The sequence below is a fragment of the Eublepharis macularius genome, chromosome 10, assembly GCF_028583425.1.
Source record: "Eublepharis macularius isolate TG4126 chromosome 10, MPM_Emac_v1.0, whole genome shotgun sequence".
Lineage (NCBI taxonomy): Eukaryota > Metazoa > Chordata > Lepidosauria > Squamata > Eublepharidae > Eublepharis > Eublepharis macularius.
The window spans coordinates 76,431,775-76,492,722 of NC_072799.1; the positions used below are offsets into that span (position 1 = coordinate 76,431,775).

General features: G+C 42.3%; 2 protein-coding genes across 2 annotated transcripts in view; one reads left to right on the plus strand and one right to left on the minus strand.

Moving 5' to 3' along the window:
• ING2 (inhibitor of growth family member 2) overlaps positions 1 to 3,286 on the plus strand; it is a 3,715-nt gene extending 429 nt beyond the window's left edge. The window contains exon 2 of the mRNA XM_054990391.1: positions 1,506 to 3,286. Within this exon, the coding sequence (XP_054846366.1) occupies positions 1,506 to 2,176 (671 nt within the window). The 3' untranslated portion in view covers positions 2,177 to 3,286. The remainder of the gene's footprint in view (positions 1 to 1,505) is intronic.
• Positions 3,287 to 9,236: 5,950 nt separating this feature from the next.
• Positions 9,237 to 58,509, minus strand: LOC129336525 (uncharacterized). The gene is made up of 31 exons (XM_054989653.1): positions 58,311 to 58,509; positions 57,836 to 57,898; positions 57,146 to 57,265; positions 54,690 to 54,767; positions 54,512 to 54,607; positions 53,493 to 53,940; positions 51,454 to 51,653; positions 49,621 to 50,036; positions 48,058 to 48,212; positions 47,204 to 47,412; positions 45,008 to 45,147; positions 44,527 to 44,634; positions 41,756 to 41,914; positions 41,378 to 41,501; positions 40,281 to 40,490; positions 35,651 to 36,531; positions 33,883 to 34,022; positions 31,031 to 31,159; positions 29,346 to 29,677; positions 28,933 to 29,066; positions 25,448 to 25,576; positions 24,412 to 24,659; positions 23,285 to 23,453; positions 19,613 to 19,814; positions 19,353 to 19,483; positions 17,105 to 17,265; positions 15,796 to 15,953; positions 14,152 to 14,358; positions 13,272 to 13,366; positions 12,285 to 12,406; positions 9,237 to 9,753 (listed from the first exon to the last, which is right to left on the minus strand). The coding sequence occupies exons 1-31, from the start codon at positions 58,359 to 58,361 to the stop codon at positions 9,515 to 9,517; spliced, it is 6,054 nt and encodes a 2,017-aa protein (XP_054845628.1). The 5' UTR covers positions 58,362 to 58,509; the 3' UTR covers positions 9,237 to 9,514.
• Positions 58,510 to 60,948: the final 2,439 nt, after the last annotated feature.

Sequence of the window (60,948 nt, forward strand, 5' to 3'; positions counted from 1 at the left end):
CGGGTCGCTCCGCCCCCGCCACACGCGCGCCGGGGGGGGGGAGTGCAGAAAATGGCCACCCCCCCGGGAAGCCGCCCTCGCCCGCGACCCCCCCCCCCCCCGAGGCGATCCGGCGGGGGGAAGTTTCTGGGCCTGGGGCGCGCCCCGCCTTCTCCCTTTCCGGCCCCGGGGGTGAGGCAGTGCGGTGCCCTTCCCAGCCCTTTGGGAGTCCTCAGCTCCCGGGAGGGTTCATTGTGCCTCTCCGTGGGGACCTCTGACACGCGTCAAACTCCCGAGTCATTCGCTTGAGTCTGTACTAGGATTGCCATCCAGGTGATGGCTGGAGATCTCCCAGAATTACAACTGATTTCCAGGCCACAGAGATCAGTTCCCCTGGAGGAAATGGCAGCTTTGGAGGGGGGACTCCTGCACCCTGCTGAGGCTCTTCCCCAGGCTTCCCCCCCCCCAAATCTCCAGCAGCCCCCCCCCGGGACTGGCAACCCTAGTGTCCCTGTGCACTTGTGAGTTGTTCAGATCCCCCTTCCCCTCATCTCCCAGCCGCTTGTATGTGTGACTGGATGTCACTTGAATGTGTCATCCAGTACCCTACTAAGGCTGTCTGCTTTGGGGTCGACTGAATCGAGTGTCAGGATATAAGTTCCTTTCAGATTTGTAGGCAGTAGAGCTAGTAAGACAATGGTACCTCTTTTCTTACCCACACAAGGAATCCGGCTTGCCCAGCACCGTGGTGCACAGTAGATCTCTTCTCCGCCCCCCCCCCTTATTTTGCTTAGTGAGTTTAATAATCGATTTTAATCCACTGGATACAGAATCCATGGATAGTAGTTAATCTAGAGTTCGTATTTTGAGGATGTGGTGCTGATCTTCCTTCCCCCAAACAAACTATTTGACATGTCATATAACAAGTTCCATGGACATAAGCAACTTATGATGTTAAAGAGTATAAATTAGAATGCAGTCTGCTGTATCTTGCAACTGTTTTGCAAGCTACCTGAAGAAGTGAGCTGTGACTCACAGAAGCTGATACCCTACCACAAATGTTGTTAGTCTTATAGGTGCTATTGGGCTCTTGCTCTTTTCTACTGTTTTGCATTTGAAAGAGAGAATGAAGAACCGGAAGCGCAGGTGATATATTCTTTCTCTTCCTTGCTCTTCTCCAGCTTTTCGAAATTGATCTTGTACATCTTCCCCTAGTGGGAGCATCTTGAAGGTTTTTAAGAAGGGGCAGACATTAGACTATTAGATTCATCTGCCTTGCCAAGGCTTCTTCCAATTTGTAAGAGACATCCTTCCATCAAATTCTCAAGTTATACTGTGCTTTAAAGCTGGTTGGTTTTTATGTATTATTGTGATCTGAATAGCTTTTTAGAATATTAGTACTCTTAAAGAGATATCTTATGATTTTGATACCAAAGTGCTGACAAGTGTTGTTTATAACTGGAAAACAGTTGTTTAGACAATTCTAGTTTGTGGTTCACTTTTCTATTTTTTCTTCTTTTTGACAGAAGCATTAAAAGAAATTGATGAAGTTTATGAAAAATACAAGAGCGAAGAGGATCCTGTTCAGAAAAAGCGTTTACAGCAGCATCTTCAGCGAGCCTTAATCAACAGTCAAGAGCTAGGAGATGAGAAAATCCAAATAGTTACTCAGATGCTCGAGTTAGTGGAGAACAGAGCCCGGCAAATAGAGTCTCACTCTCAGTGTTTTCAAGATCTTTCAGATACTGATAAGCCGATTGAAAAGTCAAAAGTGGATCCTTGTCAACCAGAGAGGTCTTCACGGAGGCCCCGCCGGCAGCGTACCAGTGAAAGTCGTGATATATGTCATATAGCAAATGGAATTGATGAGTATGATGATCAGCCTCCTAAAGAAAAGAGATCCAAATCTGCCAAGAAGAAGAAACGCTCTAAAGCTAAGCAAGAAAGGGAAGCTTCACCAGTAGACTTTGCTGTAGACCCTAACGAACCAACTTACTGTCTCTGTGACCAAGTGTCTTATGGGGAAATGATAGGGTGTGACAACGAACTGTGCCCCATTGAGTGGTTTCATTTTTCGTGTGTTGGACTCACCTATAAGCCAAAGGGGAAATGGTATTGCCCCAAATGCAGAGGAGACAATGAGAAGACTATGGAAAAATGTATAGACAAATCCAAAAAAGATAGACGGTCGAGGTAGTCAATGCTCTACATGTGTTGACAGCTGCTCGGTTTTTAGTTTTAAAAAAACTGTTTAATAAGCAGACCAGTATTTTAGAAAAATGCATAAAGCTATGCAATAACTTTTAAAATCTCAGTACTAATGGCATATTAATAGATGTTAGTACTGTTGCGATCTGAATATTCTGCACCAAATAACCAAATTCTTCAAACAGGGTCACATAGGAGTAGCACAGGGGGGGGGGGTCCAGTTTCCCTCACACTTCTTAATAATGGTAATGTTGATGCCTGAGGAACTGGAGGGATAATCATGTTAAGACTGGTGTGTTAACATCTATTGCAGTCACTCACGACTTTAGTTCAGTATAGCTTGTTCTGCTGAGAACCCTTTAGTTCTATGACGCATTTACTTTTCACAGTCTTAAGGTAATAATTTGAATTGGGGTCTACAATCTAATGTTCCTTTTAAAGTCTTTTAAGGTGAAAGCCAGCCTGCTTCTTTATTGCCTTCCATGTGATCTGCATATATGTCTCTAACTTATTTATGTTAATCTTGTGGTGGTGAGTTTAGATGTCTATGTTTTGAGAAAGCGTATTAAGTGATGAAAAGCTCGTGGCTAGAAGAATTCCAATTTCCATTATAATGCCAGTCCTGAACAGGGGTGGCCTGTCTTTTCCATGCTGATTCTTCTGATAACATCAGTTGTATCATCTTGCTTCTGACTCGGTCTGAGGCTGTTGGAAGCATTTGCCTGAAAGAAAAGCTGGACTAGTTAAATTGATTTAAGTGCAGTAGGTAGGACAACACCTGTCTTGACTAGGAGGAATACAGCGATTGTTTAAAAGATCCTACATTTTTCAAAGGTGTAGATGGCTTCATAATACCTGACAAATAAGGGCCTTCGAAACATAGTAACTGATGGTGCTCCAAGAGCAGGCATTCTTCCTTAAAAGAGTCTTTGATGTAGTTGTGGTCTAGCTGTCTGAACATAACACTGTAGTTTTTTTCCAGATACTAAGTATTCTTTCTGGCAGATCAGTGAGTTCCACTTGCATTTTATAAAGGATGTTACCATGTTCATACAAGGCAATAGCAATGTAAAATAAATAGATAAAACAGTCTTGAGAACAGATTTCCATATTCTTTAAATTCTTGTTCTTACCACAGCAAAATATTTCAATGGTGACTGATGCATTATGTCAACTCATATTTTATTGAGCTTTCAGAAGTATTCAAAAAGAGTCCACCTGGGACTCAGATGGACAGCTTCATTTTATAAGGGTGAAAAGCAGTATCTGTAGAACCTTAGGTCTTATCCAAATTAGCTGCTGCTTTTGTTACACATCAATAATATTTGCCAGTTACCTCTGTGTTCTGTAAAGGCATAAGAAGCTTGTTTCATTTCAGCATAATCTGAAATTGTGTTTCATAAATTCCATGTGACATGACAGATCATGAACTATTTCCCATTAAACAGAAGCAGCCTCCTTCCATAAACGTGTTCTCTTGTTCAGAGGCTTAATGCAGGTTCATAATGTAGCTGTAATTTTGTTATTTTTCTGTAATTTCTCTGTCTTCAAGAAAATCATGCAACGGGCAGGAAAACAGTCACAGACTACTGTCATATGATTGTAGTTGGCCCCTGCCTCCCCCCCGCTCCCCCAAGTCCTGAGGAGCATACAGTCGTACAATTGCTTGGTCAAAAGTGACTAAGATTTTAAAAAGGCTTTTAATTTAACACCTAAAGTTTAACACCACCTTCCAATACCATCCACCGGCTACAAAACAAAACTCCCCTTATTTCTTGAATTCTGTTACAAAAGAATGTTTCTAGAGACAGTCATTCTGCAAACAAGTAATGTGCATCAAATATTTGCACAATTTATAAGCTGGGAATGCCCTGGCTTGTGTCTGCAATTCATTATGTCTCTGTTACTTCTGATGGATACCTGGTCCTTAGCACTGCTTTAGCAAAAATGTCATGTTCCTGTTTTTAAGAAATTGCATCATTGCGATAAAAGTACTACTTTGTTTTTTTAAAAAACTTTTGCTTGTTGTGTTTTGACAATCTCCCTCTCAGTTCTAAAATTTGTAAGCCTGGGCACATACAAATGGGAACTGTGCTACTAGAGTGTACCAATTACTTGGATCTAATCTTTCGCATGCTATGGTTTATGAATAAAAAAACCTTTTGGTGGTAGAACTGCTGCACAACTAGTTTTTCTGTATTATGTTGCCTTTTGTGTTGTGGTATATGTGTACATATAGCATCTACAGTATATTATCTTTCCCTTCTTAGGAGCTTAAGGTGGCATACATGGTTCTCCTTTCCTTGTTTAAAAATGATCTTAGTAAAATGCCCTTCGACTGGCATACAAAAAGTCGTATGTGCATGCAAAAGTGTTTCTGCATACATGCAAAGAGGCCACTGATTTTTCTTTTCCCACTGTAAGCCTTCCCCCTTATCCCACATCATATACCTAATTCACAATACTTAAACCTGCATGCTGGGGGCACTTGGGAACAAAAGAGGTGTTTCTGCAACCTTGGGGCAAACCCCCCCCCCAGGGTTTGAAGAAAAATCTCAAACCTGAAAACAAAGATACTGGGGGGTTTAAATCCCCCCAAATAATGTATTTGATGTCTGTGTATACATAGAACACAAAATGACCTGACAGCCTCATAAGATATTACATGGCGGCAAGGCCCTCAAAATGTCCAGGCTGCAGTTAACAAACTTCTGGGTCAGAAGGGGCGTACCATCACCATTGGAGGAGTGGGCCTTGTCCTAGTCAGTGGTGGCTTCTGCAGGTAGGGAGCACGCCTTGCCTTGCCTCCAGGCCATCTACTGTGGCTGTGAGCCACAGACCCACATGCCATTGTAAGCCTCTGAGGGTAAGGAATAGTTCAGGTTTGGGGAGGGTGGAAACAGAAAAGAGGGAAAAGCCATTATTTTTGCAAGCCCCACTGCTTATCAAATACTATTTCAGAGTACCGACTGACCTACAGGAGTAGCTTGGGGGAAGATCTGGAAAGTTCCAGTGTATTTGGGTGGGGGGCAGGGAGGGAACTTTCACTCCTTTGCTGGGTTTTTTTTCTACGTATGTCAAATTTTACATCCTCTCTTGTTCAAACTCCTCTTTCTTTCTCCCTTGTGCAAGTAGATCAAAGAAGTCTGTATCTTCACCCCATTTTCTGTTTTTTACACCAAGTATTTCATGCTAAAATCAAATAATTTTTAATATTTTTATGACAGTAGTTGTTTCTTGTATGCCATTTACACACTATTGTCACAAAAGTGAACGTGGCTGAAACACAAAGGCTCAAAAGACAACCTAAGAAAACGAAAAGGACATATTCATACATTCTTAATTATTTCCTTGGTACCTGACTCCCGTTAAAAGTTCTGATAGGGCATGTGAGTTTCAGTGAAAGACCATTTACTTGCCTGACAGGTGGGGGGTTGCTGATTTTTGTGGTTATCACTGCATGTTATGCACACCAACGTGGCTTGTTCTAAATCATGCCATCAATCATCAAGTAAGGGAAGGTTTCAATCACTGATTTAATTCAAATATCTAATATTTAGATACATCCTTACAAAAAGTGCATACTAAATGGTTGCTATGATACTAAAATATATTTAAAAGCAAATAATACCTTTAAGTATTCTCAAAGGATACATTAACAGAGCAATCCTAAGCACACTTTCCTGAGAGTAAGCCCCATTGATTACAGCTGAGTAGCGTGGTTCTCATGGGCCGTTTTTACACATTGTTATCATCGCACAACATCGCCCAACACTCTCAGAATGCTAGCGTCTTCATGGCACGATTTCTGACGTCGTGCAACAAAAACGGAATCATGACATGGCAGTGTCAGAAATCGCACCATGAAGATGCCACCATTCCGTGAGCGTTGCACAATATTACGTGACGTTAACAACGTGAAAACGGCCAAGGTTTCTTAAATATTTATAATAGTTGCTGTTTTACTCATGTTACTGAATTACTCATGTACCACAGTACAAAACGTGTATTATTAAAACATTCTACAAAACAACTAAATGCTACAGGCATCAACTCATCAAATAAATATTGGTTTAATTTTCTTGAGTTATCCTTCAAACTTCGAAAGCAAGTAACTTTCCTCCTTATCTTATTTGTATTCACAGATGGGAACAGACATAAGTTTGTCAACTTTTCCAGCTCTTAGTCTCCTCACTGCAAATGAACAATTCCAAATGAAGGGGAAAAGAAATTACCATGCCTGCAGAGCCAGCTGTGAGGAGATGATTTAGCAATTGAAGGAACTCTGCTGCCAGACATTTTAGCCAATGACACCATCCCATTCAAGGGAGTGATTTTCTTTAAAATAAATTTTGTTATGGTTGGATTGATGGATGAGTGATACACCTCTCTTTAGCAGCAGCATCTTTTGAAGATAGGAATCTCCCTTTTGTAGTTGACTGCCGTGTGATGAAGTTGGCGCTTGCTCTGTTGTCTTAATTGCAGTCTGTAATTTAATTTTGGCAGCGCATCTCTCTTTAATCTAGATTGGTTTGATCAAGAAGGGCTCTTGTGTTCAGTAATTACAGATGGTCTTTCCAAATTTCAGCATCATTATGATTATTAATTAAATTTATAGTCCGCTCTCCCCGCAAGCAAGCTTAGAGCGGATCACATCATTAAAAGACATAAAATAAACAGATAAAAATGGTAGCATAAAAAGCAGATACAGGTATACAAAAAGCAGACATTCACATGGCAGCAATAATCTCTGTGCAGTTTGTAAATAGAATAGAAAAAGTTCTAAGCATACAAGCAATCTTCTAGTTTTCTTCAGTCTAATACTTCGTCTGTGGCTGAGATGTTTCTATCTACTTTGTCACGATCTTCATTTTGTTCAGTCATATGTACATATTTCTTTGTTGTATTGTTTCCTTCATTTTTCTTTTTTACCCCCAGCAAAGTGATTCCTTTAAATCATTCCCAAATGGAGGCTCTCTTTTGTGACCTACAGTGATGACAGGTTCTTGTAGAAGCAGCGCTAGAAAGAGCTTCTTTCCAATATCCCTCTCCATTTTAGTATAGCCCTTCTCTTTTTGTCTTACAGCTACTCTACTGTGTCCCACAACAAAATCTCAAGTGAGAAAACAGGGCTGGCTGCGGGGTGGCATTTAATGGGTAAAGTGGTATTCACCATGAGATAGAAGGAAAATATCCCTGTACTTCGGTGATTGATCATAAAAGCTTATAATCAGATGACCAAATCATCTGAGATTGGGTAGATAACAGGCACAACACTGGAGTAAAGGGGCACCTGGATGAGTCAGCACATGGTACATGGGGTAAGCTGACCTTTGAGGGCCATAAGCATCGAAACGGAGCAAAAGTCCAAGGGCACCTTAAAGATTAACATTTATTTCACTGTGACTTTGTGTGAGACACAGCCTGTGTCATCATGAAGGCTCATGCTGAAATAAATGTTGTCAGTCTTGAAGGGGCCACTGGACTTCTATTTTATTTTGCAATGGTAGACTAACACAGCTTTGCCATCAATGTCAAGCCATAATGTAAGTATATGGATTATTGTATGAAGTTATCTCTACAATTCTTTTCTTCAGAAAGAAAACCTTTTCTTATGCCTGTAAGATGGCTGTCCAGTTTTGAGAGATTTAGGCTTGGACCCTATGCACTGCCAGTGGAAGGCATTGGTAGATTTTTTTTCTTTCCTCTATAAATGCCATCCTGACCTGGACAGCTCAGGCATGTCCAATTTTGTCAGATCTGGGAAGCTAAGATGTTAAATCTCCAAAGAAGTCTAGGGTGACAGGCAATGGCAAACCACCTCTGTTAGTCTGTTTCCCTTAAAAACAGCAGCAAGGGGGTCACCATAAGTCAGCTACAACTCATCGGCTCACTTCACTGCCATAAGCTTCATAAAGGCAGTGAGGAGTTAAATAAAGTTCTCTGCAGCAAAGGGGCACTGGGTGAAATCACCTCTGTCTATTCAGCAAGGTCTCCCAACCAGCACCAGGAGGGGGGGCGGGGGGGCTGCTGCTGAAGGAAATGGAAGGCAGGACAGATCAGCTTGTATCAGAGTTTTCTATTGGCTATGCATAGGACCTTATTTGCATTGTGTTTAGATTTTAGTTTAAAGTCAGTTTTTTGTAAAGAAGTAACTTGTAGCTGAAACTAGAGAAAAGAAAGCCTTTAAAAAAATTAAAATATTGATTAAAATATTTATTATCTACCCTCATGATGCTGGTCTACCAGTTTTGTTGAACATCTTGACAAGTGGTGTGACAAATGCCAAGGGGATTTATAGGTGATGCTGGGATAGGCTGAAAGTCTCAAATTAGTAGCTGTAACTCATAGATTTTTCCCCTCTCCTCACCCTTTTCTGTATCAACAAATGTAATTAAAGTACTGAATGTGTTCCATGCTGTGTTCCATGGATTAAACCCTTTTTTAAAAAATAGTTTACATAACAACATGGCTGGAGCATAGTTCAATTTCACCCTGCATCAAATTGCCAAATCAAGACAATCTAGTATCACAAACAGACAGGGCTCATTTCGAGGGGGAATGTGCAGGAACGCAGTTCCGGCAGGTCCCCAAAGAGGTCACATGTCAGGTGGCCCTGCCCACCTGACTCTCGGCCATTTGGGGCCCGCTTCAGCCTGGATTGGGGCCGAAACAGCCCAGATCGGGCCTCTGATGGGTGGTGGATCACTCTCCCACTCAACAGCGGCCCGATCCTGACCATTTTGGGCCCCTTTTCGGCCATTTTCAGCCCCTTTTTGCCATTTTGGGCCCAATTTCAGCCCTGAATGGCCAGGATTGGGTCCAAAACAGCCAGTATAGGTGATGTCATGGTGTGTGGCATATGCAAATCAGTCATGCTAATGACACATTTCCAGTGATGGCAAGGGGCGTGGCATATGCTAATGAGTTATGGTAATGAGTCCCTCCAGCTCTTTTTTTACGAAATGACCCCTGCAAACAGATATCATTTCATTATATCACAGAAAAATTAAAATTAGGCAGGTGGGTCACATACACTGTTTCTTTAATGGTATACTTTAGAGAGTAATAGAATCACTTGATCTCTAGTAGCAGTCACCACCATATAGATGCTTCATACAAACAGACGCTCACTGTGCTGCATGGCTTACCCAAATGCAGGGCTGAGAGGCTAGTCTTTATGCTGATACATTTATGCAAGGAATAAGCGTTCTTGAGTCAGACTTGGTTGAGAATAATTTCTGAATCTTCTTTTTAGAGCCTTATTGTATGAGGTACTTGCATCTTCAGGTTACATAATTGTTGTGTTCTGTTCAGAACAGTTGCCTTAACTAACTTCAGGCTCTTCTTCACTGCTTGTAGATTCTTCTCCAAATAAATCTTTTCCTGTTGAACTTCCAGCACTGTGGCTGCTCAGCATTTTCAAAGTGATGAGAATTGGGCTGTCACTCAATCCTAAAAGCACTGTCTGTCTATCATAGGCAACAGTCAGGCAGGAGATTTTGCTGTCTGGTGTAAAGATGGATATAAGTGTGCCACTTTCCAAGTCCCAGAGGCTAACTTCACCTAACAGAAATAAATGCACACACCATCATGTTCGGCTGGATCCAGCCAGCATTTCCAATGCTTAAAAAAAGGAAAAGGGGGTCCCCTTTGACCACCAAATGGGGTATGCTGGGGACCAAAGCCATGTAGGGTGGTGGGCTGTAGAAAGGAGGGAATGGGTGGAGATTGGTTGAAAAAGCTGGCTGGATCTAGCCCAGTATGTTCTGCTTAAATGCTACATTGTGAATTGCTTTTCTTCTCCTGTTGTAATAACCACTCATGATAGATTAATCTATAGATCTAAAATAACCACAGACATATTCCTTCTTTGTGGTTTTGACCCATCTACATAGCTTCCATAGGGAACACAAACCTAGTCGCCGAAGTGCTATAAACATTGTTTTAGCAACTTCAGAGCCTTTCTATAGTACCACTTGCCTCCTTTTCTTCTACTACAACAGGCTAGTTAGAAACCAGCAAGAAAGCCAAAAATATGTAAAAGTGGTGAAGCGGCTGAAGGGTTAATGATGTCAACATACACTTCGAAAGGATTTGATATTTGACAGTCACCTTCTTCGCTTGATAGTCACCTTCTTCGCTCTATAAAACGCCAGTTTCTTTAATATCTTTACAGATCACCTTAGTTTGACTATTGTTAGCTCAGTAACTGTGGATGCAAATTGCAGTGAGTTTACTATGGGCTTATTGGATTTAAAATATTCACTGGTAGTGGACACAGACCAAAAAATGAGCCAAAATTTGACACAGACCAGCCCATTCGGCGTTCGTGAACAGGGGGGTCGTGGAATGCACGTTTTTCACGGATGCAACGAATTTTGGCCCAGCCCGTCGGTCCGTGAATCCAGACATCCTGGTGCCGAGCAGTCAATTCCCTAGACAATGTAGTGGAGTCACTTGCTGACCTTCTGCTGCCTTTGGAGCACACCAATCTTAGCCCTGAAAACCTTGATAGGCAGCTCTGGCTGCCAATCAGAAAGCTCCCATTATTCTCTATGAGAGCAAGCAATATATATAACAACCAATGCTGAGCCGCAGTTTCACTTTCCAGCTGGCAGTTACCAAGGGAGGAACTGCTTGTTGTGGGAGTTTTTTGGGATTGCATGAGAGGGAGGCCTGGGGCTTGTGCTGCAGCAAGGCTCTGGGAGCAAGCTTATTGGGTTTCCTCGGCTGAGAACTCACTCTTCTGTGTAATTTTTTTCCCTTTCAATTCTTATTTGCTTGTAGGGTGGTGGGCTAGCCTAGGACTCTGCCCCAACACAGTCTCAGGGTTGCAGGAAAGCCCTGGGTGCAACCTTATTGGGCTCCTTGAGGGCTCCCTCTTCTGTTTGTTTTTCTTTCCATTCTTATTTGCTTGTGGGGTGGGGTGCTAGCCTAGGGCTCTGCCCCAACCCAGAAGAAGTTTCTCCAACTCAATCCAATGTTTTCATTGCAATTTTTTGGTGCTGCAAGCCAATTGGCATTTGCGGCTCCTATTCGATCTACTCGAAGTTTCCTGGGGGCAGTCGCTTTGGGGGGGGGGGTCTGTAACTTGGACCTCTGAAATGCAATCTTGGCTAAACATGGAGGGTGGCTGGATGAGAGCCTGCTGAAGACTCACTGCAAGTTTGGCATCTCTGAGTTGCAGAGGGGGCAGTCCTAGGGCTCCCGGAAGTGACGGACCACGGACCGATGAATTGGTCAGGGAACAGGGGTGGGTCTGTGAAAAGTTCGTGGTCCATGAAATGGACCAATGGTCCGTGGTTTTTCCCCAGTCTGTGCCCATGTCTAATATTAACATTGGGTGTACTTTCAGTGGTATATATAAAGATCTAAGTCTGAAAGGCACATCGTTTTTTTCTAGGGGCTTGCATCCAGTGCTTTTCAACAGCGGAGCTGAGTTTGGAGTTCAGAGAGGGAGGTCAAGAGGCAGTAGGTGAGAACCCCTCTAGTCTGAAGTCCCTAAGAAAGAACATACAAGCTCCACAACAGCAAGGAGGGAGGTATGTCATAGCATCCTTCCCGCACCCTATTCCAACCCTAAAACACCTTTAAACGACCAAAGAAAGGTATGAAGGTAGAAAGCTAGCAGGGAAGCAGGAGCTATCTAGTGATTTACAGGGAGTGCCACAGGGCAGAAATTGGGAGTGCGTGCTCAATGCATGGAGCACTTGGCCCTTGGGTAACAGATTCATTCCCTTGAAGCTAGGGTTGCCGACCAGGAGATGCTGATGGGGAGAGGACGGTTTGCAGACAAGACCTTCAGGGACCTGCTAGAACAGTCCCACACTTGATTATGGTGTAGCCCCATTTGGAATGCTGTGCACAGTTCTGGTCACTGGATCTCAAAAAGGACATTTCAGAGCTGGAAATTACTGGTGCCAGCAGGGAAGGCCTTGGTCTCTATGCCCTGTTGTTGGCCCTTCAAAGGAACTGGTTGACCACTGTATAAGACAGGATGCTGGACTAGATGGACCACTGATCCAATCTACCGTGGCTCTTCTTATGTTTAAAGCTCCCAAACTACCACTTAAAAATATAAATGTACAACAAACCTGCAAGCAGGACTGCCTTAGTCCCTTCCAATATGTGTAGTTTGCTGTTCACAGTCAGATGAAGACCTTCATAACCTTGAATTAATCTGTGCCTGTGCTTGAATGGATCCCAAATTTTAATCCTAGAAAATTTTGAAAGGGGGATTATTTCATTTCTATAATGTTCAGTGTCACCTCTGGATTTAGCAATTGCCTTTTCTATAGAGAAGGTAAACATAAGTTGTACAAACTCTTCTGCTTAGTGAATCCTTGTGTGCTAGACAACACATTCTAATATTGGAGCCATCCTGTACAGTACCATGATATATGTAATCTGGTATTCTTCTGCCAAATCCTACTGTGGTTAATTCATTCTTTAGTTAAACTCTTAACACTTTGGGCCCCTCCAATAGGCTCTTTCGTCATATTTAATTATGGCTCTAAGGGTTTTGTAATTTAAGCATCTGCTACAGGAAACAGTCTATATAGGAGCTGATATGTCATCTTACTGATTAGTTACTTGAACTATACAGAGTCATGCAAAGGAATAGAACTGGGGCTACCACTAAGCCAAAGCTTAATCAGCTAATATAAGTTGTGCAATTTCCTGATGGGCTGTCAACTGTTTCTTGAACGTGAAAACTGAACAGCGCACCATAGTTAGGCTGGAGAGCTGTATTTGCAATTTCTATGAAAAAGGTTTTACTAAAATTCTTGAAAAATTAAATATTGTGTTCTAATATAGCTTCTAACTTTGGTTCCATGTATAGGACCATAGTTCAGAACACAGTGACTGATCCTCAGCTCTACCAGGGATTTCTGGTTTTTTTTTCTGGGACATCACCCATCTTACGTCTGATGTTCTGGTTCAAAAAGCCTAAAAGATACCACACTACTCTTTCAAGTGTCTTCAAATGGTCTCTTTTGCTATATGGTACCAGAATTCTTTGTCGAAGTCTAATAGGTTAACAACAGGTAAGATGAATTTGTCTTTGGCATTTTGCTCACCTGTTTTCCACCATCACTCCAAATATTATTCTACTTGCATCGTCTGTAATGGCTGTACAACAGACATTTGGTTCATTTTTCAATCTTTTCTGAACCTAAAGGTTTAAGGACGGGGGAAAATCATTTTTAAGTGTTTGCTTGTTCTCTTCTTTTAGGGAGTAGCTGACTTATCCTAAAATGCAGGGCTACTGTTGCTACACAAAGTACCCAAAGATGACTGCATATCATAGTGCTTCACTGGATGGAATATGTTGTTCCTGCTGGTCAAAAAAGGTTTCCCATCCACAAGTGCTTCCTTGGTGTGTGTTCCTCTATTGCTTTGGAAGAGCAAAATATGTAAGAGCTCAAGCCAAGAAATAGATAATGGTAAAGGTCGTCCCCTGTGCAAGCACCAAGTCATTACTGACCCATGGGGGGATGTTGCATCATGACATTTTCTTGGCAGATTTTCTGCGACGGGGTGGTTTGCCCTTGCCTTCCTCAGTCATCTACACTTTACCCCCAGGAAACTGGGTACTCATTTTATTGACCTCAGAAGGATGGAAGGCTGAATAAACCTTGAGCTGGCTACCTGAACAAGAAATAGATATCCCACTTTAAAAAATATCAGAAACTAGAGGAAGATGTTTGTGGGCTTAGGTGCTAGATGAGTGAAGCGCGAAAATGAGGTATAGAAGTCCCAGAACTGAGAATATTTTCTACCATTAATTTTAAACTTGTCTAAAGCAGAGCCTGTGATAGTAGATAAAAGGACAAATCATATTATTTACTTCATAAACCATTTATAAAGTAGCTGTTCTTGGTGCATGTGTGTATGCATTTCCCCCCCATAACTGTAAAGTGGAGACAAAGCCACTGCAAAATATTTCAGACACAATACCTTGGCAGACTTTAAATTCCACAGTGTTACATAGCTGACTTTCTCCTCCTCATTGTAATTGGAAAGTACCAGGTAAAGGCCATTATAGGTTAAGGCAGCACTGTGTAAGAAAAACATGGATTCTTTGCTCTCAATAGTGTGAACATGGGACATGCTTTCCAAGCTGAACACGGTCAGGTGATGTGCATAGTAGGAACAAACAGCTACCTAAGGGAAGTGGAAAACAGGATATTTTAGGGTTCAGTTTGTTCAATATCTGGGGCTACAAATGTAAGTACTTGCATGAAATGAAGTTTTAATTCAGTTTTCTTTTTGCCTTCTAGGTGTACCTGGGAAAAAGGCAATGTATAAACAGGCTCAGCTGTTGGAAGCCTGTATCCACCCACCCACCAGAAAAACCTAAATACGTCTAGTACGATATATAGATAATAAATAGTGAAGAGTTTTGACCCAAAAAAGTAATCTTTAGCAGTTGGTTTGGCAAATTCCATTAATTTCTCTTTACCCATATATCACCAACGGTACCCCTCCTGCACTTTGGTGAGCCAGTTTGGAGTAGTGGTTAAGAGCAGCGGGGCTCTAATCTGGAGAACTGGGTTTGATTCCCCACTCCTCCCCTTGAAGCCAGCTGGGTGACCTTGGGCTAGTCAGGGCTCTCTGGAGCTCTCTCAGCCCCACCCACCTCACAGGGTATTTGTTGTGGGGATAACAATAACATACTTTGTAAACCGCTCTGAATGGGCATTAAGTTGTCCTGAAGGGTGGTATATGAATCAAATGTTGTTGTTGTTATTTTACTTAATTTAACCCCCCACCCCACACACACACATACAGGAATCAAAAGTAACTTACAATACTCCCTTTCTCCATTTTATCATCACAACAACCTTGTGAGGTAGGTTAGGCTGATTTTGTGTAACTGGCCCAAGGTCACTCAGCACGTTACTGGGTAGAGTGGGGATTCGAACCTTGGTCTCCCAGATCTGGGTCTTCCAGATCCTAGTTTGACACTCTCACTAATACACCACGCTGGCTTCTTGAGTATCTGCTGCTTCTGACCACTGTTATTCATGTCTTGGGCACCTAGATTGTTGTATGTTGTAAGTGGGCCGCCCATGAATCCATTTTAAGTATTGGTCTGCAGCTCCCATATGAAGTGCTTCAATGCTTGTGATCAGCTGGGGCGGGGTAGGGGAGCTTGAGAAGCCTGCTTTGTGTTACAGCTTATCAGCAGTCACTGACATGGGCTGATTCCGCACATATTGGATAATGCACTTTCAATGCACTTTAGCTATCGTTTGGAAATGGGTTTTTTGTTTCGCGCTTGAAAAATTCAGTTCCAAATGATCTCTAAAGAGGATTGGAAGTGCATTATCCAACGTGTGCGGAATCAGCTATGGAGTGTTGGAATGTCCTTCCATTGGCTTCTCGTCTGACACCATCTTTTGGACATTCTAAGAACAGGAGAAACTTTTCTATTTTTGACTGTTTGAAAAGACAGAAATTGCACAATTCCAATTGGTATAAGTGTATACTCCAAAATGAGTTAAAGCCTACTCATGCCTCTAAGGCATTAAAATGAAAAGCAGATTATTAGCATTTGGGTATTAAGTGATACACAGGGAGAGAGGCATTTCTTCACACCTTTTGGTCTCCACTCAGGAGGTACTGGTCGATAGCATTACTCTTCTCATTCAGAAGTTTCTGCTGCTTCTCCATCTCCGCTTTCACTGCCTTTTCCAGTCGCCTTTTCTTTCCAGTTTTAGTTTCATTTCGCCTTTCCCAAGAAGGACATAATGCTGCTAAGTAAGCAACACACATAAAAAATACCCTTAATAGTTATAAGCAGGGCTTTTTTTCAGGGGGAACGCGGGGGAACGGAGTTCCGGAACCTCTTGAAAATGGTCACATGGCTGGTGGCCCCGCCCCCTGATCTCCAGACAGAGGGGAGTTTAGATTGCCCTAAACTCCCCTCTGTCTGGAGATCAGGGGGCAGGGCCACCAGCCATGTGACCTTTTTCTCTGAGGGCAACCCACTTCCACCCCCTCTTTTCCCAGAAAAAAAGCCCTGGTTATAAGCCAGATTGAATATTTTGGTAAGACTGGATACCAACAGTTTTAAAATTACAGAGGTGAGATCAGTTGGTGAGGATCCAGGTGGTTGGATTAACTGGAACTTTTTTGCAAGCGGAAGGATTTTTTTGCCATGCAGCTCGACTTTCTCCCCTCTTCCCCTCCTGCCATAATCCAAAATGACCCTGAAAATACCGTCTGAAGAGGGGGATCCCCTATCCTCTAGGAGGCACAATTTCAGGGATCTAAGGCAGCAACAGGAGGGGAGAGATGACAAAGTCGTCCTCAGTGGACAGAAGTCTCTGCTGCAGATTCATCCAAGGGCTTGAGCATGCTCAGTGGAATTTGTCACTTTGAACTGATGATCTCCAATGCCCAATCAAGAATGGTTTTTTGAAATAAAGCAGATTTTTATGCAGCAGAGATGGTGGGTTACAGAGGTGAGGCTGCTGTCTCGGGAAAAGCAAGAATTTATTCCAATGTACTTTTGCTCAGCACCCTTCTATTTCCTCCACCATACTGTAGTATCCTGTCTGCTTCTTCAGGCTTTAAAATTGTCTTAAGACTATACCTTTGAAGCTTTTCTATGAATGTACTAATTTCATTTTGGGCTTTCAAATTACCCGACTTAAAAACAAGGTGGTACTTTTAGTTTAAAACTTTCTGTATGGTTTTCTTTCACATCCTCATCTCTGCTACATATTTTTATTAAATTTGTGGCTTAAATGTATTAGACTGTTCAGAGTAAATTCAAGGTCACAACAAACTTGTATTTACTCATGAATTACTTGAATAGTCTTTGACTCCCATCATTCATTGCAATAATGATCATTTTCAGTTGAAGCAGTATAGTCTTAAATTAGAATGAAATGTAGAAAACCTGTTATTCCTTTAGACAAAGCTTCTTTGTATAATTTCATGTTTTCTTTGGACAAGGCAGGGTGATGTTGAGTGGTTTGGAAGGAGAATTTGTCCTTGTACTCTGGTCTTATTCGATCTTTAATGAATCCAGTTTCCAAATTCCAAGTGATAAAATGATCTCTGAAAATACAATATACTTATGAACAAGAAAGGGCAAACAGGATTTTTATCAAAATGACCTCCTAAATCAACAGATGTCAATCCTAGTTTCACCTGAAGCTGTGCAAGGAGATGGAATAAAATGTTTTCTGCATTTGCCAGTTTTCAGCTCTCTGGTTGAAGAACTTTAGTTTCACTTCTGTTTATCGAAAAACTTGCCAGTCCATCAAGATTTCATTAATCAACCAGTTAAGTATTTTAAAAAATCATATTGCTATACTCAAGGATTTTTTTCTGGGAAAAGAGGTGGTGGAACTCAGTGATGGAACTCAAGACTGCACAATGATGTCATTTTGGGTCAGCTGGAACAAGGGGGAAGTTTTTTAAAGTTTAAATTGCCCTCGGCGACTCGGAGGGCAATCTAAACTCCCCTCTGTCTGGAGATCAGGGGGTGGGGCCACGGCCATGTGACCATTTTTAAGAGGTGCCGGAACTCCGTTCCACGGAGTTCCTGCTGAAAAAAGCCCTGGCTATACTCACACTGCAATCCTAAACAAGCCTACTCAGAATATTACTGAAGTTTATTCAATAGGGCTTACTCCCAGGAAAGTGTTCTTTAGAATGCACTAAGTAAAATACAAAATAAATCTATGCCCTAAATTAAAGCAAGGTATATGGGGTACTTACAGACTCCAAATTCTTAAACAATATAGAAATATGCCAACATAATACATTTTATTTTCAATTTCTGTGCAACTATGAGATTGGAACTGATCAGGTGAAATAATAATGGCTTAACAAATTTCCTTCCGGCTTCAGTACAGATATCAAAGTGGAGTGTATCTGGTCAGATAATCACCTGAGTCCCACAAAGGTGAATCCATTATCTAAATCTTTTCATATCACCCTCCTGAAATGATTTGGAATCTTAGAGCAAAAAAGTCCTATGCAAAGAAGGGGATGTTTGATCCCAAAAGTAGCATTCAAAAACTGTGCTCTGCTTTGATGATAAGAAGAATATAGGAGCCAAATGATAGGTCGATTCCGCACGGCTTACCTGAAGCCGGGACATTGCGGAACATGCTGGAAAAAACGCAGAAGATCGCGTTTTCTCATGCGAGTTTTGCGCGATATCGCGCAAAACTCACACGAGAAAACGCGATCTTCTGCATTTTTTCCGGCATGTTCTGCAACGTCCCGGCTTCAGGTAAGCTGTGTGGAATCGGCCATTATGTATCTCAGTTTGAAAACTGAATCTGGCTTTGAAATGTTGTTCTAATTGGATTGGTCCAGTAATCTGACAGCACAAGGAGAGTAGTTCATTGCCCCCTTTCTGTCCCTCCACCCAACTTGCTCAATGAAAAGGACTCGATACCTGCTTTTGTAAAAGAATGAAAGCTGGGAATTCAGAAGAACCAATAACAGTGCAATGCCAATTAATCCTGGAAAAGCCCTCTATGGGCCTGGGGAAAAGGAAGGGTGACTGTGGGAGCTAAGATAAGGAAAATGGTTTCTAAAAAGGACACCTTCCCCTCCAAATGGCTTGTTAACAGTTTTGGACTGTGCTTTTTCTACAAGGATGGTACCAAGCCAGGTTTTAGAAAAACACAGGGTTGGATCCAGACTAAAGTGGCAATTTCCACCAACTTTCCCTTTCCAGTTGAAGATCTTCCTCTTGGTATTCCTCAGTGTCCTTTGTCTCCATCAGCAGCGTTTTGTGGAGATCACCGGGCTGCAGTGGAGGTGTGAGGGCAAGAAAGTTCCATTCCGCCACTGGAAAATTTAAGTCTGTACCCAACCCATACCAAGAAAGGGGAAAGTGGACAGTGGACAACATTGTATACTCAGAACAAACAAAAACCAGGTTATGGATTCAGCCACAGATAGATACTTGGGCTCTTTCTATTGTGTCTATGAAATTTGAGGAAGTGATGGCAAAGTTTTAAACTAAGTAAATTTATCGGAAATACTTTTTAATGTTAATTTTTAAAAAGAATGAATTGGTTGATCTTTGAATCTTACAGCCAATCAAGTTATGTTAACAGATGTCAATAGCACATGCAGCAGTCTGTGTGAAAATAAGAATTGCATTACTGCAGAAACGTTACCTGTTCTCTGAGAGACTGAGCAGAAGGCCTCCTTCAAGGATCCTGTACTCATTATTTTGGCAGGGAACGATGTAAAGGCCAGTCTGCTTCTTTAGGTACTTCTTTTTCAGGAGATCATAAACTAATAGGGTCTAGAATATCCAAAAAACATTCCTGCTTTTAGTAAGGAATACAGCAAATACTGACTTTTTCTGAACCAGCCTCAAGTTTGATGCCAGTAACTGAAAAACAAATGGTATTGGCTGAACTATATTTGTTACCTGGAAAAGGGGTCTTGGAGGATCTCCAAAGGAGGCCATTCCTTTGTCTGTAAGGACAAAAAGCTTCATATCTCTCACCAACACGATATCCGTGTTCTCTATCAGCCCCCTCTCCACTCTAACAGCATTGTGTTTACATTTTGATTTCACAATATTCCACACTGTTATGGCTCCAGGACTCGGATTTTGGCACACGGCATACCTTGGAAAAGATGGAAATGAACAGTTGTTTAGTGAGAAACGTCAAAGGTTTTGCAAGTGTTATTTCTGAGCCAGCGGGAGATAAAGGAGAAGAATTTTTAGCGATCAGTCACCCACTGCTTGCAAATCAAGCTTCTATTAATTTTGATATACAAGATGGGTGTTAATTTTACAGAGTTGTGTTGTACTGTGGAATTAGGGTTAGGAATGCAATATAAATCTCTGTAACTTGTTGATGCCTTACATTCAGGGCTGTCACCCCATGCTCTTGTAAGTTGCACCTATGATGCCAGATCCTTTAAAGATATTCTCTGCTTGTCTAGCAGCTCCTAAGCCAATCCAGCAGATGAATGAGAAGAACATCCTTAGGGGGGAAAGATCATGTGCAGAAAGCCTCTATGCTAAAATTGTTCTTCCTTTAGTCCTCTCCTGCTTTATGGCACCAGCTCTGAGCTACAGAGACCAGCAGCACCAATATCCATTCACCCTATGAAAGAGCACATCATGCCTGAAACGTGGTTAGTGCTGTATTATAAGATACAGCAGTCAACGGACAGTGAGCAGGGCTTTTTTTCAGCTGGAACGCAGTGGAATGGAGTTCCAGAACCACTTGAAAATGGTCACATGGCTGGTGGCCCCACCCCCTCCAGACAGAGGGGAGTTGAGATTGCCCTCTGTGCTGCGGCGCAGAGGGCAATCTCAACTCTCCTCTGTCTGGAGATCAGGGGGATCTGGAGATCCAAGGGCAATCCACTGAGTTCCACCACCTCTTTTCCCAGAAAAAAAGCCCTGACAGTGAGTAGTCTAGCCCTGGTGAAGACAGGTTGGAAATTTGGGACATGCTTGGTAAAATATCAGAAACCACAGCGAAGCCTGAAAAACCCTCCGAAGTTGGGAGATTCACAGCATTAGCACCATGAATTGTTTGCCTGGGCCCCCGTCAGTCTAAATGGGGCATGAGAAATAGTTGGATAGTGATAGGGCAGGGTTCCCCAATGTGGTACCCATGGCTGAGCTCATGAGAGAAAGGCTCAGCTAAAGCAGAGAAGCAGCCATGAGAAGCCTTTTTTCTTCTTTTTACTTTTGCACGTGTGGGCTAGATGCCTGCGAAATGAAGACAGACTTCCAGATGAGGGTTTCTTAGCTAGCTCGATATGCATCCTTATTTTGTGGGTGTGCAAGAAAATGTGTTTTTTAAAGGCATCTCTTTAAATAGAGCTTCAGTCTGAAATGCTACTATCTTGCTCCCTGACATTTGGTGGCTGGCTCTGTCTCTCCCATAGACTTTTGGTGGTTGCCATTACCCTCCGTCAGTAGGGCTGCCAGCATCCATGTGGTGGCTGGAGATCTCCTGGAATTGCAACTGATCTCCAGGCCATAGAGATCAGTTCCACTGGAGAAAATGTTGCTTGGGAGGGTGGACTCCATGACATTATACCCCTCTGAGTTCCCTCCCCAAAATCCACCCTTTCCAGGCTCCACACCCAGGGGTCATTTCGTAGAAAAAGAGCTGCAGGAACTCATTAGCATAACTCATTAGCACAGCTCATTAGCATATGCCACACCCCTTGCCATCGCCGGAAGTGTGTCATTAGCATAACTGATTTGCATATGCCCCACCCCCTGACATCACCTATCCTGGCTGTTTTGGACCCAATCCTGGTCATTCAGGGCTGGAATTGGGCCCCAAATGGCCAGAACTGGGCCGCTGTTGAGCGGGAGAGTGATCCACCACCTGTCAGAGGCCCAATCCTGGCCGTTTTTGGACCAATCCTGGCTGTTTTAGGCCCAATCCTGGACATTTTGGGCCAAATCCAGGTCAAAATGGGCCCAAAATGGCCAAAGATCAGGTGGGCAGGGGCACCTCTTTGGAGAACTACCAGAACGGCATTCCTCTGCATTCCCCCTCAAAATGAGCCCTGTCCACACCCAAAATTTCCAGGAATTTCCCAACCTGGAGCTGGCAACCCTGTCTGTCAGAATTCCAAAGATTCCTACAGGCTCAAAAATGGTTGGGGACCTCTGGGCTAGGGCGTCTCAGTCATAGAATGGTGGCAGGAAGCTATGTTCTTATTTGTGCCCTCGCCCTGGCAGGCATTTTGCCATAGTGAAAACACAACTTTCACAACCTGCCCCTACATTGCAGCCTGATATCTTGGCAGCTGGGGGAGAAGTTACCTGTAGGAAATGGGTTTTGGAAGATATTTTGGGCTGCCACAAAAGTTGGTCTCCGTGGACAGAACAGTCCTTCTGTCCACCATGGAAAACACCGTGCTGACTTTAACCCTAGGGCAGCTACTTTACCCCAGAAAACTTCGTAGAAATACTACTAGATGAGAACTTCTTACATAATGCTGCCTGGAAGACATGGTCAAATCTGAAAAGGAGGAGGTTATAAATTCACTAAATAACTGAATGGGCTGGAGTGGCAGCAAACAAATGAACAGTGTCTGAGAAAAGAGCTTGCAAGTTGAGCAGTGTATACACAGATTGTATCCAACAAAATGTTTTTGTGGATTTCTTGAAGGAAGATTGTACCTTAGTGACAGAAGACATTTTATGGTTTTCAGTCAGCAATAGGATTGGCTTTAAATTAGTTCCTGTAATGAGCATGCATTCCTTGAAATCCTTATAGTGAAAAAGAACCATTCTAGGGTGGCCAAGGCCCCATCTTGATACTAGTCTTGAATGATGAGCAGAGTAAGCAAACAGTTTTTCATTATACAGCTTTTCTTGATAAAGCATTGAGATTACTTTGACACAGAATTTTTATTTTCCTTCACCTTTCTTAATACAGAATATACAGAGCTCTGACTGTAACTTTTTACAGCCTCTATAAAGCAAAGACTTTGGAAGCTGCTCTCGGATCATACATCCATTAGAGGTTTGTTCTCAATGGAAATATTTACAGTCCAATCCACCGCATCAAGTAGGCCTCTGATTTTTTCCAACTGCATAGAATGCAGTTGTGAAATATTGTTTCACAAGCAGGGCTCATTTCGAGGAGGAATGCGCAGGAACACAGTTCCGGCAGTTCCCCAAAGAGGTCACATGACAGGTGACCCCACCCACCTGTCTCTCAGCCATTTTGGGCCTGTTTCAGCCTGGATTAGGGGCCAAAATGGCCCGGATCGGGTCTCTGACGGGTGGTGGATCACTCTCCCACTCAGCAGCGGCCCGATCCTAACCATTTGGGGGCCCCTTTTCAGCCATTTTCAGCCCCTTTTTGCCATTTTGGTCCCAATTTCGGCCCTGAATGGTCAGGATTGGGTCCAAAACAGCCAGGATAGGTGATGTCAGGGGGTGTGGCATATGCAAATCATTTATGTTAATGACACCCTTCCGGTGCTGGCAAAGGGGCATGGCATATGCTAATGAGTTATGCTAATGAGTTCCCAGCTCTTTTTCTACGAAATGACCCCTGTTCACAAGTAATTACTTAAAATAGAGAGTCTTTTTGATTTTTCTTACCTGGGATAGTTCTCCATGGTTACAATATTCTGGATGCCATTCGTTTTCTTTCCTTTGCTTACTGTGACTATCAAGGATTGGTCATTGATCTTGGAAGCCAGGTTCCATGATCGGAGATAATTTTCTCCATCACAAAATGCTAAACAATATCGAAGGTCAGAACATACACCTGCATATGTATGATAGTTTTAAAAACAATGGTTTGCACTGATATTCATCGCATTAAGACACTGCATTGTACAATTGTGGTAATTTTACCAGGCAATGTGTGGGGGAGGGTCTATTTATTTGAATATTTATTTATATAGCACCTCAGGACCAACTGCTTTTTCAAATGGCTTTTAAAAATGTGTTTCTTCAATTGAGGACTGGATTATGAAAATGATGGAGTTAGCGGAGATGGCTAAACTTACAGCTTTGATCAGAGATAAAACACTGTCTACTTTTTTGGCTAACTGGAAACCCCTTATTGACTTTCTGCGTGAAACGAGGAAAATTTGATGTTTTGTGGTTTTGATTTTTAAGAAGATAAATCTGGGAAAAAATAAATAGAAGAGAGGCAGTAGTGGAAAAGGAAATTTTGGAGAGATTAACATTTAAAGTATGATGTTTGCTAAAATAAGCATTGTAGAGAAAAATTGAAAATGAAACATGTATTATTGTTTTCTTTTATTTCTAATTCTGTCTTTTTTCTCTTTTTTTGTGTGGGGTTAGACTTGATATTAGAAAGAAAGCACTGCCCAGGAACACATTCCCCCCCCCGCCCCCCGCCCAGAAAGTGTAGCCTGCATGGATATCCTTCTCTTTCCCTCTAACCCCACACAATAGGTAAAGCCATACTCAATTAACTCAAATGCACATTTTTAAGAAGGTAAAAAAAACCAGCTTCCTGGAATAAGTTTGGCACTGAAAATAATCCTTTCTCAAATTAAGCCCCAAAGGTGAGTCAGAGAAGGAAGGCTTGGGTGAAAGCTGGTAACAGATTTCCTAAAACCAAGAGGAAGTATAACATGAATGTCACCCTGGGATATTCTCCTTTTGTTTTCAGTGTTGATGGGTGTGGTTCTCTTGTTTCTGAATACCTATGAACATCCATTTTGTAGAACTCCTGAGGAAAACCTACTCACCACCAGCTGGGACTGAAGGAAATTTAGTCAAATGTTTGTGATCTTCAGATTCCAGGTTCCATGACAGTATCTCAGTGGTGTTGGTGTTTGGAATGGGGCTGAATGCCACCAGGTGAGAGCCCAGCTGAGTTACAGCAAAAGTGTGTATGTAATCATTGCAGCATCCTTTCAAACTGTGAGCATAGGCAAAGTTGTGGACATTGTAGAGTTCTATATGCACAATTTCACGCTGTCTCATAAAGGGACACCTGCAACGAGAGAGCTAGTATTCAGTGGGTTGTGTGAATGGATATTAGCATTACTATGTCTGAGTCAAGGGGAAAAAATGTCAAGACTCCTCAAAGGTTAACAAAAACATTAAATACAAAGAAAAGGGAATGTAGTATCGTCTAAGGCATTATGGGTGACCTTCAGGTCAAACTAGATATGCAGGTTTTTAAGGAGTTGGATCCAGGTTCCCCAGACTCAACGTGGGTTCCCCACAGCTACACAACAGCTGTGGAGAATTGCTGTTAAAAAGAGACTCCAAATGGCCTCAGAATAGCACCATGGAGGGGAGGGCTCCTGCCTTCCCCCTCAAGACATTTTCCAAAAGAGAGAACAGAGGGCAGGGCATCTCTGTTTTTGCTGCTCTGCATAGAGTATTCTGTGAATGTGGACCAGTAAAAACAGGGAAATATCCTCCCTCATGGTATTTTGACATAGGGAAACAGCTTGCGGTGGAAGGCGGGAGTCCGTCTTTCCCTCGTGGCAGCGTTCTGAGGCCATTTGGGCTGTCCTTTATTTTTTAACAGACATTCCTTGCAGCTGCTGTGGGACAGAGCAAGGTCAGAGTAGTTCAAAGGTGGAATCAGCTGCCTAGGGAGGTGGTGAGCTCCCCTTCACTGGCAGTTTTCAAGAAGAAGCTGGATGAATATTTCTCAGGAATGCTTTAGGCTCATCGTGCATTGGGCAGGGGGTTGGACTAGAAGGTCTGTATGGCCCCTTCCAACTCTGTGATTCTGAACCCCAGTTGGGTTTAGAGAACATTCATTACCTGAAGATCACCAGGAAGTATTCCTTCGTTACAGCCACATCCTCCACAGCGGCCATTGGCTCTTGGCTTTTCAGCTTAGCAACCACTTTCCCCTTTTTGCCACTGAAAACCATTGCTTCATTTCCACTCCTGTAAAAGATGGGGAGAGAAAATGCTGATGGACACCATCATGCTACAAAAGAAAAGCACAGACAATACTGGCTATTTTCAAACGAAGCCCCATTTTGCCTGCAAAATGAAGGGGGGTTTATTTTAGAATACTCTGTGTTTTAATTCAAATCCCCCCTTCAGCCAATAACCACACACAGAATCAAGACACTAAAGCAGTGATCTATAAAGAAATATGGGTTTATTGCTTACAGAAAAAGCCCATGACAAATATCACCATTTCAAGGCTGAGATGTGTAAGGACCAGTTACATTGGAGGGCTTTATATACCCTCAACACTGTTTACAGAATAATTGCTATTTCTTTATAGAATAAAAGATCAAAAGGGGTAGCTGACAAGCTTGAGTGACAAATGAATTATACAAACATTTGAGACGTTTCTGTTATACTCTTGGGAAGGAATGCATTAGAGGTTAAAATCTTAATCACCTTAACCAAAATAAAAAATGTTTATACTTTGCTCAGTGACCCATCTCACGTACCTGAGACCTATTTGAAAAGCAGGATATCTCAGGGCCAAGCTACAAGTGACGAATTACACTTGAATGGCAAGTGAACAGACTCACATGTATTCCTCCCTGTTCACTTGTGTTCCACTTGCACTCCATTCGATCACGTGAGTCTGTTCACTTGCCATTCAAGTGTAATTTGTCACTTGTAGCTTGGCCCACAGAGGAAGAATTTTGACACGGGAGCGAGGTCATATTATGTGTCTGTGTGCTTTGTGTGATGTCATCTTGAATGTGTGCTCACAAGATTTTATGGAAAGGGGTCTAAAAATCCTTTAACACAGAACTTCTAGAAGTGGCACAAGATTCAACGGAAACTAGAATATATTGGTCTGAATTTTTACAGCCAGTTAGTGGAAAAGAAGCAGAGCAAGACTTAAAGGTCAATTTCTATGTAATACCAAAAACATGATTGTATCGTACATGAACAAGTCTGGTGCTCATGCAGACCTCCCCTCCTCCGGTGCTCTGATTCAATTAACTGATTAATTAATTCAGTAGTGGCTGGCGTGTCAGACTAGGATCTAGGAGAACCAGGTTCAAATCCCCGCTCAACCATGGAAACGTATTGAGTGACCGTGGGCCAGTCACACAGTCTAAACCTAACCTAACTCACAGGCAGGGCTTTTTTTCTGGGAAAAGAGTTGGTGGAACTCAGTGGTGGAACTCAAGACCACACAATGACATCACTTTGGGTCAGCTGGAACAAGGGGGGAGTTTTTTAAAGTTTAAATTGCCCTCAGTGAAATGGTCACATGGCTGGTGGCCCCGCCCCCTGATCTCCAGACAGAGTGGAGTTTAGATTGCCCTCTGTGCCGCTCGGTGCTAGAACTCCGTACCTCCACGTTCCCGCTGAAAAAAAGCCCTGTTCGCAGGATTGTTATGGAAATAAGATAGAGAATAGCAGAATTACGTAAGTCACCTTGGGTCCCACTGTGGAAGAAAGGTAGGGTATAAAGGAAGCTAATTAATAAGTTAGAGCATTCCACAATTTGCCATGGCACCTGAACCTGCGGCCTATGGTTTGCACATGCTCTCCAAACCAGGATTGTAAACAAGAACTGAGTTTGGAAAAAGCAGAAAACTATCATTAGCTTCCAAATAGGAAGTGAATGAATTGGAGCACATGAGGGGATAAGAGAAGGGAGAGGAAGAAAGGTGATATTGTCTGAGCAGCAGGATTGTTTCTGTGGCACCAAACCATAGTTTGCTTTCCTCTGCTTTTCCTCTGTTGTTTCTAAGTTGGCAGGCTGGGCTTTCCTCTGCACATTGGATCTGGTGAAGGATTGCATTTTAATTCTATCAGCTCGTTCACCACAGAGGCTATGATGTGCTGCCCCCTTTTTCTCCTTTGCACATGCACTATATCAACACAGCAGGATGACTCAAGGTGTTCCCCAAGCAACAGAGAGTTTCACCTTTTCTATACCTGCGGCTGCATTTTTAAACAGCCAAAGGGTCCCCCCACTTCAAAAAAAAAAAAAAAAAGAACCCAAGCAAACCTGTGCAGCTTACTGGGACCCTGTGAAGACCCTGGCTATGGGAAAGCCCTTCCTCCCCAGCTTGTTGGGTTGATTTCCAATATCCCGGTAGCTGGGATCCTGTCTCACTCCTCACTCCTTTTACAGACATTCTGGGGGTTCCTTATCCCCTGGAGAATCTGGAACTATTTTTGTGTGTGAGTGAAAGAAACAGAAGTGTGGCACCAATTCCTCCTGCCTCCTGCTTGGTAACTTAATCCCCCTTGGTCCGAAACTGGGAGCTGTTCATGAGCACATTAAAAAGAAAAAAAGGAACTTTAATAGCTAAGCATACCATCCTACTGTAACACAAGACCCCCACCCCAAAAAAACACCTCTAAATTTGATGGATATCTGCTACAGCTATATCTCATGTCAAGAGGGTTTTTTTTTTTTAAAGGTGGGCAATGCCAGGGAAACTGGCAGCAGCTGATGAAAAACAAGGAGGTGGATAAGAAGCGGGACGTGGAAGTGGTTGGAGATGGGGAGGACCTTTCAAAGTGTAGCAAACTCTAAAGACGCCACAAAAATCACTTCAGGTGCCTTCCTTCCAGAAATGTCAGTGCAAAGGTGCTCTGGAAAAACATGCAGAAAAATCAGGAGGAAATAAGTGGCTCAATGACTGGCAAACAATACTATTATGCGTAAGGTTAGGGGGAAAAAAGAAGTTAAAGAGGTTAAAGAAGCAAAGCTGGAGCAAAAACTCCATGTGGAAATGACCCCTGAGCAGGCTACGATTTCGTTTCAAAGAAACTGCCCGTCCAACAAAGCATTCGTTTTACAAAGGCACATTTTCTGCTGTTTCTGTACTAAGATTGCCACAGGGAATACTTATTTGTCCTGCCACTGATAGCTTGTGTAAGCTGCCAACCCAAATCACTTGATAGGGAGGTGCAAAGAGTTTTGCTTTTTATTCCCCCCAGTTCCACATTTCAGAACTCATTCTTCACATTTCTGAATACTTTATGTTAACGGGATTTGGGGCTGCAGTTATGTAGTTCTTGTTATGTAATCTGCAGAGGTTGTTTTTTTTTTTGCTAGAAATGGAGGGGCAGCCGGGAGATACAGAAGCTGAGATGCTGAGAGGCAGAAACAGGAAAAATGCTGCGTTAGGGAGTGTGAAAAATACAGACATAATCGTGATTGCATGGTCCTGGAAATGGTTAGTCACAACTGCCTGGCTTTTCTTTATGAAGTTTGCAACTCAGCATTCCTGAATCCAAAGGGCTTTTCTATGTAGGGGTTTTTAATAATTCCCTTTCATAATGTGAATTTAAGTCTTACTAACCTATGGGCACAGAGAACATAATCTTTCACTGAATTCTTTGATACCAATATGGAACGGTTCTTGTGCATTGGAACTTCTTCTGTTGAAAGGAATCCTTCATGGACTAACTGGCATGAATGTGTTAGATCGAAAACCTAGAATAATACAACGTGAAAATGCATTAGTTCAACTTGAAGATCCTTGTGCTGTGGTGGAAACTGCTGCTGAAGCAGCTTTTTAAAAAGCAGAAGCCCTGCTGGCCAAGAGACCCACCTGGCCAACCCCACTTTCTAAAACACTTGGTAGACACCAGGAAAGGTGTTGGTGGGGGCTCCACCAGTCCATGGGCACCGTGTTGGGGACCCCTGGCCTAAACAAATCAGCCATCATTGGTGAAATGCAAATATTCTTCAGAATATAACAGCCAGACTCACCTGAACCATGTGGTTGCCATTAAAGAAGACGAGCAGGAGCTGTCCACTCATTGCAGATCTTAATATTGGAGTATCTAAAAATTCACCAGCTGTATATATTACCATTTGTGAGGAAAGATCCCAGATTTTAATGGTAGTTTTGTCAGACACAGCCACCAATCTGTTCTCCAAACACACAGCAATATCTCTAATATTCTTTCCAACACTGTGCAGAGTAAAGATGGCTTTGCTAGCCCGCAAATCCCACAATTTCAAAGTCCCATCGCAAGAAGCTGTTGCAACTACGAGTTCTTTCTGGGTTTCTCCAATTGCTGTAATCCTGTCCAGGTGACCTACAGATTGATGGCAGTACAATGTTCAAAACAGTCTTATTGGCACAGCTGCCCTCCTCCCAATTATTGCTGACCTTCCTTGGTAGCTCAGGCAAATAGGTCGCTTTTAAAAGTATGCTATTGTTGTCAGTTCTTTTCATCTCAACAGGTGCTTTGAGAGTGAGCTGACCTAGATCCTTGAACAGTTCCTAATTTGGCAGACAAATCTTTCATAGAAGTGAATTCCAAAACACAGGGGTTAGTACCGAAAATGCCCTGCTTCTGGTAGATGCCAATTTTGCATCCACCTGAAACAGAATCCTGAGCAGGGCCTCTAGATCTTAATGAGCAGGAAGGCCCAAAAGGGAGAAGATGTTCGCTTAGGTATGTTCAACCCAAACGATTTAATTCAGAGCTTTAAAAGTCAAAACCGGCATCTTGAATTGTGCCCAGAAACATATGGGTATCAGAGTCTCTCTACACGAGACAAATTACTCAAGGACGCTCAAGTGAAGGGAGACACAATGTTAGCCGGAAAGGGTAGTTAAAAAGATAGATCAGAAAGCTCTGTCAGTTTCACCTCTCTAGAGACTGCCAAGATTGCTCCTCAGAGGGTTTATTTCCTCTTTGCCTCCCTGAAGGCTCTGTCAATTTTACCTCCCCTTCAGGGCAGTGAAGAGGAAATAAACAAATCCCCTGAGGAGCTCTATCTTTGCCAGCTCTAGATAGGTGAAACTGACAGTCTTTTCCAATCTGTCTTTTAAAACTTCGCATTTGTGGTCTTCAAGAGCAGCATGGGCGCTGCTTCCCCATACTAAAGATGCTTCTGTAACTGACATTCACTATAGTACATGCAAACAGCTACTTTTCAGTACAACATCACACAACATGGTGTTAACCTGGCATTGCTGTGATGTTAATGCCAGTCATTGACAGATGTAAGAGCAGTAATGTTTTTATATATGTGCCTCAATGTAGAAGTTCAGAAGTGAAATGTAGATGGTTATATTGTTTTTGATCATGTCAAAGACTGTCACATCAGCAAAGATATATCCAAAGAACATAAAATATCAACGTCCACAACAACTCAATGTTAGTAAGATAGTGTTGCAAACAGGCCAATACAATGTAAGTGCACGGGGAAAAGATGGGAGTTTTTCACTCAAAGTATAAAAATGACCAGTTGGTTTTCTAATAGTGCAGTTCTTTAAACGGTGCAATATATTAAAATAATATACTCGTCAGAATGCACATAAAGGGTATCAGAAACTTTTAAAGGTCTTAACCTTCCGTTTTTCTTTGGGCAAATCCTATGAAAATCAGGCTGCTTTGAAAGCAGCCATTAATAGTTCCTAGAAGATTTAACTTTCTCACCTGTCAAAAGATGACAAAGAAGTCCACCAGGTGGTATCAGGCAAGACGTTGAAGGTACAAGGACAGGAATGGAAGACTTCTGGCACTGAGACAAAAGAGCCGGCAGATAGAGATATTTTTTGGGATCACCTGAATCAACAGGGAATAATGTGAACCCATTATTCTACTGAGTAACGGGAGATGTCAAATGATGCTATTTTTATTCATGTCATCATCTCTAATCCAGCATTCAATTCTGATGTAAAAAAATTTAAACAGTAATAACTAGGTAATATTTTGTCTTTCAACATGAAATTACCCGTGTTTTCCTTTGAGAATAGAACAACCAAGGAACTGAATCTTACAATACCTGAAATTAAAGTGAGTGTGCATTTCTACGGTTTGTATCACAAAACTACTTGTGGAGCTCTCCCTGGCAGGGCCTAGCTATAAATGGTTATAGGTCATGCCTGGGCGACTATTCAGTTGAGGCCTTGCCTATTTGGTTCGCTGCGTTCTTGCACTAATTTGCACCTCCAGCCTGCTGTCTCTTCTGCCTGTCAGAAATCATCTTGGACAAAGAGATTGACTTTGACTCTCCCTAGTCAGTGAAAACAAGGTTGCACTTACCTGTAACAGTTGATCTTTGAGTGGTCTTCTGTGCAGGCTCACATGGGAACTGTGCATGCACACAGGCCAGCCATAGTCATTCTAAAGATCCTAGAGGCACAAGATGCTTGCCTAGCTGTTTTCCACACCTTTCACCCAGGCGTGGTTATAAAAGGCGGGGCAAGCAGCTCCCTCCTTCAATTCTCTAAGCCTCTGGTGTAGAAGGAAGGTAAGAAAAAAAGAGCATATGGCAGAGAAGGAGGGAGGGATACATGCCTGCACAGAAGACCACTCAATGAACAACAGTTACAGGTAAATGCATACCTGTTTTCAGCATCGTGTCTTCTGTGCAGTATCACATGGGAGATGAGCGAGCTAATTTACCCAGGAGGTGGGCGTAAAGCTCTTTAATGGAAAAGACCCTTGAGGATAGCTTTGCCCACAGCTGTGTCCTTTCTGGAGTTTGTCAAAAGCATCACATTTGATGAATGTGGATGGCATAGACCAGGTGGCCACCTTACACAATTCCACTAGAGGGATGCCCAAGTTGAAGGCTGACAAGATGGATTCAGCCCTTGTAGATTGTGCAATTACGTGCAATGGTCATGGTTGTTTAGATTAATTATAACAATCCTTAAGGAGTCAAACTATCCAATTTGAAATGGTTTGTGTGGTGACCTTAAGAACCTTTTTGGACCCTTTAAATGAGACAAAGAGATTAGGGTCCTTTTGGAAAGGAGCTGTCCTCCTCAAATAAAAGCACAAAGCACGTTTAATGTTGCAGGTGTGCAAAAGTCTGAGGGCCAAGCTAGAAGTGATGAATTACACTTGAATGGCAAGTGAACAGACTCACATGTATTCCTCCCTGTTCACTTGCATTCCACGAGTAAAGCGCGAGTGTAATTTGTCACTTTTAGCTTGGCCCTCAGTGTGTCAGTCATAGGAGTGGGGGAAAATACTGGTAAGGCAATGTCTTGATTTAAATGAAAAGCTGAGACGATCTTCAGCAGAAAGAGGAGGCTTGGACGGAGGATCACCTTATCTACGAACATCTTAATAAAAGGAGGGTCATGTCTCAGGGCTTGCAATTCACTCAACCTCCTAACCCAATATTATAGCCACCAGAAGGCTGTTTTAGCTGTCAGAACCTTAAGGGAGCAGGTAGCTAGGGGCATGATGGCTCTGACTGGCACCAAGGTGGAGTCAATGAAGGCTCGGCTGGAACCGACTGGTCCTTCAGGGTGGTGATAGGCCCCAAGCATGGTGGAGGAACCAGGGAGACCCGTTCTGGGCACTGTGGTCCTTTGTCTTCAGCATTAATATCGGAGTTGGCAGCACCCTTCAAGGTTGACTCCCAAAGAGCCACTTTAAGTCTTGATGCCCTTTCATCGTGCACTTTGGGCATAAACTGTTTACAGACCGCACACCGCAAGATGTCATGGTCCTCACTCAGACAAAGGTGGCATTTGTCGTGCCCATCTAATTGGGCCATCTTTGTCCCACAACGTGAATGCTTCTTGGATAGGGCCTTCAACGCCATGGAATCGAGGGCGAAAATTCGCATCTGCTGTGGTTGGAACCAAGGAGCAAAGACACAACCCTTCTTAAGTGGCAGCAAAAGAAGAACTGAGTGAGGGACTCACTTGCCCCTCCTTTACAGCTGGAACTTGGGGGGAAAGGCTGGGCAAGCATCTCGTACCTCTAGGAGCTTTAGAATGTCTGTGGCAGGCCCACACATGGGCAGTTCCCATGTGGAACTGCACAGAAGACACGACAATGAACAACTTGGTGCAGGACAGCCCCTTCTCACCTGATGCCTTGAACCCTGAGCCAACAGCTCCTTGGCAGTGCCAGTCCACAATCTTTCAGGAACGCAGGGCTTTTTTTCAGCGGGAACGCAGTGGAACAGAGTTCCGGAACCTCTTGAAAATGGTCACATGGCTGGTGGCCCCACCCCCTGATCTCCAGACAGAGGGGAGTTTACATTGCCCTCGGAGGGCAATCTAAACTCCCTCTGTCTGGAGATCAGGGGGCAGGGCCACCAGCCATGTGACCATTTTCTCCAAGGGCAACCCATTGAGTCCCACCCCCCCTTTTTCCAGAAAAAAAGCCCTGCAGGAATGTAAATAACATTTTGTTCTGCCAATGGCCCAGTAATAAAAATAGCAGCTATAACTCAAAAAACAAAATCCAGAGGCAAAGGCAGAATCCAAAGCAAAGGCAGAACAGTTTTTTAACAATCCATACGTCATATATTGCAATACCTGGGGCAACTGGTTTATCTGCTGCCACAATATGATGGAGGCGACCTATAAACTGTGAAGCCATCTGACAGGGGTCTTGAAGTAAAACTTTCCTGGATAGTTGTAGAACTTCACTTAATAAAGTCAAATCAGGGAGAGTCCTGTTGAGAAAAAGATTCATCGTGTTCTGTTTTGAATTTCTTTGCTCTCATATCAATAAAACACAGAGTGCACAAAAAGAATGGTGCTTAACTATTTTTAAAAATAATAGGATGAAGGGGATGGAAGTTAAATTCACAGCAATAGACAGCACAATGGACTGTTTTATCAGGCCAGTTTGGATGCTAATACAATTTTAGATGAGCTGAGTAAATAGAAGTGTGTGAAATATATGTTTACAAGTGGGAACCTACAAGGGCTTGCAGGGGGGACGGACTTCATTTTTCCCTCCCCTCTGCTCTCCTTCCCTTCCTTTCCATCCACAGCCTCTCACCTTTTTCCCTGCTTCCTTCCCACCCACTTTCCCCCATTCTTCCCCAGCAGCCTCTTCCCGAGCTGGGCCCAGTTGCACAGTGGGGAACCTACAAGGACTTGCAAAGGGTGCTTCACTTTTCCTGTATCTGTTCTCCCACACTATATATGTTCACCTTTCCCTACATACTTCTCTCCTTCAAACCCACTAAACGACTTACTTTTTATCTTCCCCCGTCTTAACCTTAATATACTTCATTTATATTCTGTCACACTCCACAATTGGGACCTAAAACAGCTTACATCCTCCTTGCCTTCATGTTATCCTCCCAGCAACCGTGAGTGGTAGGTTAGGCTGAAAGAGTGTGACTGGATCAAAGTCACCCAGTGAACTTCCACTGCAGAGTGGTGATTTGAATCTGTGTCTTGAATCCCAGATACTACTCTGAAACTCTAACCAGTATACCACAGTGGCTTTTGTTGAGGGGGGGGGGGGGCTGCTGTTGAACAGTAGCAAGCAGCTAAGCCTTGTGAGTCATGCAAGTCACATTGTATTTAGTCGCCTAGTTGTTGCTTCTGGGCCTGGCCCCAGCGAGTCTTCCCTCAAAGGCCAAAACAGCCCTGGCATGGGCCCTGTCCCCTCCTCTGCCTTTTACTGACAGAAACTAAGCTTGCAATGCTGGCTAAATATTGCAATAGTTGCTTAGCAATGGCCAATGAGGGCATCTGCTTAAAGCTACAGGTGCTTCTTTTGTCATTTGAAGGTTTTTTTAAATCCCCTAATATATTTTTTTAGATTTCAGATTTTTCTGCAAACCTGAGGGATTTTTTGGGTGTATAGGAAGATCTGTCTTTTCTGTTCATGGCTCCATTCTCTGGATTTAAGTATCCTTTGATCAGGGCTTCTTCGCTATTAGTATATAATGACATTTTATATTTTTAAAGCTGACCTGTTTTGTATTTTCTGTTTTCTGTGGATTACAAACAGAAAATTGTATATTTTCTGTTTGTAATCCACTCTGAGTCTGCTTGCAGGGTGAGTGGAATATAAATTTAATTAAATAAATAAAATATTTCACTTTTCTCTCCCATGGGAACCCCAAGTATCTTATACTGTTGGTCTCCCATTCTCTGTTTTATCCTCACAATAACAAGCCTGTGAAGTAGGTTAGACTGAGACAGTCTGGTCCAAGTCACCCAGTGAGTTTTCATAGCAAAATGAAGGTTCAGACAAGTATTTCCCAGGTCCTAGCCTGGCCCTGTAACCCCTACACCATAATGGATAGATTGAGGCTCCGTTCTACTGCTATGAACCCACCTTTCTGTGCTGATAGCTGCTTTGAGATCCTCTTCTACAGTGATAATCGACAAAGCCTGGGATTTGTGCAAAAGAAACTCATAATTAAACAGACATTCTTTTATTAGAACACTAATATTCTTTGCTTTGATGAGGTGATATGGAGTCCCAAGGAGTTTTCTCACGTTGAATGTGTAATTACTTGTGGATTCTTTTTTCAAAACCCAGGCTAAAGGCTGAAATGTAGACATCACTCTCTGTTTTCTGAGATCATGTGAAATTCTGCCTAGGTAGTAGTCTGCCAAGGTAGCGTGCAGTGAAACCTGGGAATCCTGTGTTTTGAGGTATCGCTTTAGGCAAACGCGTTTCAGAGCTGAATGGGCCCAGCTGAAAACGTAACTGTTGTCACTTCTTTGCTCTCTCAGGTGCTCCCCAAGATCATCCAAAAGCTTCAGCCACAGAACTAGAGGGAATGCTGAAACGGACACATTTTGGAATTTAGCGATTTCTTGAATGACTCCCTCATCCATTGACATTAGATCAAGCAGCTCTTCCTGTGTTATACCGTTCCTTGAAAGTGTCACATAAGCGGCCATGCTCTTCAGCACTTGTCCCCCATGGAATTTTTCCATTCTGTCCAGAGTTTGTGTGTACAGGTCAGGTATGTTTTGAGGAAGACATACCTCAGTCTCTGGACTGAAAGATGTCCACAGACAAGACTCCTTATATGCACAGGATACATAAAGTGGCAGTGGGCAGGCTGTGCACGCCTCCATTAAGAGATCACGTTGGTGACCACAGAGTCTTCGGCAGTCCTTTTCTAACCAGGAACTAATAATCTCATTGATTTCTCCACATGTTAAAGGAGGTATTTGTAGAATGCTCTCTTTTACTGTTCTTTTCTAAACAAAAGAAACATATTTCAATTAGCCTTTAAACCTGAGTCAGTTTACTTGAGGCACCACACAAAACTATGGTTGAATTAAACTAACTTTGGATAGCATAACTGTCAGAGTCTGGATGATAGACTACAGCAGACAGATCCCTGGTTCATTGTAACAAGACACTGGTTCTTGGTTAAATGACTTTTATTCAGAAATCTGTTCTTTCCATAATCAGATCCAAAGATCTACCTAAGAGCAAGGTAAGCCCCTAGGCAGTTCTAGTCGTAAGTTGACCAGAATGACAACATAGGAAAATTACATCCCTCTTCTAACCTCTGTTCCATCCCCCTCCTAACTTCCCAACATTGTAAGGTTGTTTTGATTTGTGTCAGAACAGTATGCATATTTGGGTTATCAAGCTACCCAGAGAACAGACATAGCACAGCAGGAAAGAGCTTCAAACTGATAAACACCCAGCCACCTGGGAACGGGTGAGAATTTATTGGAATGTCAGCAACAAGAATACTACCAGGCACCCAGAATGGAGTTACCCCTGACAGCGGTGCAGAGGGCAATCTAAACTCCCCTCTGTCTGGAGATCAGAGGGCGGGGCCACCAGCCATGTGACCATTTTCAAGAAGTTCCCGAACTCCGTCCCACTGCGTTCCAGCTGGAAAAAAGCCCTGGTCTTAACTATGGTTTTGTGTTAGGTATGAATACAAGCATCCTGGCTGAATCCTGGCTTGAGCCCCAGTGTCATCTTCACCACAACACAGTCCAGGATATCTGCCCAGGCAGGGCAAAGAGTAAAAGTAATGAAACCAGTATTTATTGGAGCATCCCAGGATCTGAGAGATCATCTGTGAGCCAAATCCTGGTCTCACAAACTAAGCATAGTTTTTTAAATTTATATTTTATTCAGTATTTTTTCAGTTTTTAACAATAAGCACACAAAACCCCCCATTAAACAGGTTTAAAACGTTTGGCTAAAATGTTCTTGCCTTTCTATCAGTACTCTAGTGAGATCGACTAGGTAATATACAATATTTACAAACACTTTACATATATTGCATCTATACAATATTCTACAGAGTTTAGAGATAGGCCAGCCCTTGATAGTGTTCCAATCTTGAAGGTATTTTGTTTGAGGGATCATTGTTATTTAAATATTTCAAAACTGGAAACCATTGCTCCAAGGTATGAGAGTTGTGTTTTTGATGTTCCATTAGAGCTATTTGGTTTGTCAACTTTTCCATTATAAAATAGTCCCACAGTCTACCTTTCCAACTTATGATTGTGGGTGGACTTTTTTGTTTCCATTTAGAGGCTATAACTGATTTGGCTATTGACAATAAGGTTGAAATAAGGTTAATTCTAGATCTTGGAACAGATGGATCTGGCCAAAGATTCAGCAATATAACCTCTGGTCTTTTAGGTACCACATATCCTATGATGGTTTCTATTGTTTTGATTACGTTGCCCCAGAAGTTACTTATTTGTTTACAATACCACCAGCAATGCATAAAAGTAAACACTATACCACATTGGTTGTTGGGGGTTTTCCGGGCTGTCTTGCCGTGGTCTTGGCATTGTAGTTCCTGACGTTCGACAGGCCTTCGACAATACACTATACCACATTGCTTCCCACATTTGGAAGAGATTGTTTCATTTATATGATATATTTTAACAGGTGTCAAATACCAATGCATGAGAATTTTGCCTATTTGCATTTTGATATTGATGATTTTAGATGTAAAGCTGTGGGAGTGCCACATCTTTTTCCAGTTATCCTCTCATAATTCAGTGTTGCATTCTTTCTTCTAAATATTTTGATAAGAAAGAGTTTTGTTTTCCTGTTTCACTTACAATAAAATACAATATATTTTAGATATTAGTCCTTTGTGACAATCCATTTCACAACTTATCAATCTTTCAAAGTTGGAGAGTGTTTTTTAAAAAAATTCTTTAACCTGTTGGATTTCTGTAAGGTGTTTTACCTGCAGGTATTCAAACCATGGAATTTGCATTTTGGAGTTCTTTTACAGCTGTGCTTTTTCCTGTATTAGGCCTTTTGTGGTCAAGTCTCTAATTATTAAGTCTCTTGTTATTTTGCCTGCACCAATTAAATGAGTTCAGATTTTCTGCCGGCCTAAACCACTTTTGCCCCACAAAAAGTGAAACTTGGGAAATATGTGGAACTACTCTGGCGCTATTGGTGTCCCAAATTTTACAAACTAAGCATAGTTAAAATAAATCATGTTTTCATGTTATATCTGAACAGAGCCCTATCTCACCTGCCAACCAAACCCAATAATAATAATAATAATAATAATAATAATAATAATAATAATAATAATAATAACATTTGATTTATATACCGCCCTTCAGGACAACTTAATGCCCACTCAGAGCAGTTTACAAAGTGTTATTATTACCCCACAACAATCACCCTATGAGGTGGGTGGGGCTGAGAGAGCTCCAGAGAACTGTGACTCGCCCAAGGTCACCCAGCTGGCTTTGTGGAGGAGTGGGGAATCAAACCCAGCTCTCCAGATTAGAGTTCCGTGCTCTTAACCACTACACCAAACTGGCAAGAAGCATAATCTATACCAACTCATGTCTTGGGTGGCCTAACTGGCACAGCAGAACAAAAGGAGAGATGTGAGCCCTGAGAAGTTCAGCTCCTCTTCTGCTGTGGGGCAGGTTTCTACAACTGTATAGGTCTCCAGTATTCCACAAGACTGAAGTTCAAGTTTTCAACTGAGACTCACAGGTGCATCAATGTGGTGTAGTGATTACAGTGCCCAACTAGGATCTGGGAGACCAAAGTTCGAATCCCTACTCTACCATGGAGGCTTGCTGGTTGAATTTGGGACAGTCACACACACTCAGTCAAACTTCCTCACAAGGTTGTTGTAATAAAATGGAAAAGAGGAGAATGATTTTGTAAGCTGCTTTGCCTCCACATTGGGAAGAGAGGTAGGGTACAAATGAATAAAACAAATAAACTGACATTGGCATTCTGACCTAAACCTACCGAAGAAGGAAATGGCTCCTTTCTTAGTCTATTCCTAAAACTAACTAGCTAAACTTAAACTAATTATTTCTGTATCATACAACAACAAATTTAGTATAATTTTATGATAATTATTTGGATGTGTAAGGATTGCAGCACACAACCAATTAGGGAAAGTTAATGCGCTGGACCCTCAGTTGTTAAGCCATAGGCTTTTAATATAATGACATTCAAGGCAATGAGACACTGGGCAAGGTTGAAAGTGATGCAATTTTACCTGGGAACTGTAGACTCGTGCAAGCTCACTGGGAGACCGCGGAGGGGAAAGATTCCCTCACAGCCCTCTGCCTGTCCACCACCTCTGCTGGTTGCTCCACTGACTCCCTTCCCTTGCTCCCAGCCGCTCACCCACCTCCCCCCGCCATGTGCTGGGTGGTGGCGGGGTCATTGTGTGACACCACCGCCTTCCTCTTGCACTCCCTGCAGGCATGCAGTCACCCAGAGAACAGGGGAAGAGAGCAAAGACATTCTTGGGAGGGGGCAGGGCTCTAGTATGACCTAAAAGAGCTATGCCTGTGACAGAATCAAGCCCCTTGAGTCCCCATTACTCTAAGGTGCCACTGGACTCCAGGAAATTTTTTCCTCAACAGACTAATATGGTAACCCCTCTAAATTATCAAACTTCTCAGGAATTTTTCACAGCTTGGGGAAGCATGGAATTAAAAACCAGCCCGATAAAATATAGCTTTACCTCCAGTTCCTGTAAGCATGAAAAACCGGATTCAGTGCATATGGAAGCAATAAAATACACATTCTTTGGTAGTTCAGTTGGTATCCAAGAAAGATCAGCATCATATTCTTCTGATAATTCATCCAGCCCATCCAGGCATATTAGAAGGGGCTTGTCTGGTGTAGCAAATTCCAGTAAGGAAAGAAACTCTTCCACCAGGGCTTCCAAGTCCTTTTTTTGAGAAACACAGTAAACTTTTTAGCCAGTGCCAAATAGCAATGTATTCTGTGCTTTCTGTTGGGTTATAAATAGCTATTATTAAAGATCACAATTAAGGGATAAGGTATGAAGACAGAATGTCAACTCTGCAGGAACAGGGAACTACAGGAGATTTCGAGCGGCTTGCTATATTTATAAAATAGGCATCAGCGGGACTTAAAGAAGAAAGTTTTCAAAGACATGTTGGACAATTTCAGAGATAAGCTGCACACTTGCCATAGTTCTCAATGCTTGGTGGTGAAGATGCACTTGAAGATCTGGCCCCCTTCCCCGGCAATTCCCCCAATCACCTGCTTGGAAATAGGTAATAAAGCTCCCAACCAAGATAAACGACTAACCAGAGGTAAAACAAATGTACCTACACATTCATAAATAATTTGAAACCGCTTCTACGTATTAGATAGTGAATATTAGGATCAGATTTGTATTTAGTATACCCTTATATTTCTAATGAGCACTTTAGCACACTGCACTTTCTAATTAGCACTTTAGCACACTGCACTTTCTAAGAAAATATACACATAAAATTATTTTAAATTATTTATGAATGTGTAGGTACATTTGTTTTACCTCTGGTTTGTTGTTTGGGTTGGTTGAGAGCTTTATTGAACCTGGAGGAGCCCTCCTGTAGTCTGGAGACAGGTAATGTCTGGATTCTGTCTGTTCATTATTTGATCAGAAATGTTAGTGCTGTACTTAACCTATTTTGCAGTCACTCAAACGACACCGTTTTTTCATTGCTGTGTTCTGAGAAAGAAGAGAGGCAGAAGGGGACCACATGCAGTGCAATTATTCCTAAGTTTTAGTAAGAAGCAAAGTTTAAACTTGGATAAATTTACCTTGGATAAATTAACAGAGACATTGTAAATATCCGCTATCTGACAGCAAAGACTCAAAAGAATCAGTCGAACATTTCTGCTTTCACCAGTGATGCCAATAAATCGAATTATAACTCTGAGGTTCCTGCAGTTAAAAAAAACAAAAAACCTCTGAAATGGGTCTTTTTTCCTTATCAGAAATGCATCTTACTGCTTTCTTGTTCCTGATAATGGCTGAAGAAATCCCCACTAACTGTTAGAAAATGACAGCCTGAAGAAGCAAGAAGCTGTTCCTCTGTTCTTTTAAACTCTGCAAAAATTGCAGACTCTGCTCTTTTTAGGCAGTGTATCCGATCTCTGCCTTCCCCTTGTTGACAATGAACATTGAGAGGCCCTTACCCAGAGATCCAGTTAGGAGCCAGTGTGGCTGCCTTTGCTGTGAGGGCACTTTTCCCACATCCAGCTTCTCCACAAATTACAGTTAATCTTCTGTTTAAAGATGTAACAAGATTCTTTAGCTCACTCAAAAACGTTTCTCTACCTATCATACGTTTAACCCTGTTTGAAAGAGAGAAACAAAAAAGTACTGATTTTTAAATTTTTAGTTATTACTATAAATCATAGTGTAATGGCTGGTCCAGAACTCACCAGTTAGAGCCATCATTCTTTTACAGTACAACTTTCAGGATGCAAGTGCTAGGAAATGAGCAGATAAAGTTTTTTTCCCATAAGGATTATGAAGTTATGCAATTATTAGAGAGAGAAACCTGTGAGCGACAGCTCCTTCTACCAGACAGCCTCCTACAGAGAGGCTTTTCAAAGGATTAGAGATGGGCACGAACCAAAAAATCCCCAAACCATGTGGTTCGTGGTTCGTAAAATTTCACAAACTACGAACTTTCACGAACCTGCCCCTGGTTCGCGAACCGATTCGTTTGGTTCGTGAAAATGTCACATCCAGGTAAAAAACCATCACTTCCGGATCAGCAGAAGGTCACTTCCGGGTCAGCAAAAGGTCTGCAGTAAGTCCATCCCCTGTTGCCTAGGAAACTGATTGATTGGCACCAGGCTGTCTGCAGTGACGAACCAAAAAATGAACCAAACGAACCAGCCTAAAAGTTTATGGCGGTTTGTCAGAAATGGGATCTGATGAATCGTGGTTTGCGAACCACGAACCAGCCTGGTTCGTGTTTAATTTTGGTTCGTATTTTGGTTCTTGCCCATCTCTACAAAGGATACACTATAATACATCTAAGCGTGGCCTTTGAGAATCAATATGGTGTAACGTTGCACATGGAATGGGAAGTGCTGAATTCAAATCTCTGCTCAGCCATGAAGGTAACAGTATGTCTTTCAGCTAGGCACTATATCTCAACCTAACATTTCACAGGGCTGTGGTGAGCTAAAACTGGAGATATATACACTCTGAAATCCCAAAATTCTTGCTTTTAAAGCATATTGGAGAATGTCATATTTGTTGTGTATTTCCCCATATGCTCGAACTATTCCTTTGTTGTAACTCCATGTAACTAGACGCTTCACAGGTTGCAGCCACATTAGCATTTCAGCACTGGTTTTCAATCAGCTCATGTATTTTCCAGCTAGTGGTCAGGCAATCAAGCACATGCTGCCACAGCACACTGCATTTAGGCTAATTAGTTATTTGTGTGCTGTTGCAAGCACTCTTCAAACACCCCTTGTAGTGATGTGCTGAAAGCCAGGCAAAGTGTAGCGAGTGGCAGACACATACCCATCCCTTGGTTTGCCCTAGGTGGAAACAACTTGTAGGTGGTATTTAAGGTTGTGAACCTTCAGGTGGGGGCAGGAGTTCTTCCAGAATTACAACTGATTTCCAGAATAAAGATTTCCCCTGGAGAAAAGGGCAGAATCAGAGGGTAGACCTCTATGACATCTCTGCTAAGCTCCTCTCCTTCCCAAATTCCACCCTCCCCAGGCTCTGCCCCCAAATCTCCAGGGCTTTCCCAACCCAGAGCTGGCTTAATTGATATAAACTGACTGAAAACCATGATTACCATTGGCAGACATGGTCATGTGAATAGGTCATAAGCTCATGCAAATGTTTATGGCCTAACCGTTCAAATCCTTCGGCAAGGAACAAAGCACAATTGCTATGGTCTGTGGCCAGTTGAATGCCACACATCTGGCATAGTGCCAGATGTTGCTCTAGAACTAATTCCAATACACTTACGGAGCAGCACCACACAAGTGTGCATATACAGCGTTGGCATGGGCAACTAGGGCACCAGTGATGGCTCAGCAGCACCAGTGATCCCCAACGTAGTGCCATTGAGCACCATAGCACCTGCCAATGTGCTTCCTCATGCCAACTGGTTCTTTGACAAAGCGTCTCTTCTCCCAAGCAAAGAGCCACTCCTGGCTTTCCTCCATTCCATTAAAGTAAGCAGTGCTTTCTATCTGCTTTTTCCAAAAGCGTCCACTGGCTCAACAGGACTGGAGACCCCTCCCAACACAATCTGGTACCTGAAACAGGGGAGCCAAATCTATGGTGATAAAAAAAATTATAACAATAAACTAAATAACTGACAATTTGCAGCCTTTATTGTATTCCAAAATTGGCCAGCCAAGGTGGCTTGCCTCACCTTGTCAATGTAGCAATAGGAAACACTAGTGAATACTGCTAAATATGTTCTACATAATGCCAAATTATATTTTTGGTAGTAGCACAGAAGAAATTACAAGTGATGGGCATAAGCTACGGCCACCCCGGTATGCTTAATGTCCTCACAGTGAGGGTGTTGTGTCATTAATTTTCCCTTAGTGTGTTCTTATTCCTTCCTGAATTGTTATTCCTTCCTGAATCCTGTACTGGCTTAGAACTCTGTCAGTGCCAGCAGACAAAAAGACTATTTTTAAGTATATTCTTTACTGCCAAATGTATACCAGATGAACTCTTCTCATTAGTCCACCTCCCAGCAAGAGAAGGGAACTACTTAATTTTTTTCAAGCGCCTTGGGATCTACTGATTTTTAAAAAATGGTAGCTTGTTGAGTCGATCCAGACACGAAATGCCAGCTCATACAAATATCACAGCATTTCAGAGCAGGTTTATACAATTCCGGTGGGAAAATCTACAGCTCATTCTAGGTGGTGGCTAATGTAAATTAAGTAACAGCACTTTATCAACTTACAAGGCCTGACAGTACTGGATATGCTCCAGAATCTCTTCTTCATTGTGAGTTTTAAATACTTGCTTTCTTGCATGTAACCTTTCTGGAAAGTCTTTTGAGCTACTCATTCTGGTGAAATCAGGGAGAAAAATTAAAACAAATGTTACCAACATACACATATTACTGCAAATGTCAGAAATTATGTGATTGACAGCCACCTGGCCATGTTGGCAATATCAGATGCATTTTATGAATGTTCAGAGATGCGGCTTTATCTTGGCATATATTGCTATTGCCTGTAATTGACAACTGATGTTTTGCTTAAAAGTTTGCTTTTGGATCTTTAGCTCAGCTTACATTACATTGTCCATCAGTTGATTTCTTGGGCTTTTGATTCTTTAAAGTTTTCATATGCACTGAAGTTTAACAGCATCTAGCCTCATGGTCAGGGCCTTGTATTTATTACCCACAGTTTCCTCAAAGAACAATTAATGTGGCTAACCTTTTGAACTGGTTGATAACAATTTTCTGAAAGTCATTGCAAAGGCACTCGAGATAGTAAGCATGGCTTCTGTTGCTGGCAGGAGTGATTCCATCTTTCCCCCAGCTAATATTCTTTGTGTAGACATTTGTGTGACGAAGCTGTAAAGACAAACCGTGCGATGTCTGCATCAACCAACAAAGCAAGCGAACAGCTCACTGAACAGGTTACCTGTTGGGCAAACTGTCCCTGTCAAAAACATTTGGAATGTTAGACTGAGATGTTCCATCAAAGGACAGAGCCAGACTCATTTACACTTTTTAAAAATGTTCTGCACTTCAAAATCTTTTGGACTTTTAGGATGCATTCCTAAACATCCTTTCCCCCCCAAAAATAAATTTCATGCAAAATCCTCTTCTTAAGACCACTCAACATGTACTATGCAGTATTTGAATGTCTGCGTTACCCAGAACTTTACCTTTGACCAATTGTTAAAAGGGAAAAATGTTTCTCAACAAAGGCAGAGTGTTTGTCTTTAGATAATAAATGAAGCTATTTCTTGCAAGTTTACTTGTTATCATTTTGCCATGTGATATGATCTCCGGTGTCATACCAAGACATACTGCATCATTGAAGAAATGGAGGAGCTCCTTTAAAAATATAAAAAATACCATGGCTGTCTTCGGCATAGTTGGGAGCATCTGGTACTCTATGAAGAAGATACTAGTAGGAAAGGAAAACAGTGTTTCCTAGTGTTTGGCTTATAGATGGCCAGGAAAAGAGATTGTTACGCCCTCCTTTCTTTTTCAGTTAGATTTTTCCTTTAACTCTCTTCTCAACCCTCTGGGTAGATTGCTGCCACCAGGAATTATATTCCAAGATAGTTTATTTAAATTGTTCCTTTAATAACATACCTGAGCGTCAGGCTCCTTCGTGGGACTATGTGGCCCTGAGGATAGGAATGGGATCTATAGGAATAACATATACTCTGGGATGAACAAAAAACCCTTTTATTTTTACAAGAAGAGTATTGGTTTCACCGTAGTACTTAAGTATGATGGTTTCAAAGATAGGTCTCCATTATTAAAGTTTCTTTACATAGGCACAGTAACACAGATCTTTATAAACGTTCTCTCTCAGGCACGCACACAGTTTGCCTGCTTTGGACAGAATATTTTCTCACAGACACACACAGTTCAGGCTTCCACACAGGTTGCCTAACTGAACTAGAATGAGAATCCCCTCAGGCTTCCACACAGGTTGCCTGCTTTGCCCAGACTGAATTTTTTCTCTCTGCTCAGTAACTAAAAACTGCAGTTCACTCCGCCCACACTCTCAGGGCCAAGCTACACATGACGAATGACACTTGAACAGCAAGTGTATTGAGTGGAGGGCAAGTGAACAGGGAGAAATACACTTGCTGTTCAAGTGTCATTCGTCATGTGTAGCTTGGCCCTCAGTCATCAGCCAATCATCTCACTCACTCATCCCTCTCTTTCACCCTCATTCTTCATCTGTACCACACCAAGCATTTAAAGACACACACACACATCATTACAGAGATGAACACACACACACACTATGCAAGCTTCTACCTACTCATTACATCCTCCTGTTCATTTGCTTTCATTGTTTTTTTAAAATTAATTTCCAAGTCCAAAGGATGAGAGAACTATACTTGGCTCAATGAAGTCTGTGAGTAGGGAGAAGTGGGGGTAGAGATGAGAATAAGAAGACCAACAGAAACATCCTAAACAGAGTTACACCCTTCAATCAAAGTCCATTCAAGTCTGTGGTGTAACTCTGCTTAGTTTTCACAGCATAGAAAACGTATCATGGGATGATTGAGAAAGCATGCAGATTTAAAGAACAGGATTGAAAGAATTAGAATTATTGAAATGGAGAAGTGGAGGAAAAAACCCAAGTGTATATAATATTTTGAAATGATATCTGGAAAAATAAGTCAGACCACAACTGGAAGGTGAATTTCTCTATATGTTAGCGGCTTATTATATAAAACCACAGTGACAAATGTATTGGTGGTTTGGGGCAGATTAAGGTAAAGAATACTTCCAATACGGCACCCAAGAAAGATAGCCCCAAGCAGTTACAACAGCACAGTCCAAAAGATGGGCAGAAAAACACATCCTTTATCATTTTGTAAAAGGTGCTATGTCTGCCACTCCTTGGAGGACAAACAAGAATTTTCTGACCTACCCTGGAATGAATGCTTTCCACAAAGTCTTTATGAGTGTCCTGCTTTCCTTTGTTAATCTCTGGTTTCTGTGGATGAATGTCAATGTCTTGGGAAGCCTGGTTGCTTGACAGGTTGCACTGCAGGTCAGTGATATTTCTTTTGAAACAGTGGCAGTGATCCTCGCAAGATCCTTGGACCTGGAATCCATGATCCACTTCTTGCTGTAAAACTTGGAAAACAGAAATAACTCACTTCAAGCACCTGGAACTAACCAATCCTCTCTCCCTATTAGAAATAGTCATATATTTTGTTTGCTAAAAGACATAACCAATCAGAAGCATTTCCTCCAAAGTGCAGTAATTAAACCTCAGGAAATTCAACTGTAGAAAAGATAGCGCTTTCAGTTTATTGAGGTTAAATTCACAGCATTGCTTGTAGAAGACAGAAAAAAGAATTCTTATCTAAAAATGAACTTTCTCTGTTGGGCATGGCCAGCTGTTTCAGCACCACATTTGCATGCGGATATGTGAATCAGGCCTTCAGGGCAGGAGCTCTGAAAAAGTACATTGTCCTCCTTGGAAGGGCATGAAGCAAGAGAGAGAAACTCTCACAATGGATACAGGAAGAGAGGAGGAAGAGGCATTCCCACCTTAGACAAATCAGGAAAACAGCACAGAAATACAGAAAGACATGCAGCATCCCCTCCCCCAATATCCAAGGCATGCTGAGTTGCTTATTACAACCCCCTCTCCCTCAAAATAATATAACAGTTATTGGCAATGCAGTCCAAAAACAGTGACACCCTTCTAAGTCCATTGAAGTCAATGGACTTCACTGTGAAGTATTTTGAACATGGTTTGTGTTTCATCTTCACCTGTTTTGAGCAGTGTCATGGCAGCTTCTTGGTCAAGAGCAACTGGAGCATATTCTTGAAATATCTTACATAGTTTCTGAAAAGATATCAACCATTTGTTCTTGGCTTGTTGCCTGCGAGTGGGATCCTTGCTGAAGATGTCTCTGTACACTGCGCTGTGCAGACAACATGAAATACACACAATGAGAAATAGCCAAAAAAGACGCTTTTCTCACCTCAAAAAGCACAACTTAGTAGACCCGTATTATGCTGAAGGGCTGCCTTTGGCAACGGTCCCACCAGGGGCAAAGCATGGCAGGCGAGAACGGGTACAGATCTTGGGTCCATGGGAACTTGGCCCATACCACAACCCCATTACAATAATATATATTGTGTCATTTTAGAAATAAAACAGCTTTTTCCCTTTCATAACATGAGATTTTAATGTGTGGAATAGGATAGAGGGTGATGTTACAAGTTTGTACTGGGCCCAGAGAATAATAACAATTCATTTGGGTCCTGGGTCCCACTCCCAAATAGATGGAAGGATAGTGGAGCTATGGATCAAGCATATAAAATGACTCAGATCATGTTAGATCTCCTTATTTAGTGAATATCACATCCCCAAATCTCAGAAAATCATTTACCTCCCTGCGCTTTCGAACAATGCCGACAACTTTACTTACAGGAAGATATCATCAAACCCCAATGGCTCTCCGTCTCTGCATATGCGGTGCCTCAGTTCCTGAGGATCTTCTACATTACACTTTATTTTGTCCCATGTATGCAGAGGTTAGAGCTAAATTTCTCGCTAACTTGTTAGTGGGGCGTAACTTTACCTCTGATATTGACAAATTGGTTTTTTTGTTATCTGATACTGATTCATTTGTCACTAGCAGAGTATCCCTGTTTGCCTTAGCTGCAAAAAAGATTAGGGCCAAGATTGTTTCCTCAGAAACCTAACTTTTTTCATAACTATCTGGTATTTATTAAGGTTCCATTTTAGTTGAATGCTATTTTTATTATTTTAATAACTGTATTTTATGCTTGTAAGATAGATTTCTATTTTTACTGTTCTTAACTTTGTATTGTGACGGCCTTTGGCCATACACAATTAAACCTACTACTACTATAAAATGACTCTAGGCTACACTGCAACAACAGCTCAGAAGTGATACACTGGGAGGAGACTGAGGTCACCCTCAGCACAGAGAGCTTCTCTGGGACAAAGAGAATTTCAGTCTAATTGCATGAAATTAAAGTTTGTATGAAGAAAGTACATAAATATTAGCAGGGCTTTTTTCTGGGAAAAGAGGTAGTGGAACTCAGAGGGTTGCCCTCAGAGAAAATGGTCACATGGCTGGTGGCCCCACCCCTTGATCTCCAGACAGAAAGGAGTTGAGATTGCCCTCTGCGCCGTCTGGAGATCAGGGGGTGGGGCCACTAGCCATGTGACCATTTTTAAGAGGTTCTGGAACTTCGTTCCCCCGCGTTCCCCCTGAAAAAAAGCCCTGAATATTAGGATTAATAAATGATTCGTAAACTGTATGATTGGTAAAAACAACAACAATAACAAAAACCAACCAAATAGGCTGAAGCCTGTACATTGCAGGGATGCAATTTTCATCCAAACGGTACCACTTATTGAGAAGCTGAAGTTCCTTCTCATATTCAGCTTCGGTCTTTTGTGTGGGTGGAGAAGCAGTAGAAAAATCCTGCGCATTTGAAGTGATTGCTTTATGTTCCTGCTTGATGGGGCTCTCAGTTTCATGTTCTTTAGATGATGATAGATCAAGGTTCACGACGTCTTGGTGAACTTCACCTTGAACTTCATCCTTTTTTCCTATTAACGCTTCCGTCTTCAGACCACCATCCAAGGTCTGGCTTGGCATTTGGATACTCAGCTTCATATTTTCAATGCTATCTTTGATTGCCTCTAATTGTTCCCTGTTTATTATTTCTGGGATACAGGAATCATCATGTTTTTGTCCGATGAAAACCTGATGCAGGCAAAAAATGTAGAAGAAAGTAAGTTCCTAGACAACAGCCAACACACTGCTCTGTGAAGACAATGGTGTTCCATACTGAGCAGGGGTCATTTCGTTGAAAAAGAGATGGAGGAACTCATTAGCATAACTAATTAGCATAACATTAGCATATGTCACATCCCTTGACATCACTGGAAATGTGTCAGTATAACTGATTTGCATATGCCACACACCCTGACATCACCTATCCTGGCTGCTTTGGACCCAATCCTGGAAATTGGGCCCAAAATGGCAAAAGGGGGCTGAAAATGGCCAAAAAGGGGCCCAAAATGGTCAGGATTGAGCTGCTGCTGAACAGGAGAGTGATCCACCACCCATCAGAGGCCTGATCTGGGCCATTTTGGCCCCAATCCAGGATGAAATGGGCCCAAAATGACCGAGAGTCAGGTGGGCGGGGCCACCTGACATGTGACCTCTTTGAGGAACTGCCGGAACTGCATTCCTGCGAGTTCCCCCTTGAAATGAGGTCTGATACTGAGTCAATTTCAGGTAGGTAGCCATGTTGGTTTGCAGTAAAACAGCAGGATTTTGGTCCAGTGGCACTGTAGAGATATACAAGATTTTCAAGAGTCAGAGCTCCTTCTTCAGATACAAGTGCCACTAGACCCAAAGCCTTCTATATTGAGTCAATTATTAGAGCAACAACTGGGGCTGCATCCACATGGCAAAGATTCTCTGATTTGCATCCAGTGCTGCTGTGAATACGGACACGTGTATTAGCAATAAGACTTTCATGTGGGAGTTTGTTGAGTTCTTTCTTATCTCCGCTGTCATTTTCCTGGCATTCCAACATGACCACCCCCCCGCAAATCAGGCCAACAGAGAGTTTTTTGGAGAGCTTTTAAAAAGTGGTCATTGTTAAAGCACTATAGGCATTACTGATGTTTTAAAACCTTCAAAAAGCCCTTCAGTTGTATGGTGAGGGAAATGGCAGCCTCAAAGGGCAGTTAGAAGGAAAATGGCACCAATGTGGGTAGGACCTTGGAAAATGTGCACCTATTTGGTCCAGGCAGCATAATGATGACACACTTGGACTGTGCTCTTCCAGAAAGATTCCAGTAAAGCAGGTTTGGGAAGCAACATACCAGGGAATGGGCAACTGTATCATGATACGTTTGTGGATGTACCCCCCCCCCAAAAGTGCTCCAGCTTGGAAGCGAAAGAGGACAAAAACCTCCGTGTGGAGGCATCCATGTAACCAAATGTTACCAGACAAGATTTGGAGCCACACTTCTAATTAGCCAGTAATATATAATTTTAATTTTATCTTCTGTTCACTTGATTTGTAATGTGAATGGTTCATAAAGTACGAAAAGCCGTTCCCCAAAATTTAAATTTAAAAAAATTAACTAATTGCATGTCAACTTACTACAAAGGTTTGGAATCCTAACTCCTGGCACTTCTTCAATGTCTTTATATGCAAGGAAGCCACATGGTGATCATTAGAGATTCCGTCTTTCATACCCCATCTCAGGTCCAGCAGGCGGAAATCATAACCTCTCTTTTTACAATAACTGTACAAGCAAGGAAAGGACTTTTCCATTAATGCGTTTCGCTCAACTTCTGAATCTGGTTCAAATAACAAAGCACATCAATATGTTTATTAAAAGCAGCTCTGGGAAACATCTGCAGATATAGATGCTGTTTGTATACTTCCAATATATAATTTTTAAACCCTAAATCTATATGCAACATAAAAAGTTTCCTTGCAAGGGTGAGAAGAGGATCAGGTTATGATACCCCAACATCAACCTTGTCCTGTTTTTTAGGAGCATCATGAAGGTCAATTGTCCACCACGAGCCGAATCATACCAATGAGGCATTTGGGATACATGACTTCAGTAGAAAGATATTTATAACTTATGCAAAGCTAGAGACACATCCAGATATTCTGAATTTACATAATATACCGGAGGGCTGGACTCAGCCAGCTTTTTTGCTCCATCTCACCCAATTCCCTCATGGCTTGTATCTATGTAGATCCCATGATCTCCAGCCTTTTTGGTAGTCAATGAGGATCCCCTCCTCACTTTTTCAATAGAACAATAACAATAATATTTTATTTATATACCGCCCTTCAGGACAACTTAACACCCACTCAGAGTGGTTTACAAAGTATGTCATTATTATTATCCCTACAACAATCACCCTGTGAGGTGGGTGTGGCAGACAGAGTTCTGGGAAGCTGTGACTGACCCAAGGTCACCCAGCTAGCTTCAAGTGGAGGAGTGGGGAATCAAACCTGGTTCTCCAGATTAGAGTCCTGCAGCTCTTAAGCACTACACTAAACTGGCACAATAGTGGAAAAGCTGGTTGGATCCAACCCAGAAAATCTGATCGAGACTGTAGAATCCCAGAAAATTGATTACATTCTAAGAACAAGCAATTTTCTAGGTTTTATTATGGTTTCCTATGTGGAAGGCCTTTAGCTAAGTGGACTGATACAACTAAAACTTCACAAATTGCCAAGTCCAGGTTGGGAAATTCCTGGAGTTTTGGGGGATAGAGCCTGGAAACAGTAGAGTTTGGGGAGGGGAGCGGCCTCAATGGGGTATAATGCCATAGAGTTCACCCTCCAAAGCAGCCATTTTCTCCAGGAGAACTGATCTCTATGGCTTGAAAATCAGTTGTAGTTCCAGGAGGTCTCCAGCCACCACCTGGAGGCTGGCAACCCTAGGCTTCCTACTAATCAGGGAGATGTACTAATTTTATTCTTTCAGAACACCTTACATGCTGAAGAATGGTTCTCTTTTTTCATAGCCAAAGCATGTTTGAAAGAACTTTCTCAGCACTGTGTACATTTATCCATCTTTCACCTCTGGGAAATAGGTTTGGAAACTTTCTGTACTACGCAAAAGCCTGTAAGCATCTGTTTCACTAGAAGTGAGTGGGTCAACAGAAATGTATGTGGTTGAGCTGGAGTGAGCTGGGAAGTTAAAACGGTTCAGGAATGAGCCAAGTAAAATGGCCCCTGCGTTATTACCGTGAGCAACACGAGTAGAGCAGGAGGAGGCGAGGGTAGCACCGACACCAATCATTGTTCACACTGGAAAATCTGAACCGAATGCTTCCGGAGGTGTTGGAAGGCTGGCTGTGGTTTAGTTTGGGTGTTTCTGGCTGCCAGTGGCCCTCCTCCGGGGCAGCAGCCCACCAGGAACAAGTTAAATGGCTAGTCCACCATGAAAAGCACTTTTTCTATCAGCCCATTTTCACTTCTCTTAAAAGCCAGTACGTGTCTCCAACCTCACTCTTCGAGTGCCCGAATTTGCTGCCTCCTGAGTGACATGGATCCCAACCATTTTTTTCAAACTCATAGATAAAATAATTGGAATAAAATAACCAAGTTTTACATAAATAGCCCTCTTGTCCTATCCCCATATACAACTTTCCTGGTTTCAGTACTTGTACCTTGATATCCGCCACAAACATAGATCATAAAGATTTTCTTTTTAGAGATACATGGCACATTGATTAATCCTCTAATTGCTGCTCTGTTTGTATTGCTGTCCGGAGGGCTGTGAGGATACCTCATACTATTGGATATTTCTTGGCTTTGCAGCGGTACACCACAGAAGGATTTTTGTTTTTCAGTCTGAGTTTGCAGATGATGTGTAGTTAAAGATGAGAGTCCGCAGTGAACAGCTTTGTCTTTATCTGTAGAACCGTTTGCATTTGATACTACAAGAGAGCCCGTATTGTTTGCACGTATTGATCTCTGTGATTCTGCTTTCTTGGGTATGGAAATGAATTCTTTTTCAGTGAAAACAATAGCTTTATCTCCATCCAGAGAGTCATCACAGGAGACACCATATGTTGAATGGTGGTGTTGGACCTGCTCTATAGTTTTTACTTCAGTCTAAGGAACAACAACAAATATCCTTTCTAAATTAACTAATTAAATTAATTTTACATAAATAAAAATAAACAAACCACAAACCCTAATCATATGGCTGTGCCCCGGTCTGGCCAGGTGACGTGGTCCCCCCCTTTAAAGCTCCACCCCCCAGCCGCAAAGCTGGGGGAGGACTGGCTTGTCCAGGGCTCTCTTGCCTGGGTGTCTGTCCTTGCTACTGGGCTGAGAAGCAGCCAGCCGCTCCTGAGAGACTCCAATTCCCCACCAATGGGGCTATGCCATGGGTGCTCACTGTCCCGCTGCTTTTCCCCTGACTTCTAACCTGCCTGGGGAGTGACCAAACAGCCCACCTGTAGCCAATTTCCCCCCTCCAATCCATAGTGCAAGGTAGGTGAAAAACTCCCTCCCCAAAAAGGCCAATCATGGGAAGGGGGGAAATTCCTACCTCCCCCCCCCCCGATAAATGGCGACTGACTAACCTGTACTGAAATAGGGTGAGGTGGGTGGGCTGCTCACAAGGTGCAACTGGCCGCAGCTATTGCCGCAGCTGAGGAGTGCCACATTTGTTTCTTACCTTCAGGTAAAATGTGTCCATATTTCTCAAGTGTGATTGACTTTTACCCTCAGATTCATGAATGACTCCTTTAGTGAGGTGGAAATACATGTGGCGCTAGAGGCAAAATAAAGCAGGCGAGTTAGGAGCATTGTTTACCAAGCCTTCTGAAAATGAGGAAAGGCAAATAATCACCTACTTTTAAGTGTGTCCTCACTTGCAAGTCTGTTTCTTCAGTCACTTTTATAAACGGTATGTGCCAATGACATCTTTGTTTCTAGAGGTAATTTGATAAATAAAAAGCAATTCCTCATCAGTAAGTTTTTCCAACATTTTTTTCCAGAGTTGCTGTTGTGAAAAGGAAGTGTCCTTGGTGTACATTCAGGGTTGGACCCAGCAAGCTTTCTTTATTCAATCTTATACAATTCCTTTCCTTATGACATCCCTCATCCCACATACCTTCTGTCCATGCAGACCCCACCTTCCCTTTTTCACCAGTAAAAAGCTGATTGGGCCCAGCTCTCAGACGTCCTGTGCCCATACTTGGCATTCAAAAGGTGGCTCTGTTGTGGGACTCTTCATAATGCCAGTCAGCTGCCAGTTCAGTTCTGTTCCCCCCCCCTCCTTTAACATTGTCCTCCTACTTCCTAGCAATAGTGAAGTAATTACACAGCCATTCTGATTTGGTTATATGACAACACTACTGAGGAAAATTAGTTCACAGGGAGAACAATACTGCCTAATTGCCCTCACCAGGTCTTTTTTTCTGGGAAAAGCGGTGGTGGAACTCAGTGGGTTGCCAGCACAGGGGGCAACTCTGGGTGGGAGGTGGTGCCCCTGGTACCACATGGGCGTGTGCAAAGTGCACACATGCTCCCAGGGCCAATGACATCACTTTGGGTCAGTTGGAACAAGGGGGGAGTTTTTAAAAGTTTAAATCGCCCTTGGTGAAAATGGTCACATGGTTGGTGGCCCCACCCCCTGATCTCCAGACAGAGGGGAGTTTAGATGGCCCTCCGTGCCAGTGGCCAGTGGCGCGGAGGGCCATCTAAACTCCCTTCTGTCTGGAGATCAGGGGGTGGGGCCACCAGCCATGTGACCATTTTCAAGAGGTTCTGGAACTCTGTTCCACCGTGTTCCAGCTGAGAAAAAGCCCTGGCCCTCACTCAGAATGAGCTTGCCTTGCCCTTTATAACATCACCATCTAGCTAAACTGAGATTGCTATATGATGATTTTAGTGTGATTAGGATGAAAAGGGGAGATTGTAAAGCAGAAAATGGCCCTGAAACTGCAGTTGGGGCTGGGATCATCAGTGGTCAGGCATTAAAGCTTCAGGCTTTCAGGGAACTTTTAGGACTGTTTATGAATCTTCCAAAAGTTCCTTCCTCTCACCAATAATTTCCCACTCTTATTGTTACTGATGTTATTTATAGTCCACCTTTTTCACTGAGACTCAAGGCAGATTACACAGTATAAGACAAATATGATCAATGGCTGGAATATCCAATTAACAATACAATAGGGTTTGAATATCAAAAATATGACAACAGGCAGGCATCTGAAAACAGAGCTAAAAACCAAGCATAAACATATTTAAACACAACACGTTAAACAATGCAGAAGTTACATAGTAGGAACATACATACAGTAATAGACAGTACTCAGTAGTATAGTCTACAGTCCCTGCCCCTTTATCAGAGCATCTTTCTGAACTATTTCCTTACAGTACAGTCCTATTACCTGTGTAAAGAGCTCTCCTGAATAATTCAGTTTTGTATAGTTGGGAGAAAGCCAGGAGGTGGGAGACCTCCTAACCTCATCAGGCCAGCCATTCCATAAGATGTGGGCCACAACAGAGAATGCACGTGTAAGGGGCAATCATTGATTTTGCCCATTTGCTGGGCAGCATCTGCACAAGCACAGGTTATTCCCTTGCTTCAGTTTGATTCTGTTGGGCAAAGTTACAACAGGGTTCCTTGCTTCAGTTTGGTTTGGGTGGAATGGATGTGATTCTTGGATGTGATGTTGGTCCATTTGTTTCACTTTGGTTCAGGGTAGGGGGTGGGGATTCCATTCCCGTGCTTCAGTTTGCTTCTTTTGGGCTTTCCCTGGCACAAGCTTGCATTTGGGAGTGTGCCTTGGCCATGACAACCTTGATCTGGTGTGTTTCTGTAGTGAGCGTCAGCTTTGACTTTTTTTCTCATAGGAAACAATGGAATGGCAGGGGGCACCTTGTTCAGGGGCCCCTGGGGTCCAATCTTCCTGAAACTTGTGAGATCTTTAGAGGACAGTAAGGAGTAGGTCCCTGGCAAATTTGGTGGAGTTTGCTTGAAAAATACCACCCCCAGCCTCTTTGACAGCCCCCAGATACTTTCCCCCATAGAGAATAAGGGCCAAATAAAACAGAAGTTATCTGATACAGCCAAACCAAATTTGAGAATTGGTTTAGTATTCCCAGAATTCTGAAATTTTTGGGACTCCAGTATATGAAATCCAGATTTACTAAAAAAAAATTTTGTGTGCACCCCTAGTTGTGGTGCAACTGGGTTATTAGTCACATTTCTGCACCCAATAAAGATAGGAACTATAATACAGTCATATTATATCATTATCCTCACTGCTTACCTAATCTGCTAGTCAAAAGAGTAACTCACCCTAGTCCCTTTTGAACACACGTCTTCATACAAATATTTCTGTGCATGTGAAATCTGTGGTGTGAAGAAAAGTCCTTGGAGGTTTTTAGAGGGTCTTTGACTGTTCAAGGAACTATATGGCTAAAACCAAAGAGAAATGTAGGGTAGCAAATTAAATTCCCTCCTCCCAAACCTAACTTTTACATTACAAAATGTTATGCCATTAAAACAAAAAAATTTCTTAAACCCCCCCATGACTTCAGCACTCAAGACAACACTTCGAACAGCTTGTTTAGAAGTTCATTTCTGTTAACAACGGTGCCGTCCTCTAGTAGAAACCTTCTCCGATGTACCTTGCTGGTCTACTACCATTCTGAATAGTGGCCAAATTTCTCTTATTTTAAAAACATTATGATGAGCCTACATTTGCACCTCAAGGGCTTGTTGTCAGCTTAAACCCATGTATTATCTGCCTCACAGTTATTCTCATGATTATCGAGAATCTTTTGTGATTTTTCTGTACCTGATGTTAAGTATTATCCAATGGGAGTGGTGTGACAGTGTCCCTATTCTTTTCCCCCCTCCATTCTTCAGCTGTTTTAACTATCCCACAAGCCAACTAAATACATGGTGGTGTTCTATAATAACATTAACACTTGTATTGCATGATGTCATAATTCAAACACATGATGTCATAATTCAAATACATACAGTCATCCTATTCTCCAGTGACAGATTGTGAACTGGTGGTAAAGCACTTGTTTCTTTATAACCCTGCAGAAAAAAACAATACAACATATAATCTTTACAATAACAGAGTCAATAAAAATAATTTTTTTTCATTGTTATGGGGCTAGAAAAAGCATAAATAAACCCCCAAAGATATATTTTTTCGACTTTGTTGTGTTTTATGTCCTCATTACATTTTGATATCAGGTTGGATCCAGCCACCCTTTTTTGCTTAGGCTCGCTCATTTTCCCTCCTTAATACAGCTGCTATCACACACATGTCCGTGTAGGACCCATGATCCCTAGCACAGACTTTGTGGTGGTCAGAGGACCCCTTCTTCCAATTTTCACCAGTTCCTCTTAATAATGTATATATGTATTAATACAGTAGTGTACATTCATGAACAAAATAATCTTAAATTGTTTTAATAGGTTAAAAGTGTTAATATGCACTTACCCTATGCAAAGGCTTCTGAGGCAAATTCCTTTTTGTATAAGCTGTCCACATGGTTTTTCACAAAAGTTTAATATGCAAACACAGAAAGTTCGGATTTCACTGCTTCTTCAATATGGCTGGAGATATTTTAGCTTTCTCCCAAGATATGACAACTCCAAATATTTTTCAGAATGTCTTCATACAACTTCTTCCAAGAGAATAACTTCCACAATAAAGAAATTATCAAACATGAGTCATCAATCTCATTACAGGTGCTCTTACTTAAATAACAGCAGGTCACACAGGCCTCTGTTGTTTACATTTCCATGAGAATTGCCTTCTCATGGAAATTTGCCTTTGTAGGGCAGCTCTGACATACATTCACATAATAGCCTTGAACATCTCTCAGATGCTTCCACATAACAACCCCCTAAGTTCTCTCTTCTGCCTTTCTCTTTTCTTTCTTCACCTCCTTTTGGCTCATGGAAATGGATGAGTTTACTAACTCCCAGGCAGCACTAACCCATAGCAACGTCCAGTAGTAAAACCTGTTTTGCCATACAAGTTTTAGCCTCATTTGAAGAGCTGTTGACTAACTCCAACACTGAAGAAACAAGTAAGCAAAATATATCTGTGGACATTTGTTCTTTAGTCTCACAGTAAAACGCTTAACAATTTAGTAAGAAATTTCTGGTGAGATTGCCATTTTGGGGAGAAATCAGCATTCTAGTTACAGTGTGAGATCTAATCCACTTATTTGTTGGTGACAGAAAAAGGCATGGGTCTCCTTTGACCACTAAAATAGGGTTCTCTGAAGATCATGGGACCTGAATCCTCAAAAGCCATCTGGAACAGGTTAAGATTGCCTACCTTCCGGCAGGGCTTGAAGTTCTTCTGGAATTACAACTGATCTTCAAACTACAGAGGTCAGTTCCCTGGAGGGAACTTCCAATCCCCACAGAGCAGGAAGTAATAATGTGATCAGTCTATTGCACATAGTACCTCCCTGTAGGTGCAATGTAGTGCAATGTGGGGGTAACCGCATGCAAGTGCGCAATATCAGTTAAATGGGGATTACTCCTGGGAAAGTGTGCTTAGAATTGCAGCAGGCATCACTGAGTGGATAACTTACCTTTCTCAAGGTTAGAACCACAACAGGATAGTAAAATGGCTAGTGATACACTTTTGACGGAGAAGACCTCAATTGAAATGCCTGCTCAGCTACAAAGCTCACTAGGTAATCCTCCACCAGTCATTATTTGTCACCCTAATCTACCTCACAAGGTTGTTGTGAAGATAAATGGGAAAGCGGGAACCCTCATCTATCAGGGAGCCACACATGGCTTTTTGACATGCCGTATGCGGCGCCTTCCCCATGGTTCAGGAAAGTGGGAAAGGCCCTTGCATGACGGGACTTTTAGTTGCCTGATGGTTCCCAGCTTGAAACAGCTGCCACCAGAGGAATGGGTAAACTAAAAGCCTCCCTGAGGCGCAACCCTCATGCCAGGAATAGAAGCAAATGTACCTCTTTTGATCCAGGTTTTTTTCATGGGAAAAGAGGTGGTGGAACTCTGTGGTGGAACTCAAGACCGCAAAATGACGTCACTTTGGGTCAGCTGGAACAAGGGGGGAGTTTAACATTTAAATTGCCCTCAGAGAAAATGGTCGGCGTGGAGGGCAATCTAAACTCCCCTCTTTCTGGAGATCAGGGGGTGGGGCCACCGGCCATGTGACCATTTTCAAGCGGTGCCGGAACTCCATTCCCCCGCGTTCCTGCTGAAAAAAAGCCCTGCTTTTGATTGATGGTCATTTTGAATGTGGCTCTCCATGCACCATGGAGTGAGCACCACTGCTATATATATCCTCTAAATCTCTCGGAGGAAGGGTGGGATAAAAATGTGATAGAATTCAGGCAGCTGCATTGAAAACGATCATTTGAAATTACTTCTTCCTACACATTTTTTTCAGTGAAAGGAACATAGTTGGAGGATCAAAGGCACTGCTACAAAACCATCTCTAGGTGAAAATTGCCATGGTATAAAAGCAGTTTGTGACCTGAAAAGCTGTTATATATTACATGTCACTTACCTTTCAATGCCTTCCTGAAAAAGCTTAGTAAATCCAACTTCATGTGAAGCTGTAGCAAGAAAGGGGAGGGGGTAGCAATTCCTGTTTGCTTTTTCCTCCACAATTCAACTGGCCTATTCAGATAAATTGTCATGGTAACTAAACTTACACTCCAAAGAAGCAAGTAAAACCAAGCTTCTTCTCGCTTAGGGAGCTACTGAATGAAAGCGCAAAATCTCTTCTGCAGTTGAAGCTTCCCATCTCCTGAAATGCAGCAATATAGCCAAGATCTGTTTCTCCAGACGTTATTACACTGTTATTATGGATTAATTTTATTTTTTTAAAAATTTAAATACAAAGTTTATGGGTTCATGAAAGTACTGATTGTTAAATTTTGACATATTGAATTTTTCCAGTTTGGAAGAGAACAGTATACTGATATAGCTTGCATATAAATGTGGTTAAGATCTGAAGGTCGTAACATAATAGCAGGTGACCTTAAAGAATAGCTTTCAGCTTGCATTTCCTGTTCGTTACTGTAACCTTCTACTTAAATTCCAACACAGGACGGTCCATTTTAACCCAATCTCCA

What these genes read in the sequence shown, in the direction of transcription:
- LOC129336525 (XM_054989653.1), bottom strand. Translation starts at nt 58,361, where the DNA reads ATGTGGACAGCTTATACAAAAAGGAATTTGCCTCAGAAGCCTTTGCAT. An exon ending in CATGACACTGCTCAAAACAG is followed by an intron (nt 47,413 to 48,057) that starts GTGAAGATGAAA and finishes CTGTTTTCCAAG; the next exon opens with TTTTACAGCAAGAAGTGGAT. An exon ending in ATGGCAACCACATGGTTCAG is followed by an intron (nt 29,067 to 29,345) that starts GTGAGTCTGGCT and finishes GTATTATTCTAG; the next exon opens with GTTTTCGATCTAACACATTC.